The 72,089-nt window shown below is 39.0% G+C and overlaps 2 protein-coding genes and 2 pseudogenes across 4 annotated transcripts; 3 read left to right on the top strand and 1 right to left on the bottom strand.

Moving 5' to 3' along the window:
* Window positions 1-30,026: 30,026 nt before the first annotated feature.
* LOC148920497 (DNA repair protein XRCC3 homolog pseudogene) lies at window positions 30,027-30,907 on the bottom strand (annotated as a pseudogene).
* A 3,000-nt stretch (window positions 30,908-33,907) lies between these two features.
* On the top strand, window positions 33,908-34,507 carry LOC148920496 (uncharacterized; annotated as a pseudogene).
* Window positions 34,508-36,744: 2,237 nt separating this feature from the next.
* On the top strand, window positions 36,745-43,553 carry SKIP16 (SKP1/ASK-interacting protein 16). Of its 3 annotated transcripts, none has more exons than XM_008224209.2 (5): window positions 36,745-37,081; window positions 38,253-38,972; window positions 39,586-39,804; window positions 42,110-42,216; window positions 43,166-43,553. In XM_008224209.2, exons 1-5 carry the CDS (start codon window positions 36,875-36,877, stop codon window positions 43,242-43,244), a joined length of 1,332 nt encoding a protein of 443 aa, XP_008222431.2. In that variant the 5' UTR covers window positions 36,745-36,874; the 3' UTR covers window positions 43,245-43,553. The 3 variants fall into 3 exon arrangements, with proteins under 3 accessions (XP_008222431.2, XP_088901816.1, XP_088901817.1); XM_089045690.1 differs by having other exon boundaries at window positions 36,780-37,081; window positions 42,110-42,191; XM_089045691.1 differs by lacking the exon at window positions 42,110-42,216 and having other exon boundaries at window positions 36,780-37,081.
* Window positions 43,554-64,361: 20,808 nt separating this feature from the next.
* Window positions 64,362-65,696, top strand: LOC148920495 (uncharacterized). Its single transcript, XM_089044642.1, has 3 exons — window positions 64,362-64,743; window positions 65,127-65,291; window positions 65,538-65,696. The coding sequence occupies exons 1-3, from the start codon at window positions 64,498-64,500 to the stop codon at window positions 65,694-65,696; spliced, it is 570 nt and encodes a 189-aa protein (XP_088900768.1). The 5' UTR covers window positions 64,362-64,497.
* Window positions 65,697-72,089: the final 6,393 nt, after the last annotated feature.

Here is a 72,089-nt window from a genome sequence, read left to right as displayed (position 1 = left end):
GCCCTTCCCATCCTATTCTAGATTTTCGGAGGATAATGTGCACGTGACGGAGGGCCTCACAAGGAAAGAAATCAAGGGAGTTTTTATAGTAACTCCGAGTGTTCCAAAACAAGGAAGAATCAAGCCTGTCAGAATATCAACGCAATCTCACGGATTTAGGAGAGCTTCGAAAGGAAAGATTTTAAAGAAGAGTTGACATTTGGCCATTCAATGGCTAGCCCATGGGCTGACGAGTGCCCTATATAAACCTTGCTCCATGAAGACATAAGACACACAACATCAGACAAACAAACCTATCTTTCGTCTCGCACTTTTCTTTTCCTAGACTTAGGATTTTATTTTTCAAGCACCTAGTGTAGTGAGTTCTTCATTTTGCTAGTGTAAGTTTATATTTTCCTTGTCGTTTAAATTCTTGTTTCAGTTTATATTTCTTGTCGTTTCAATTCAAGTTTATTTCAATTCCTTTACATTTAATTGTTATCGCACTTCGATTAAATTTAATTTCAAGTTTATTTCCTTTTCGTTCTTATTGTTCTTATTGCTTTTATTTCGTTCTCACTTTATTTATCGCTTTGATTTATTTTATTGCATTTCAATTCTCGTCTTTACGTTTATACGCATATTTAGTTTAATTGCATTATTTTTACATAAACCATAAAAATCACAAAAACATCCGTACGAAACCTAGCCATTCTCGAGCCCGAGAAAGTGAAATAATCTAGGCCAAGAAGAGGTTCCTTGCTTGGTCGATCAATCGTTTGCTCAGAAGTTAGAAGCGCAACACATCCATCTATTCTCATTCCATTCAAGCCCAATTTCGGGGCTTGGTGGTGGCACGCCCCGCATCCAAAAGAAGAAGGACCAAAAGTTCCTTCCGTCGGCCGCCCCGGCCGAAAAGAGGGTAACATAATTTGGCACGCCCAGTGGGACCACTAGGTTTTGTATGGTCGTAAACACTAGGAGGAATCCTAGAAGAGATCAAGAATTTGAAGAGTCTAGACTTCGGTCGGAATCAGAGACAAGCATGGCTGGTTCACTCCCTTTGAATACTCAGCCACAAAATGTTCCGGCCACTCAAGATCAAAATGGCCCCGGCCAAACACGGCCGTTGGCCACGATCACGTGGTGGTTGAGGATATTACTAAGTCGCCGGGGGACCAGTATTGAGGCCGAATCCGGCCACTTCATTGGAACTCCAACAACTCATGCGAGTCATGGAGACGATGGCCCAAACGATGGCCACTCAAAATGCTCAGATCAACGAGAGATTTGATCGATGGTTAGGCCAACAAAAGGGCCAAAATGGAAACCAAGGGGCGCCAATTGGAGCACCAGCGGTTGGGCCACAAGTGGAGGCCCAACCAAATGGTTTTGGAGTAAATCTGCCCCAACTTAATCCACCAGCTGGGGGCAACCAAGCCCCAGTGGTTAATATTCCGCCGATGGGCAACAACCCATATGCGGCGGTCAACCAATTTCAAGTGTTCCCGCCATATAATCAATTCCGCCCACAAGCTCACCAAGCGGCTGGGGCCAATTTCGCTGGGCCTCATATCAACCAATTCGGAGTTGGTGGTTGGAATAACCCCGGCGGGAATGCTAACAACCCATTGCTAGGGAATCAAGCAATCGACCGAGGTGCGGTCGAACAAATGATTCAAGATATGGTGCCCCATGCTAGGAGGATTGGTAGGCCAGTCTACCGAAGGCCATATCCGGAGCATTTTGATCAAGAGGAATTTCCGAGGGGCTTCAAGGTTCCGGATTTCGCACTATTTTCGGGAGATGGGCTCCAGTCGACCGTTGAGCACATTGGCCGATTCACGGCCCAATGCGCGGAGATTGGGCATCGCGAGGCCTTGAAACTAAGGCTATTTCCGAGTACCCTTACGGGGGCAGCTTTTTCATGGTATGTTAAGCTTCCACAAAATTCCGTCCCGAATTGGCAAGTTATGGAGCAAGTCTTCCACGAGCAATTTTATCGACCGGAGCCGGAAGTCTCAATGGCCGACTTGGCAAAGATAAGTCAGAAGCCAAGTGAGTCGGTCCAAGAATATTTGGGGCGGTTTAGAGAAGCAAGGGCTAGGTGTACGGTCAATATGCCGGAGCACGAGTTTGCAAAATTGGCCCAAGGAGGATTGTTGCTTGACCTCCGAAAGAAATTCGAAGGAATTGAGTTCCGCGACATTTATGATCTCTTACTTCGGGTGGATCGATACGAAGCCCTTCTAAAGGAGGAGCAACAAAAAGGGCGGCCGGCACCCCGGCCGACATTTTATAGGGATTCAACCAAACCTTCCGGGTCTAGGACCACGGCGGTCCACGCTGTAGACATTGGAGATATAGACTCAGAAGAAAGAGGTGATGAAGTTTACTTAGAGGAGGAAGAACAGTCGGCCGAGGTAAACTTGGCCGAGATTGTGGCCAAAGGACCATATGTGTGCATGGCTTTGTCTAAAGCCTCTAGGATCAAAGGCCGACCACGGCCCAAATGTCCAAGTTTAGTGGAACCTCCCAAAAGGCGGTCGTGACTAAGTCCTACACATTTGATATTTCTAAAGCCGAACAAATTTTCGACCAACTTTTGAAAGAAAAGATCATAAAATTATCTAATGATCATGATATTCCGTCGGCTAACGAAACTTAGAAATAAAACTTATTGCAAGTTTCACAATGTGTGGTCTCATACGACTAACAATTGTTTGGTTTTTCGGAATGCCGTGCAGGATCTCATCGATCGGAAGATCTTGAAGTTTCCGGAGAAAGCTACAATGGGTGTCGACCAGAATCCTTTCCCAAATGCTCAAGTCAACATGGTGAATGCTAACTTCCCAAGGCCAGACCAACCTAGGCCTAGGTTGGACTTGGGTGGCTCAGCAAGGGCTGCGGCAGAAAGAAGGGCAAGGGAAATTCCGGCGGATCCTAAGGTGAAGGGCAAAGCTAAAATGTACCCTGAGGTGGCCAAGGTTCCCGAGACAAAAGTTTTGACCAAGGAAGAACCTCCAAAGGCCATTGTGCTATGTAGTCGATGCCAATGTGAGGTGACTCTCGAAGTGGTTTCGCCAAAGCCCAAGGGGCCAACCAATGAACCCATTAAGGGGCTGATTAAGGAGCAAACCAAGGATCAAGTCCAAGTGGGCAGATCTAGGAGTTTTGAAAAGAAGATGATAACAAGTCGGGCGAGAATTACGGCCCACATAGCCCAAGGGGCGAAATGGAAGTAAGGTCGAACAAACGGCCATTGCATGAGTACCAAGATAGGTATGAGAGGCCGAGATATCAGCCGAAGAGGAGAAATCAACATGCCCCTCTAAGATATGAAGACATTGATTCGCCCGATTCAAGCCAAAATCGAAGCATGTGGATTTCGGTGGGAGAAGGCAAAAGCCGAGATGTGGCATATGTATCAAGACCCCGCCCCGCGGACGGTAGTGGTGTCCCAACTTTCAAGGTGCCAAACACAAAGGTGGGCCAATGGTATAGAAGCAGGGGCCCAAAACTCCCGCCTGTACCTTTGAGCAAGACTCAAACAAGAAGGGCTCAAAGGCAATATGCCACCACTTGCAAGGCAGAATTAGATTGGGCGGATAAAAGGCAAGCTCAACTTGACCGATTGGTCGAGCTTCGCGAAAAACTTCGATTGGAGGAGTTGGAGTTGGCCAAGGCCGATGCCGTCGCTTCTTTGGAGGCAGCCGCGGCCGAGGAGATGAAAATACGTCGAGAATGGGTGAATGGCCGAGTTGTGGTAACGGCCCCAGAAGAGCCAATCTCGGAATTGGAGGCCCATTTGACTGGGGCTTTCGAGGCAAATAACTCTAAAGTGGAAGCTAGTGAACCGACTAAGAGGAGAGGAGATAAACCTCTCAAGGTTCAAAAGGCAAGGGAGGCTCCACCAAAAGCCAAGCCTCTGGTCGCCAAGGCCCCGGCCATGACCAAAGTGGCTCAACCCACCAAGGTTGAGAGTAAAGAAGAAAATGACCAAAACATGGTCCAAGAAGTTGGGGATGTGCCCCATAAAATAGTAAGCGAGCCTAGGGCGGAAGAAGACCAAGTTATGGTCGACGCTGAAATTAATATGGTAGAAGAAGAGGCCGAGCACACGGCCGAGGAAGAAGCTAAGGAGCCATTGGAAAATCTTGAAGGTTCGGCGGCCGAAGACGAAGAGATATATGGGGAAGATGAGGAGTATGCGGACGACGAATACTTAGAGGATCTGTCGGAGGAAGCTATAGAACACTTAGAGAAAGAACGGAATGAAGAGATGGCCAAGTTTGAGAATGAGCTAAAAGTGGGCAAGGTCAAAGTAAAGTTTGGAGACTTTGACGAGGTAAATGCCATGGTTGTTACACTCCCATTATTTTTCGAAGCTCGGCCGGATCAACCTAATTTTATGGACGGAGATGTGTTCGATGAGGTTGAGTCCATGGTCCAAATGGAAGGGGCCAAAGAAATTGGGATGGCCCAAGAAACTCCAAAGGAAGGGAATGCCCAACCTTGCATCATGGTGCCCGAAAAGGAGGAGAAAGTGCCCAAGAAGGTGTGCTATGACATGCCCACCAAGAAAATGTCCTCCCACCTTAAGCCCTTGTATGTGGGAGCTCATTTCGATGGAGTTCCGGTGAGTAAAGTCCTTGTGGATATGGGGGCTACGGTCAACATCCTACCAGCCTCAATCATGAGGAAATTAAAGAAAGGGTCAGATGAGTTAATCCCGACCGAGACAACAGTCAGTGGGTTCGTGGGAGACACCACGACTTCAAAGGGGATTCTCCCACTCCAAGTTAGAGTGGGGCAAAAAGTTAGAATGACTTCCTTCTTTGTGGTGGAGACAACGGCCCATTTCAATGCTTTGTTAGGCCGAGATTGGATCCATGGAAGCATGTGCGTGCCTTCTTCACTTCATCAATTTTTACAATTTTGGCATGAGGATGGAAGTGTAGAGATTGTTCAGGCCGATGTACGGCCCTTCATGGCCTCCGCCAATGCGGTAGAGGCAAAGTTTTATGAAGATGACATTGGGCCCCTTTATTTTACGGGGTCAGATAAGAACGGCCGACCTACGGGAGTCTCGGCCCAAAAGTTGATAGACTTGGGGGCACATGATGCCCAAGCGGATGGGGAGCGTCCCACTACAGCTGATTTTTTCTCCCTCAATGAATGATACAAACATAGAGGAAGAGAAGAGGGCCGCGGTGGAGGACACTTTGAGACGGCTATATGGTTTTTGGGCCGAAAGAGCGGCCGAGCATGGGTCCACCGCCAACTTGGTGGAATTTCTTCATGAAGGCCCGGAGGATGATGCACTTGAGCTCGAAGAGGTAGAGTTGGCACCAAGCGAGATGGATGATTCGAATGCGGAAGTCCAAGACCCTTTGTTAGAAATCAACTTGGGGACGGAAGACAACCATCGACCAATCTACATCAGTGGTCTAATGGAGCCAGAACTTCGGGCCAAGATGAAAGAGCTTTGGCGAGAATTCAAGGATTGCTTCGCTTGGGATTACACCGAGATGCCCGGATTGAGTCGTGACTTAGTCGAGCATCGCTTACCAATGGTGGAAGATTTCAAGCCCTTCAAGCAGCCGCCCCGCCGGATGTCGGCAGAAGTAGAATTACAGGTTAAGGAAGAAATTGTAAGGCTTGTAAAAGCCAAATTTATTAGGCCAGCTAGATACGTAGAATGGCTTTCAAATATTGTACCTGTAAAGAAAAAAACGGGAGCAATAAGAATATGTGTTGATTTTCGCAATCTTAATCTTGCAACTCCCAAAGATGAATATCCCATGCCCATGGCCGACCTCTTAGTCGATGGGGCGGCCAAGCATGAAATTTTATCATTCATGGATGGGCACTCCGGCTATAACCAAATTTTTATAGCCGAGGAGGATGTCCACAAGACAGCCTTCAGGTGCCCCGGATCCATTGGAACTTTTGAGTATGTAGTGATGCCCTTCGGCCTGAAAAATGCCGGGGCCACATATCAGCGGGCAATGAACGCTATTTTCCATGACATGATCGGTCGAAATTTAGAAGTTTACATCGACGATGTTGTTATAAAATCGGAGTCTAGACTAGGCCACTTGGATGACCTCCGGTCGGCCTTTGAAAGAATGCGGCGGCATCAATTGAAAATGAACCCAAAAAAGTGTGCTTTTGGGGTATCCGCCGGAAATTTCTTAGGATTCTTGGTGCACCAAAGGGGGATTGAGATTGATAAAAATAAGGCGAAGGCTATCATTGATGCGCCCCCTCCAAAAAACAAGAAAGGAGTGCAAAGTTTATTGGGCCAAATTAACTTCCTTCGAAGGTTTATAGCCAACTCCGCAGGGAAAGTTGAGCCTTTCTCATCTTTGCTAAAACTCAAAGATGAAGAGAAATTTCGGTGGGAAGAGATTCACCAAAGGGCATTTGACGCCATTAAAGAATATTTGGCCAAGCCTCCGGTGCTCATTCCACCAAAGCGTGGCCGAACCCTTGAAACTATATATTTCAGCCGCGGAAAACTCCATCGGAAGTTTACTAGCCCAAGACAATGATGAGAAGAAAGAGCAAGCGGTATACTACCTCAGCCGAATTCTAACGGCCACCGAGAGAAATATTCTCCGGTGGAGAAACTTTGCTTGGCCTCTGTATTTTACCGCGACCAAGTTAAGGCATTACATGTTGCCTTCCGTGGTGCATATAATCGCCAAGACTGATTTGATAAAATATATGCTCACTCGCCCAATCATTAGAGGGCGAATAGGAAAATGGACAATGGCATTGGCGGAATTCACTTTCCGATATGTGCCCCAGCAGGCCGTTAAGGGGCAAGCTTTGGCCGATTTCTTGGCGGCCCACCCTTGTGTTGAAATGGAGGAGATGGATTTCCTCGAGGTGGGCACATTGAGTTTATTTCCATGGCGCCTTTATTTTGACGGGTCTCGAACATTTAACATGGGCGGGGCAGGTGTCATCATTGAAACGCCCAAAGGATTCCGAACTCGTTATTCTTTTCAATTGGACTTTGATTGTACCAACAATCAGGCCGAATACGAGGCCCTGATCATAGGGTTGGAAATTTTGAAAGAGCTTGGGGTAAAAAGTGTGGCGGTCATGGGAGACTCAATGTTGGTCTTAAAACAATTGTCTGGCGACTACAAGGTGACTAGCCAAGCTTTGCTTGGATATCATGCGTTGGCCAGCCAATTGATGGAAGATTTCGATGATGTGAGACTCGCCCACTTACCGAGAGAATATAACACTCAGGCCAACGCCATGGCCCAATTAGCATCCGGAGTGGAGATCTCCGAAGGGCTCTCTGAGGAGCTTTTTAAAGTTGAGAAGAGGTCTCTCCCCTCCGTCTTTGAAAGAGGGGTTCCAGTAGAAGTTATGGTGTTAACCATAGCACCGGAGGATTGGAGGCACGACATCGTGCAGTATTTGAAAAATCCAAATGGGTCATATAGCCAACAAATTCGGCGGAGGGCCCAATATTATGTGATAAGGGATGAAGTATTGTTCCGCATAGGTTCCGATGACTTGCTCATGAAATGTTTGGGCAAAAAGGAACAACTCGTAGCAATGACCGAGGTCCACGAGGGGATATGCGGTGCTCATCAAGCTGGCATCAAGATGAGATGGCTTTTAAGAAGGCACGGTTATTATTGGCCGACTATCCTCAAAGATTGCATTGAATATGCCAAGGGTTGCAAAGACTGTCAAAGGCATGGGCCGATCCAACATGTCCCGGCCGGACCAATGAATCCCATTGTCAAGGCTTGGCCTTTCAAAGGTTGGGCAATGGATGTGATTGGCCAAATATACCCAAAGTCATCTAAGGGCCATAAGTATATATTAGTGGCCACCGATTTTTTCACAAAGTGGGTGGAGGCCGTCCCACTCAAGCAAGTTACTCAAGTTGAGGTGATAGAATTCATTGAGAAGAATATCATCCATCGATTTGGCTTGCCCGAGTCCATCATGACTGACCGAGGAACGGCGTTCATGGGCGAGGCTGTTCAAGCCGCCGCGAGAAATTGGGGAATTAGGATGGTCCAATCCACCCCATACAATCCCCAATCAAATGGCCAAGCGGAGGCTAGTAATAAGGTGATAAAAGGGATTTTGGAAAAAATGATTGATAAAAATCCCAAGGAATGGCACTCTCTTCTTTCCAACTCTCTATGGGCGTATAGAACCTCGAAAAGGTCTGCCACGCAAACAACGCCATTCGCCCTCACCTATGGCCATGATGCCGTCTTGCCACTTGAGATTTCGGTTAAGTCCTTAAGAGTGGTTCGCCATGCCGAATGGAGTGAGGACGAATACGGGCAAGCCATGGCACAAGAGTTAGATGACCTTGACGAGGTCAGATTGGGCGCTTTAGATAGATTGAAGGCCCAAAAAGAGGCCGTGGCTCGAGCATACGATAAAAAGACCAAGGCCAAGAGTTTTGGGGTCGGAGATTTAGTATGGAAGACCATTCTTCCGGTGGGATCAAAGGATCCAAAATTTGGCAAGTGGTCTCCAACTTGGGAAGGCCCATTTCTCGTCCACCAAGTGTTAGGAAAGGGGGCGTACAAGTTAAGTGACCAAAATGGTCGGGTCCATGATGCGCCGATCAATGGTCGATTTTGAAAAAATATTACCCAACGGTCTGGAAATGGCGGAGAGATAACCTGCCACGAAGAAATAAAAATCTCAAATTTCAGAAATTGAAAAGTTTTGGGTTTCAATTTTCTTACCTCTACACCAATTCCGAAGCTAAACAAATCGGGGGGCAATGTTTGGGGGTGGTGGAAACCCACCTAATCCGGGCACGGGATATTGGATGGAGAAGAAGAATTGCGGCCGGGCTAGTGCATATGGATTGTTCTGCTGGGCACGGCCAGATTGAAGTTCGTGAGCGTGGAAGTTCGTAGTCGCAGAATTGGAAGACCGTAGCCGGCAGACTGGAAAGACCGCGCCGTGGAAAGACCGCGCCGTGGAAGACCGTAGCCGGGCACTGGAAGACTACGGCCGTGGAAGAAGCCGGGCAGAATTGGAAGACCGCGCGGGCAGTGGAAGATCGCGGCCGGGCAGAATTGGAAGACCGCGTCGGGCGAATTGGAAGATGAGCCGGGCAGAATGGAAGATTGCGGCGGGCAGAATTGAAGATCGCGCGGGCGAATGGAAGACTGCAGCCGGTGTGATGAATATGCGGCCGGGTGTGATGAATAGGCAGCTGGACACAATTTAGTGCGGCCGGATGAATATGCGGCTGGGCATAAAAGGGATGAATGCGGCTGCCAACTTATTGACCTAATATATATATATTAATATTGTATATCACAATGGATGGCTTCACTTTATGAGCCCATCCGCATGGGCTAGGCATTTCAACCAAGCTGTCTTGATTCATTCTCCCATATATGCATATATTGGTATATATATATATAATTATTTGTATACATATACAAATATGTGTAAACTAAGGAAACTGTTGGGCACGACCAGCTTTCAAAATTGAAGCCCTTCCCATCCTATTCTAGATTTTCGGAGGATAATGTGCACGTGACGGAGGGCCTCACAAGGAAAGAAATCAAGGGAGTTTTTATAGTAACTCCGAGTGTTCCAAAACAAGGAAGAATCAAGCCTGTCAGAATATCAACGCAATCTCACGGATTTAGGAGGCTTCGAAAGGAAAGATTTTAAAGAAGAGTTGACATTTGGCCATTCAATGGCTAGCCCATGGGCTGACGAGTGCCCTATATAAACCTTGCTCCATGAAGACATAAGACACACAACATCAGACAAACAAACCTATCTTTCGTCTCGCACTTTTCTTTTCCTAGACTTAGGATTTTATTTTTCAAGCACCTAGTGTAGTGAGTTCTTCATTTTGCTAGTGTAAGTTTATATTTTCCTTGTCGTTTAAATTCTTGTTTCAGTTTATATTTCTTGTCGTTTCAATTCAAGTTTATTTCAATTCCTTTACATTTAATTGTTATCGCACTTCGATTAAATTTAATTTCAAGTTTATTTCCTTTTCGTTCTTATTGTTCTTATTGCTTTTATTTCGTTCTCGCTTTATTTATCGCTTTGATTTATTTTATTGCATTTCAATTCTCGTCTTTACGTTTATACGCATATTTAGTTTAATTGCATTATTTTTACATAAACCATAAAAATCACAAAAACATCTGTACGAAACCTAACCATTCTCGAGCCCGAGAAAGTGAAAGAATGTAGGCCAAGAAGAGGTTCCTTGCTTGGTTGATCAATCGTTTGCTCAGAAGTTAGAAGCGCAACACATCCATCTATTCTCATTCCATTCAAGCCCAATTTCGGGGCTTGGTGGTGGCACGCCCCGCATCCAAAAGAAGAAGGACCAAAAGTTCCTTCCGTCGGCCGCCCCGGCCGAAAAGAGGGTAATAGGTACTAAGAGATTAGGTGACTTTCAAATCAAACCTTTCAACCAGCTTTGATTCTCAAATACAGAACATCCCTCTACATCTTATGGATTTGCTAAGACCTCAATCTCTCAACTCCTTTATTGATATCGATTTTTTGATGATTTTGTAGAGAGTTTCATGAGGGTGTTTCAGAGAGTACAAGAGAGTTTCAAGGAGGGAGAGATAAGGTTTTCAGAGACGGGGGAAAATCTGAAAATTTGTCGAGCGCGAATTCACTATGGGGTTGCATTCTATATCGCGCTAAAAAATGAACATCAGAGTGCAAAGAATTTGGGATAAAATAATCTTCCATAAGATTCTTACCTCGAGAATGTCTATGTCTATCCATATTCGGGGCACGACCTTCTCCTGAACCACGGCGGCTTTGGTGTTCTTCATCAAGAAAAGCCACTACTATGACAATTTGCTCATCTAGTTCTCTCTACGCCCTTTTGCCTGCAGCTCGTCTACGCATTCTTTCTCTAGTTTCTCGCTCTTGCCTCTCCAAAACCTCTTGCATGTCTGCCATTTGAGAATGGAGAATGAAATCTAAAATCTGATAAATGAAAATGTAGAGAAGATCTGGTGTGGGAGGTATGAAAGTGAAAAAAATATTGAGTAGAAAGTGAATAATAGTAGAAGGAGAAGAAAATGTATGAGGATTTGGTGTTAAAAGTGAAGAGTATTGGTTGGTATTTATAGAAAAAAATTTAGTAATTTTTTGGTATTTTTTATAAAAAATTTCAATTTTTTATTGCACAAAAGTTACTGTCGTTGGATTGGTGGAAAAAATCAGATTGAGAGCCCAGCATCGACACATGGAAGCTAGCCGCTGGTCGCTACTATAGCGTGAGGGTGTTATTTTTTTATCATTGGTGCGTGCATTGCACGCACCAATGCTAAAAATTCAAATTGCGTGGCGTCGGTGATGACATCACCCACCCTCGGGCTCGTGCACGGCTGAACTCCACCTCATGCCACCCAACTGGTGCCCCCACCTCTTGCCCGGGCCACTTTTGTTGTCTTGAAACCCTTTGGCCCTAACCCCACCGAGTCTAGCCTTAGCTGCTGGAAATGCTCTAAGCCTTTTCTAAATCAAGCTTATTAGCCATAGCTCCTCGAAAGCCCTTTTTTTCTCTTAAAGTCATGAAAAAACTCATGAGCAATGAGAATGTTGTCAAAGATTGATCTACTTGGGACAAAGGGTCCTTGATTCTTAGAAATGCATTTTGTGAGTATAGGTCTCAGCCTATTGATTAGGATCTGTGTAATTAGTTTGTAAGAAACATTACATAAGCTAATAGAAGGAAATTGATCAACAGACTCATGAACATTGACCTTAGGAATCAAAGCTAAAATTGTATGGTTCACATCTTGTAGAGAGACATTATTGACAAAGAACTCATTAATTAAATTCTTCAAGTACGGTTTGGTTTTATCCTAGAAATTATGGTAAAAGATAGCCTGTAAATTGTCAGGACCAGGAGCTTTCAAAGCTCCAATACCCCTAATAGCTAGATCAAGCTCCACATCAGAGACAGGAGCTAAGGCCACAGCCTATACTCTATCGATAGGGTAATTACGAGTTCTCAAAAATGATGCCTTGCTAACTTCTTATAAACACCGGTAAGCTAGATTTGTTGCTAAACAAGATTTTTTGTGAGGGCAATTTTTTAATTGACTCCGTCAAGGCTATCATCAGTTCACATGAAGGGGTTCTCGTACAACCACAACTACACCTCTAAATTCTGAAATCTGAAGGCGTAAAGTTAAAACACATAAATGCTAAAATATGAAAACTATGAGAGAATATTTGTTTGTGGCAATTTTCTATGTATTCTTCTCTTTGTAGGAGGTCATATTTACAATACAATGAAACCTAAATGGGCAAGTAAATAATAAATTCCTAAATCTATTTACAGTAGGAAATCAGGAATTAAAGTAAATCAATTACAATTATAATAGGAATTCTTGGTGTGTAAGGAAAGTAAGTCAATATCCACAAGTCACGCCAACACTCCCCCTCACGTTGGTGCATAGGGAGTACATAAATTGACTGACAACGCTCACGGCATAAGCAGTGTCTGGTTGAGTATGTGAAAAATAGATCAATCTTCCCACTAACCTTTGGTATCTTTTTTTGTTAGTTGGAACTTGATCTGGATATTCTCCAAGATGATGATTCTTAACAATAGGAGTGTCCGGAGGTTTGCAATCTAGCATTCCTGTGTCTGTCAACAAGTCCAAGACATATTTCATTTGAGAGAGAAATATGCCTTGCTGCGATCAAGCCATCTCAATTCCCAAGAAATACTTGAGTCCACCTAGATCCTTCATCTCAAACTCAGTAGCCAAATAGTCTTGTAGCTGTGATATTTCATGTTTATCATTCATAGTAATAATCATATCATCAACATAGATTATTAATGATGTTACCTTCCCTTTCCGATGTTTCAAAAACAGAGTATGATCTGAGTTGCACTGTTTGAAACCATTGCTTTTCATTGCCATGGTGAACCGTCCAAACCATGCACGTGGTGACTGTTTCAATCCATACGATGCTTTTCACAACCTGCAAACTGTTCCAGTCTGAGTAGTATTATATCCAGGAGGAATGTCCATGTACACCTCCTTTGTGAGTTCACCATGTAGAAAAGCATTCTTTACATCAAACTGGTATAGTGGCCAATCCAAATTAGCTGCAAGGGACAATAAGACTCTAACTGTGTTTAACTTTGCAACTGGAGCAAAGGTTTCTTCATAGCCTATACCATAGGTCTGTGTGTACCCTTTTGCCACAAGTCTTGCCTTCTATCGCTCGATAGATCCATCTGTATTGTGTTTTATAGTAAACACTCATCTACATCCGATAGTCTTTTTTCCTCGTGGTATAGTCTCCGATGTCCAAGTCTGATTTTCTCAAGAGCTTTCATCTCCTCTTTTATAGCTTGGATCCACATAGGATCTTTCAATGCTTCAGAGACCGTGGTTGGAATATGGATAGCAGACAACTGCTGCACAAAAGCCTTGAGTGGTTCAATCAGCTTCTCAGTGGATACATGATTTGCAATTGGATGCTTGGATGTCTTGCCAATATCAGGTGAATAACGGTTTGGTGGCTTCCCACGATTTTGCCTGAAAGGTAATTGATATCCAATAGTTTTATCCTTTAAATGCACAAGTTTAGTAGGAGTAGTTACCTGAAGGATATTCTCAGGAGATTGTTCTATTCGTACTGTTGAGTTAGAGGGGGGTCTTCATCTTGTTGTTCTGTATTGTCTGTAGGTGTGAGACTTGGATCATAAATATCTTCGCATGTATCAGGTAGGTCAGGCAATTGATCGCTATGAATGGGCGATTGTTCGCTTTTTGGCAGAGAGTAATCTCGTGCTCCGCACTCGGACGATCGATCATTTCAGATAGAGAAGATTTTCTTCGCTTTCCAAGTTGCTCCACTGCTCTTCACTTCCTGTCTCCCCCTGAAGCGTAGAATTGGTGATAGGTCATGGAAGAACAGCTCATATTCTAGAAAGGTCACATCTAAAGTGATATAGGTATGTCGGGTAGGAGGGTGATAACAGCGGTAGCCTTTCTGATGAGTGGCATAACCCACAAAAACACAACGAAGCGCACAATGATCAAGTTTGCTAAGTTGATTTTTGTGGAGATGAACAAAAGCCACACATCCAAAGATTCGGGGTGTGAGTACCAAAACAGAGGGCAAAGGTCTGTGTTGCGCAAGCACCTATAAGGGAGTTTTAAAGGTCAGTATACCAAAAGGCATACGATTGATTAGGTGAACTGCGGTGACGATAGCATCATCTCAGTGATGGCAAGGAACATGAGTGCCAATCAGAAGTGCTTGGGCGGTTTCAAGAAGATGTCGATTCTTGCTTTCAGCAACACCATTTTGTTGCGGTGTCTGAGAACAAGTCGTCTTATGGATAATTCCATGTTGTTGGAAGTAAGTCTAAAAGTCATGATTGACAAATTCTCCATCATTGTCTGAGCGAAGAATCTGGATTTGAGCATTAAACTGAGTTTTCATCTGTTTGTGGAAGGACTGAAAATGGGAAAACACTTCGTCTTTATTCTTCAGCAAATAAGGCCATGTCATTCATGTACAATCATCTATGAATGTGACAAACCATCGAACACCAGAAGGAGTAGTGATAGGTGAAGGTCCCCAGACATCAGAGTGAATTAACGTAAATAGAGTAGTACACTTGTTCGCACTCAATGTAGGCCACATGGTGACTCAAGTTGGCCAAAATACAAGTATCACATCTGAAGTCGGAGTCCTAGAAACCTGAGAATAAATCTGGTATAAGATGCTTCATATAACTAAAAGACGGATGTCCCAATTGACGGTGCCACAACTACATTTGCTTTTGTTTGCTATCAAAGGGATGCGTCACACTGTTAGCCATGCCAGGATCAAGTCATCGACATAATATAGCCCCCCTTTTTTAGTACCACGACTGAGAATCTCCATAGTGTGAATATCCTGAAGCAAACAAAAATTCGGGTAAATGAGTACACAACAATTCAATTGTTCAGTAAGCTAACTAACTGACAACAATTTAGTGGATAAAGATGGAACAAGTAAAGTATTAGACAATGAGAGAGAGGATGAGAATGCAATAGTGTCAGCCCCTGTCACAAGATAAGTAACTCCATTGGCATTTGCAATACAAGTTCATCGAGGTTGCGTAGTATTCAGAAAATCATCAGGATCAAACATCATATGATCAGTTGCACTGGAATCAATTATCCAGCTCTTGGAATCAATCTTATCGAAGTAAGGAATCCATAACCAGTATCATTACTGGTTGTATCGCGTTGTCCTCTATCTTTAAGAGTAGCCCACCAATCGGGGTAGCCATGCAATTTAAAACAAGTCTCATGAGTGTGTCTTGGATCACCACAATATGCGCAATCTAGTCCATGTGTCGGGGTCATTAGTCGAGAAGTCATAATCTGTGCAGCAGAAGAGGCATAGGATACAGGTTTAGTAGGAATTCGGATCGGGATTTGATCCTAAGTTGGGGTCGGAGTCGAAGTCGAAGTTGGGATCGGGGTCATCAAAATAGGATCTTGATTCAGGATCATATTCGGGGCCAAAGTTTGCATCTGTAGGAGTTGAGCTATCTGGGCACTCAACTCGGCTATGGTTGGTTGAGAAGGAGAGAAGGAGTCGGTGGTGCTACATCCATGAGGGTTGAAAAAATCATCAACCCCCATAGCGGCGGTGGGGGTTTGAAACTAGAGTCAACAATTCCAAGATCGCCGCTATAATACCATGCTAAAATATGAAAACTATGAGAGAATATTTGTTTGTGGCAATTTTCTGTGTATTCTTTTCCTTGTAGGAGGTCATATTTATAATACAACGAAACCTGAATGGGTAAGTAAATAATAAATTCCTAAATCTATTTACAGTAGGAAATCAGGAATTAAAGTAAATCAATTACAGTTATAATAGGAATTATTGGTGTGTAAGGAAAGTAAGTCAATATCCACAAGTCACGCCAACAATAAAACCTCATGTTTGTGTAGTTAACACTAAACTAAATTTGTAGCATTGAATCTATGAATAAAGAGTAATGCTATTTAGACACACAACATTGACCACCTTAACTAACCACCTTATGCAGCAACTGATGTGTCATGCCATATCAATTAATGAATGTCACCATGTCAATTAATAAATGTTGCCATGAGGCCACTCACTAGGAATGTTATCATTTTTTAATTGACATGGCGACATTCATTAATTGACATGGCATGACACATCAGTTGCCACATAAGGTGGTCAGTTAAAGTGATCAATGTTGTGTGTCCAAATAGCATTACTCATGAATAAAATAAGTAGAACGTTCCATGTACCATAACATTCCAAATCTGCAAAAGTTTTAAATATGGTTCTAGTTCCACAATACAGCAGAAAGATGAGTAGTAAGATCATTTATGTTTTGGACACATTTGCTACCAGCTACTCCATTGAAGAATGAAGATAGCGAACACATGAACCCATGTTTGTATATATGTATGTCTGCATGTAGGAATTTTATAGATACTTACATTCACTTTTTGCCTCGACTGCCAAGGAAGAACAAAAAGATTTTAGTGAATGTAAGTATCTGTAAAATTCCTACATGCGCGCAGGTGGTGTGTGTGTGGCTACACTAGGGATTAGGGGCATTTTTGTCACTCTTGTGACATTTTTGATCCTATAAGTGTGTAGCTATGGAATCCTATCATCATAGGGGTTTTCAAGTTGGTGAAATTGGAAGAGAGAAAACATCAAGCTCTCTCTCCCTAATCCCTTCAATCTATCACATCAAGTGAGGGTGCTAGCACCACTCTTCACTTGTTGTCTACTCTCTCATCCTATTTGATCCTTATAGAAGAGCTTTGGGGAGGTGCATATCTTTGTACCTATTTGGAGAGCTACAAGGTGGAGAATCAACATCAAAGGGAGAGCCAACAACAAAAGGACCACTCCCTCTACTTGAACACCATTCTTGGTTTCAAGATTCGCTCCTAGGGTATAAACATCTTATCTTTCTCTCAAATAGGATTTAGAGAGTCTTTGGTGCGCACTTTCATAGACTTATAAAGATTGGAACCAAATGAGATTTGCATGAATCCCTAGTTTATTTAATGCTTCCACTCTTACTTTGATTTCATATGAGATATGGCTTGCTAGGTGATTTATACTCTCAAAGTTTGGTTGTAGAGTTTTTAGAAATCTCTACACAACACCATTCCCACAATATTCCCTTCAACTCGTGTTAACTTATCACGAATGGAATTCTAGTAAGAATATAATGGAGCAAAGGACACGAATGGCTTAAGACTTCCGTAAAGAATATGATATAGATAATTAAGAAATGGAACGAAGATGAGTTGGAGTGAAAAAGGGTTAAGGTGCAACAATGACGTTGACTTTATGGAGGACCCATAAGGAGGTACACTGCTACAGGGGACAATCTTAGGATCGTTGTAATGTTTTGGATGCTCATATGGAATGGAGAGCAAGTAGATGTGGAAGCCATTGGAGTAGTTAACTTGAAGTTGGATTCAAGATTTATTTTAGAGTTGGATGATGTAGTTTTAGTACCCTCAATGAAGTGGAATTTAATTTATGTTTCAAAATTATTGAGACTTGGTTTTGTTTTTGAATTCAATAAAGATGGATTCGCATTATCTCAAAATTCCAATATTCTTGCTACTGGTTTTCTCTCAAATGGATTATATTGTTTCAACTACAATAAAGATGGCGAAGTTTTAATGGTTGAATTGAGTGAGAAAATGATTAGAAGTGAGGGAACACCCACTAGGTTATGGCATAGACATTTTGGGCATATTTCAAAAGGAAGAATGAAATTTTTTATTAAAGAACAAGCCTTTCAGTGATGACGAGATTTGTATTAAATGTGTTAAAGGAAAACTCACTAAGACTAAAAGAAAGGTGCAACTCGTAGTAATGATCTTTTAGAGATCATCCACACAGACATTTGTGGACCATTCCCTCATCAAACAATTGATGAAATATCGATATTTCATCACTTTTTATAGATCACCATTTTCGTTTTGGTTATCTATACCTCATAACAAAAAAAATCTTAAGCTTTTGAGATGTTCAAAAATTTTCAAACCGAAGTTGAAAGGCAACTTGAGAAAAAGATCAAAATTGTGAGGTTAGACTTAGGGGGTGAATATTATGGACGTTTTGATGAAGGAGGATGACGTGCTGGACTTTTTGCTAGATATCTACAAGATAATGGAATAGCTACTCAGTACACAACGCTAGGAACTCCGCAACAGAATGGTGTGGCTGAGAGAAGAAATCAAACCTTGAAGGACATGGTTTGTAGCATGATTTCCAAAACTGATTTGCCTAATCATCTATGGGGAAAGGCAATCAAAAAAACAAACTTCATACAATAGAGTGCCCAACAAGTCTGTGCCTAAGACACCTTTCGAAATTTGGACTACTAGAAAGCCTAATCTGCGACATCTTCATGTATGGGGTTGCAAGGCTAAAGCTAGAATTTGTAACCTTCAAGAGAAGAAGTTTGATTCTAAAACGATTAGCTGCTATTTTATTAGTTATCCTGCAAGGTCAAAATGTTTTAGATTTTACTATCATGGTACCCAAATTGTTGAGACTGGTGGTGCAAAGTTTATGGAGCTTGAGGAGAATGCCACTAGAATGAAGATTTTATTTTTGAAGAAGAAGGTGATATATCTGTGATTGAGAATGCTGAACCAGATGTCACACCCTTGATTACCTTAAAGCCCCGTTTGGTTCATGGAAAAGGAGGCTTGGGGATGAAAAACAATTGCTTTCTCCCATTTGGTAAGTCCAGACATGGGAAATCATTGCCCTGCACATGGGAAAGTAAGGGGAAAGTGAAGCCATTCTCCCCCTTTGGGTTTTGTTTTCCTCTTCATGAGAAAGTTTGGGAAAATGAGCCAATATTAAATACATATTTTTCATGACAATATTGTCCCCATTAATAATTTAGAATTAAAATATAGCATTAAATGCGTTCTTTTTTTATTTGATTTCATATGGGTATAATTGAAAAATTAAACAAATTTTGTTTACATTCCTACACAAACCAAACATGTGAAAGGAAATAAAGTGGTATTTCTTGGTTACTTTCCTAGGATTACCAAACATGGGAAAGGAATCTCCATTTCCCATCTCTTGGGAAATGACATGGGAAGTGATTTCCCTTCAAATCCATTCCGTGAACCAAACAGGGCCTAAGTGATATCGCACCAACCCCTCAGAATGATCAATTGGAGCCTTCACAGTTCGAAGAACTAGTTGGCCAACAACAAGAACAAGCTGCAGAAAATTCTCAACTACAAAATTCACCTGAACCAATGCAGTTGAGGAGATCTGACAGACCAAGAAGATCCACAACAAATTCAGATTATGTGTACTTATAGGAAGCAGACTTTGACATTGGAGATGAGGTTGATCCAACAAGTTTTAAATCGGTACACTGGATACTAAGTTATATCAAGTTTGATAAGAGTTTAAATTAGGTTATACCTTCAGGCTCAAAACCTTGTGAAATAAAGAAAGTTTTGAATCCAATTAAAGGGGTCCCAATTATTTCCTTTTGCGTGAACCTTTATTTGATGGGCTTAAAGTGTTAGTCAAGTCGGCCCTTGGTGATGAGTAGAGACGACTTGACCTAGCCCTATATAAGCTTAAGACCCTGCTTTCATCAGACACATTTTCTAAATCTAATCTCATCATAAAGAGAGAGCTAAAACAGTTTTTGAGAGAGATAGAGAGAGCAGAAGTCTTAAGCCGTTCGTGTCTTTTGCTTGTATTGTTGCTGCTGTGATTGAATGAATTCTGAGATCGTGTATTCAAGAAAGATGGCACAAAGTATGTCTTCTATGTATTTCAGGTTGTGTGAAAGATCATGAACATGTTACATTTTGTGGAGGGGGTTTCTGCAACTAAACAACTAAAGACAGCTTTAAACGTTAATGATTGGTGTTACATTTTGTGGAGGGGGTTTCTGCATTTTGTTGAATGTTCCATATACCATAACATTCCAAATCTGCAAAAGTTTTAAATATGGTTCTAGTTCCACAATACAGTAGAAAGATGAGTACTAAGATTATTTATGTTTTGTACACATTTGTTACCAGCTACTCCATTGAAGAATGAAGATAGCAAACACATAAACCCATGTCTATATATATATGTGCCAATGTGGGAGGTTTTTTTTTTTTTCTGCAAGTACAAATACTTACATTAACAGTTCGCATTTGATGCCAATCCACAAGAACTTTTTGCCTCGACTGCCAACGTAGACCAAAACGATTTTAGTGAATAATTAAATGAGAATAGGACATTTGTATAGCTCCATCAAGAGCAACATTAAGGCTTAGACAATTAAATCCATAAGACAGAAGAACAATGGACAGACAAATCTTGACTACAAATTCAGGAGGGCTTCCACACTTTTATGTAGTGACCTAAAAAAAAATACATAGCCAGGGTACTATGACAGTAAGAAAAGAAATGAATGAATTCAAAGCATAGCAGAACAAACAAAGGAAAATTTGAAAAGAAAATTGGGAATACCAACTAATTTCTTGCCCAACTTTCGTAATAATGAGGGTAACTCTCCAGACAATGCTTTGCCATTTCTCTTCTTCTCTCACTTTCATCATACTACAAACCACAATACAAACTCTTATAAACAGAAGAAAAAGAAAACTATGCTTCCAAAATGCAAAGAAGAAGAACAAATTCTCAGAATGAGCAAAAAGAAACTGTAAAATCCTTACAACTCCCTTTTTATTAGCTGCTTCATAGCGGTTACAAGCATAGAAACCACCTGTCCTCTCACCATCATCTGACCATGCACCAAGGCATAGCTAGCCTGCAAGATACATATAATTCATTTGGAACCAGATATAACTTAACAATATAAGAGCATAAGAAATAGAAAAGTTTCCTCAAACAATATTTCTATTATCAATGTGAATGATACAATGCTACTATTCATTAATCAGATATGTTTTCAAACAACTATCAATTTCCATGAAGGGAAAAAAAATGCAAGCAGAAAGCATACCAGCAAAATTCAGATTTGCAAGGTGGTGTGCACGTCTTGTGCATGCACCCTTGGTTTTTTTGAATAGGTCGCTTACACTTTGGACATGGCTTGGAATTGGCTCGTATCCTGAGTGTCTTCAACAAAAGTTACTGTTAGAGTTCGTATAGGAAAAATACATTTTCATTTAGTCCCACATTGGAAGGGCATTGTTTCCTTCCATGGTTTATAAACACCAACACTTTATAAATACTAAATAGGGTATAGGCCTAGTGAAGGCAAAGTTGAGTCTCATCATGGGTTTGGGCTTGGAATATATATATATATATATATATATATATATATATACCCTAAACCCTGTATATTTGTCAAAAGATGGGCCTTGGGGCTTTGTTGATTTAATTACTAATTTCTTTTTTATTAATTAGAAACACGTTTTTAGATAAAATCATTATGTGAAATTTGAATATGTTAAACAGTTAATGTAACTGTTGGATGAAGAGGTGTTAGACCTCTATATATTGACAATTCGTCCAAATCAGAAAACACATAATTTGGAACAGCATTATCATTCTCACACATGCTTAGGTTTTGATTTGTGATAGTTTAATCCTGGTGGACAGACTCCTATAGAATTACAAGCACAAGGATAGAGGAGAAATACTGTCTAAAGGACACTGCAACTCTGTAGGACTCTATCATCTATCCAAGTCAATATTCTTTAATTTATTCTATTATTGTATTAATTTGATTATATATAAAGCATATTTCGTTTTGTTATTATTCTTTTATTTGGTTATATATTGATTGTTCTCCAACAGTTACCACAGAACACCAAAAACGATATATGAAATACCATTGCTAATAGATGCTCTAATGTAGCCTACCACAAGAAGAACAAAATAATTATATCTGGAAAACCATAAAGCATGGCAAGGGAAAGAAAAATAAAAGGGAAATGCACATACATACTCACAAACCAGAAACCTTAATCAAGAATACTCACCTTACAAATTGTAAGCACAAATACTCACTTCCTCATGTGAAAAGTACTAAATTGCCCTCAACATAAATACATCAATATCCACTCTTTATCCCCTAAAAAATTCATTCTCAGAATCTGAAACCAACCTCTCCCAATTCCTCTCCGCTGTCGAACTAAGAAAAAACTACAGGGCATCTGACCAAGTTATTCGATGATTATCTAAACCTCAACTAGAAGAAGCTTTGACCACCACCTCAATTGTTGAAACGACGTCCCCAATAGCGTACGTTAGGAAAAAAAAAGGAAATGAAAAGAAGCAGCTACAACAAAGAACTCTGCGACTCCTATTGCTACCAGGTCCCTCTTTTCTAGTTCCTCAAATTGCTTTTGCAGGTAACTCTATGTCTTGAATCACTTTTCCTTTTCCTTTTCCCCTTCTCTGCAACTGGCAAAATCCAGTATGACTATTATTATATATGTTCTCAATCCAACCACCAACCACTTCTTCACACTCAATTCTCCAATTGGCTAGGCCATAAAAAAGATAGAAGTGTAAGAACAATAAAGCCCAAGTGCTCAATTAAGATAGGTAGGGTAATCCTAGAATTGCTGAACTTATCCAAATATGGCTTGTGTCATTTGATTAATATAAAAAATTTGAAGAAAAATTTGAAATTGTGATATTTTATAGGCTGCTTCAAGACCAGTGCATGCCTTTGTTTTGTAATTGCCAATACACACACACACACACACACACACACACACACACACACACACACACACACACACACACACACACACATATATATATATATATACACACACATATATATATATGCCAATAAATTTGATGGCATGCAACCCTTGTTTGTAATTTTGAGTTTTAAGCTATTTGTCCCCTTCTTCAATACCCATAAAGCATTTTGCCCAAAATAACACGAAACATAAAAATCAGATCTTAATTTTGTCTAGCGTAGAAATAGGTTAGTTAGGTCAGTTTTTCCCTCAATTTAGAAGCTTAAGTGTGAAATTTTAGGTCTTTGAATTGGATTTGATTGACATTCTGGGTTAGGTTAGTTTTGCTAAGAACTTTAGTTTTTTTGTTTTGATTTCAAATTTGGTAATGTAAAGAAATGAGTATACCTTATGATGGGGATGCAAATAGATTGATTTATTGATGTTATTTGTAGAAATGGATACTGTTGGAATATTGGTATTCTACAACGGAAGCTGGGTTCACAAGGATAACATTGAGAGTTATGAAGGTGGTGAGGCTAAAGGCATAATAGTATCACGAAACGTAACATTTTCTGAGCTTGTTGACCGCATTTATAAGATCACAAATGCATATCGCAACAAATACATTGTCACACAGAAGTATTCTGTTCCTCTATCATCATCTGCCTATAAGCACCTAAAGGTTGAAGACAATGATGACGTTCAATATTTTCTGAAGTACAACACGAACATTATGACCTCTAAAGTAACCCCTTTATTAGCAACTCTCAAAATTATAGAAGGACATGGTATTCAAGGCTGCAATGGCATTATAAGCATTGGGTGGCATTGTAAGCATTGGGAGTAGCAATCTTCCCCCTACAGTTCTTGTGAGAGATAGGAATGAGGTAATTGGGGATAGCGGAATTGAAAATGGTGTAACTGGTTTTAATTGGAAAGATTGGGTTGAAGATGTTGATTTTGAATGTGTCGAAAACATAGTCGCAGATTTTATGTACCTAGCAACAAAGAGGAAGTGTACTCTACTCCAAACGTGCATCCTCATCGAGAAAGCAATTTCCAAGCCTCCACGGTGCAAGTTACACAAGTGCAATCTGAAACTCCGCAACAATCAAGTTGGACTCAAATGCATACAAGCCAAGTTCATTTGGTGCATGGTAAGAGTGTGGAAGATATTGATTATGGTGGAGGTCTTTCTTGCATAAATTGGGAAGCAAATTTTAAGGTTGGACGAGTTTTTCCAAATAAGCTTGCCCTTATAAAAAACTTATGTTTAGCAGCAGTCAGAGGCCACTTTCAATTTAGAACAGTCCAATCAGAGAAACATAGGTTGTGTATTTGGCAACTTCCTTGGCCTTTGCGACTTCGAGCATATAAAGTTGGATTACATGAGTTTAGGGTTGTTAAATACGATCCAATTCATGAATGTGATCTAAGGTATCTTAGTAGTCACCATCCTCAAGGTAGTACTGGATTGTTGTGTGACTCTGTGAAACGCAGATTCAAGGATTCCGGCACCATTTATATTGCAGGTGATATCATCAAAGATGTGTGACGAAATTTTGGTGTGACCATAAGCTACTCTAAAGATTGGAGAAGCCGAGAGTTAGCTTTAAAGATAATTAGAAGGTCTACAGAAGAGTCATATGCTCTTCTCCCTTCCTATTGTTATGAATTGGAGCGTACATATCCTGGAACTTTGACATACATTGAGATTGATGCAGCCAACCACTTTTTATATTTTTTTTTATGTCAATTGGTGCATGCATAAGAGGATTTAAGTCCTCAATGCGTCCCATTTGAAGTGCAAGTACAAAGGTGTTTTGTTTGTTGCCACTGCATTTGACGGAAATCATAGTGATTGCTCGAATCTTGTTGTCATATCTGATCGAAATCTTAGCATAGAAAATGTGTTGAAAAGAGTTTTTCCTCAGGCAACACATGGTATTTGCTTTTATCACTTGAAGGGCAATATGAAAGTCTCATTTAAGTTAAAGAAGCGGGATCCAATATTGGGGTTTTTTGTGCGGGCAGCCAAGTCTTACCGTCTAGCAGAGTTCAATTGTTATTTCTCCATGATAAACAATGAGCAAGTGCAAACTTATCTAGTATGTGCAGGCCTCTTCATATTACACTCGAGCTACATGGGCACCTGCATATGCTGAATCCATTTATCCTGTACAACCTCAAGGGACATGGGTTATTCCCGAAAATGTCCAAAATGTAAATCTCCTCCCTCCTATTTCAAGGGTTATGTCGGGCCATCATAAGACGCAAAGGATATCTTCTAAAGGAGAGCACTCACATGAAAGAAAATGCTCAAGGTGCGGTGTGAAGGGCCACTATCGAAGTACATGCAAAGAAGCTATCCCCGTCACTAACAAGAAGCAGATCATTTAGATATTACAATTGTTTAGTTTGTATGTCTCATACCATTAAGTGGGGATCTTTGCTACATAACTTTATGTACAATTTGTGTTCCTAACATGTCATTGTTTTTGTTTTTGGAAATAGGTATCCTTATAGGTACCGAATTGTATAGATCATGATGCAGCTATTTGTAACATTTATTGAATGCGCATGATTGGTGTAGAAATGTAAAGTAGGTGGCTAGAAACTTAAATTGAACTGTGGTGCAATACAAAGACAGTGGAATAAAGAGGCAATATAAAGAATTCATAGTCTAACTACAATTTGTTTGCCAAGACAAACATGAAGAAAAAAAAAAGTGCTAAGACTGCAATACAGCATCGATAGGAACACAATAAAAGGGCAATAAGAAAGCAATACGTAAAACCTGGAAGTCCAACTTCAGCTTTATAATTGTCAAGACAGAGGTGAAAAAATAGTTAAGACAACAATAGAGGTACAATAGGAAAGCAATATAAGGGCAATAAGAAGGCAAATACTTAAACTTGATAGTCTTTCAACTCTATAATTAAAAAGACAGTGGTGAAAAACAAGGTGTTAAGACAACAATAGAGGAGCAATAGGAACACAATAAAAGGCAATAAGAAGGCAATACGTAAACACGATAGTCCAACTTTAACTCTATAATTGCAAAGACAGAGGTGAAAAACAAAGTGCTAAGACAACAATAGAGGAGCAATAAGAACCAATAAAAGGGCAATAAGAAGGCAATACGTAAACCTGACAGTCCAATTTCAACTCTATAATTGCAAAGAGAGGTGAAAAACAAGGTGCCAAGACAACAATAGAGGAGCAATAGGGAGGCAATATAAGGGCAACAAGAAGGTAATACATAAACCTGATAGTCCAACTTCAACTTTATAGTTGTCAAGACAGAGGTGAAAAAAGAGTTAAGACAGCAATAGAGGGACAATAAGAAAGCAATAAAGGGCAATAACAACGCAATACATAAACTTGAGTTTATATTGCTAGGCTACTTACTAGCTAAACATATACATATGCAGTTTTTCTATCCACTCTAGTTTCATGATTACTAATTCATGAAACCACAACTAATAAATAAGGAATAGCTGATCACATCAAAGCACAACTAATATCCAATTCCACTCCTATTACAACAATGATTATGTGGTGGAACAAAACTGGTGGCGCATCTTCATTTCTCAAAGCCATCTTCTAACCGTGTAGAAACCAGTAGCTTCTGTCCAATCTCGAACCTCCAAGTGATGAGCTGTGTTATGAAGGTGATATTCACTCGCATGTGTAGTTCCCCACTCCCTGTTTCTGCAACATTCCCAATTGCTTTTTATTCACCAAAGTATGACAACAAAACTCAAGATTGAGAAAAGTATAAGTATAAACATTAACAAGTTAAAGTCGGTGACTCTCTCACATTTGTAATTGGAATAATTTAGTTTATAACATTTGGTATTGTATGACCAAAGCTTCCTACATAAATTACAGTTCTTCTCACAAGACATTCATGCCCTCTTACATATGAAATTCCTACTGCAAACACAATCAAACCATTCAAACTTCATACTATGTGCATTGTACACCCCTTGGTTTCTATATCGTAGGAAGTTAACTTGCCACATCCATAAAACCAACTCAAGCAAATGAAAATTGAGAATCACAATATAGTTTTCCGTATCAATTGTCATCGATGACTATGAAACTATGGGAATTCGTAATATCCTAGACATTAATCACTTACTAGACGACCAAATTTGATAGCTCTGCAACTTTAGCTCTACACTCACCTAGATAACCTACAAAATGAAAATAGAAAGTGCATAAAAATTCCTAAAGATCGGTTACTATCAAGTATGATGTGTATAATCTATTAAGGGAATGACCAACTACAATATTATTGGACATTATTTGGAAACTTCATCAACGAAAGTTGATCATTATTTAGAAATTGGACAATATAATTTGGAAGCTTCATAAAAAAACTTCGCAAATTTCATTATTTATAATTGGACATTACTCACAACTATTTTTGCAAAAATCAACTCAGCAAAGTCCATCAACAACCAATATGTCCAAACTTTATTATAATTTTGTAGCATTTAGAATCAAGACACAAAGACACAAATTAAGACTTACATACCGGGTAGAAGGATATAACATTGGACCCATGATACTGTGGGAATCAACACAAAACTATCAAAGTTCTCTAGAAAAAGGACCAATATTCACAAATAAAGAATGCCAGCAACTGAAACCCGATTAATTACTGGCAATTGGTGATCAATCTCTGTAGTTGGGTGGGTCATGTGGTGGCTTACTAATTATGTAACTCGTTGGAAAAAAAAAATTATCACAGAGTTATGAACAAATCTAAAGACAACAAATGCAAAAGTTTTGAGTTGAATATGAGTTCTAATATTAGGAACCCTAACGACTTAATTGTGCAAACCTAAATTACTTATTTTGACAAAATAATGAAATAAAAGTACATAAAAAGAAAAACAAGAAAACTAGGGATTGAGAAGAGAGAATATTGTCATTACCATTCTCTAGAAATTTTGAAAACGATCTTCTTGCGTTATGCCTTTCTTCCAAATGTGCTATAATGCTATGAATTGATTCGCCGTTCTAGATGTGCGATGGGGACGACAGAGGACTGCGAGAGAGGAAGGAAGAGTTGGGAGGAATTGGGTTTCAGAGAAGGATACATGGTCAATATAATATCTATTCATATGAAGGGTAGTTTAGTACTTTCACATGAGGAAGTGAGTATTTGTGGTTAATATTTGCAAAGTGAGCATTCTTGATTAAGATTTCTAGTTTGTGAGTATGTACGTGCATTTCCCAAAAATAAAACATCTTGCAATAGATCATAGCAATAAACAGATTAGCATGAGATTAAAACACTAGATGTTCAGAAAATGGTGGAAAAAATGGTGAAAAAGTAGTTGTAAAAAAATAGTTTTTTTTGGGGGGGAGAGGGGTGGGTGGGTGGTGGACCATATGCCACTTGGAAAGAAAAAAAAATGTTGTATATACAAAATGAATGCTGAAAGAGGAGAAAGGAGGAGGGGGGTGTGCGTGGGTGGTGGATCATATGCCACTTGGAAAGAAAAAAAAATGTTGTACATACAAAATGAATGCTGATAAGTCACTTGACTGTTCACCAACTCCAAAAAAATTAGAATTTACAAAATTAACTACATGTACATAAGTGGGAAGAATAGGACTATGAATGCGAAACACAACTTTGGTTTCACCATCCATTATTCGAAAGCTTGGAAAGCAAGGGAGTTAGCTCTATTATCCATTAGAGGATCAGCGGAGGAGGCATATTATATCCTTCCGGCTTATTGCTATGAATTGGAGCATATGAATCCCGGCATAAAAATACACATCCAAACTGATGAGAACAATCACTTTGTGTATTTATTTATGGCGGTTGGCGCATGTATTAGAGGGTTTCGTTCTTCCATGCGCCCAGTGATAGCCGTGGATGCCACTCATTTAAAATCCGTACAAGGGCATTATGTTTGTAGCAAATGTATTCGATGGTAATCGAAATATATATCCTCTTGCTTTTGGGATCGGGGATTTGGAGACGGATGCATCATGGCATTGGTTTTTCACTAAACTTTATGAAGCCATTGGTGAGTGTCCCAATCTTGTTATTATTTCTGATCGCAATGTTAGCATAGAGAATGTGTGGAACAAAGTTTTTCCAACTGCGCAACATGGCATATGCTTTTATCATATGAAGGGGAACATGAAACGCACTTGCAGGTTGAAAAAGCGTGATCAAATACTTATGCACTTTGAGCAGGCTGCGAAATCTTATTCCATTGCTGAATTTGATTGTCATTTTCGCAAGATCAAGCGAAAGGAACATGTTGCTCAACATCTTGAACAGGTAGGGTTACATAAGTGGTCTAGAGCTCACATGGATGAACGCCGCTATAATGTAATGACAACAAATATTGCTGAGTCAATCAACTCAGTCCTTAGGTTTTCAAGGATTCTGCCGGTGGTTCATTTGATAAGGGAAATTATTAATCTCCTTGTGAAATGGTTCACCGAACGTCGTGAGTTGGCTTTGAATTGCACAGCAACATTGTGCCCCAATTTTGGAGAGAAGAAGTTGAGGAATAGGTTGGAGGATGCTGTAAGGATGAATGTCGTTAAAGTAAATAACGCATAGTTTAATGTTTTGGACAGTGATATGGACAGCCTTAGATTTGACGAACAACAGTTGTAGTTGTAGAAAGTTTCAGCTTGAGCAGCTACCTTGCAAGCATGTAGTTGCAGTTTGCCGTTTCTTGAACGTAAATGTATACTCAAAGGCTTCTCGGTATTACACTCGGAAAACCTGGATGGATGCTTATTCGGATAGCATCTACCCAGTATAGCCTCACAGAATGTGGGATATTCTGAAGATGTTCGAAGTCGAGTTCTGCTACCTCCCATGGCAAGGGTCATGCCAGGCAAACGAAAGATGATAAGAATTCCATCGCAAAGAGAGGGCACTATTACAAGAAAGTGCTCAAGGTGCGGTTCCGCAGGCCACAATAAAAGCACCTGTAAAAACAATATTCCATTGCGCAATGTATCTTAGACAATATGATTTGTGTTGCTTTTGTAGGTCATGTAAACTTTACTTTTATTTGTGGTGGGTTTCGTGTTATGTTGAATGGGAATTATTTTAATTTTGCATAATTTGGGTTGCATTGCTACAGCATGTTGTATTGCTTCCAGATTGCTATTATATTGTACTGGTATTGCCATTGCAATGTAAATTGTGAGTGCGAACTTAAAGGCCCTGTAATGTAATTCCAAAAGGATCCGAAACATTAAAGTGCTTAGGATTCCTTTATTACACAGTTACCGTGATACTCCGACTATACCTTCTTTTCTGATTACAAATTCAGCCGATGCATGGGCCAGATGTGGGGCAAATACAAGGTGAAATGTCATATGTGTTTCACTACATATAGTTGTTGAAGGAGCATTACGAATGTTAACCCCAATAGATCGCTCATGTCTTGCCAAGAACACTCTTGAATGTATGCAATGTGCCCAAGCCAGTCCCAAAGCCGAACTCACCCGTCTGCCTGATATGTCCAGGGACTCCAAGTTTCCCAACCTCACCTCATTCACTCCATCATGTGGCCCAATAAAATCCACCACTTGGTTGGTGACAACCACCACCAACCCAAACTTATGTGCTAAACCCTTCAATGTCCCGGATATGTTGAAGAACATTTTAGACCTCCTTTCAAATCTGCCAGTGTTGTCTGATACTGTGATCGGAACAACGTAGCAATAGAATCAATGACAATGAGTTTCACAGGTAGGCGGGTGTGATCAATGACAATAAATGCTTCTATGTCTCCAAGAACATGGATGAGTTGTTGAGCATCATGAACGCCATGAACATATATGTCTTCCAATGGCTCCAACCTTATTAAGTTGGGGTATGATGTATGATAAAGGTTGCCTAGTTGTTGCAATCGACGAAATGGGAAGCTGAATTCTATGAATATGTAGACGGATGAGCCCCCTAGTCCGCCATGTGAGGGTGGGAGTTGAGCTCATACCGTAAGTTGGAGACAAAGCTGCGTCTTCCCGAAACCACTCTCCCCTACGAATTCTATTATGGAGTTGCAGGGTATCCCACCCCCCAAGCAGTCATCTAGTATTGGGCATCCAATGGATAATTTAAGGGTTGAAAGAGGAAGGAGCATGAGGTTTTAGGGTGTCATGTTTCTGTAATTTTGGGGGGAATGTGATGGCTACAAGGCATGCATAATATATATATATATATATATAGAGTTCATTTTGAAGGTCTGTAATGTAGGCCATATGTCTTTTAAGGGATGTATACTTCATCCTTTTTCCAGTTTGTAATTACTTTTTTGTTTATTATTTATTTGTATTTTTTTGGACCAAACTAATATACAAAACATTCTGATGCAGTACGTTTAGGATCATATTGTAACTCTATTGTGCTCTTATTGATATAATATTGCCATTATACGCATGTTTATTGTATAGTTATTGCTGCTATATCGCCACTGAATTGGACATGATAAACTGTATATGCACAAATACAAAAAGAGGCATCATCATTCCATAAAATCCAATTTCCAAACTTACATAATACAACAACAGCCCACCCCATCGTTACATAATACAAAAAGATTTGGGGTTTCATAGTTCCATTTCCCTACTGTTGACAAATTCGAAGTTGCATACTCTTCAAGTGCGGCGACGGTGAATCATGAAATTCATGACTCCGGGCACAGTGATGTTGCCCCAATTTCCTGCCGGATCCACTATTTTTGCAAACTTACGAAATAGTTCGAATCCGCTTTCCACTTGTTGTTGCTTCAACTTGGCCATTTCTTCTGATTCCTTGAATACCATAATTGCAGTGGCAGGGGCAATTTCAATTTTTCCTTTCATTGCCTTTATATGTAGGAGATGCATGCAGGCATGATAACGAGAGCGAATTGTGCGCTTTTTTATGACACCCTATCTAGCTTGGCCCACCACAATTTTTGAAACTATGTCTGCATGGAGATTTTTTCAAAACATGGTATTGCCTCGACATTGCTGCATGCCATGGACCAAGTCTGCAGTGAGTGAATTGGGTGACTTGGCTTCTATTTCAGTCTCCCCTCCTTCAATAATTGAAAGCGTTGGGTTTGGTGTGAGGTTATGGTCCATAGTCTTCGATATTTATTGTAGGCTGGTGTAGGACTTAATTGGAAACAAGGGGGACTAAATGCGATGTGAGTGAAATCAGTAGGGAAGGTAATGGCTGCAAGCAGGAGTTAATGTGATGGAAGTTTTCATTTCAAACAGCTGGGTTGATTAATATAGGCAGGTTTTAATGACGTGGAGTAACTGAGAGAGTTATTGGCGAGAGGGATTAGGGGGAGTAATTGGCGGGAGGGATTGGCAGGAGTCTTGGGCGGGATAGTATTGGGCGGGAGTTATTACCTAGTTGACTTTATGCCTTTTTGTAATATATTTCTAATTTGGATGTTCTGAATTTGGTAATTTTCCCATTATGTAATACAAATAAGGGATTTGCCTATTTGCCTAATTCACCAACTAATTCAAATTGACCAATATGGTTATTGTCTTATTTGTTATTTCAGCAATCTCAATTTGTTTCCATTTTTCCATTATTCATATTTTCCTATTTTCCGATTTTCCATGTGTCCTTTTTTTCAATTATCCAATTATCCAATTATCCAATTTTTCATTATTTTTGCCTATTTTTTCCTATTTCCTATTTTGCAATTTCCCAAGTTTCCTTTTGTTCTATTTCCAGTTTTCCAATTTTTCAATGTTCCTATTTTGCCATTATCTAATTTAAAAAAATTTGCCTACTTTGCGTAATTGAGAAAGTAATTAAAATTGTCCAATATGGTAATTGTCTTATTTCCCATTTCCACAATTTCAATTTGTTTCCAATTTTCCTATTTTCCATGTGTCCCTGTTTCCTATTTTCAATTATCCAATTTTCAGGTTTTTTGCAATTTTCAATTTTTCTATTGTCCAATTTTCTTTTTTCCAATTGGCCTATTTTCTAAGTTTCCTTTTTTCCCTTTTTCCAATTTTCCAATTTTCCAATTTGCTAACTTTCCTTTTGTTCTATTTCCAATTTTGCTATTTTCCAAGTTGCATTATTTCCTATTTTTCAATTGAGTAATGCTAGGATTACCACATTTTTCATACCACAATTGTACCACCTCTCTAATAGCGGTGGAGCCCACTAATACAATGAGGCCAATTTTCCCATTTTCCAATTTGCGAATTTGCTTATTTTCCAAGTGTCCATTTTTCCTATTTCCTATATCGAATTTTCCATTTTTCCTTTTTTCCTTTCTTCCTTTTTTCCATTTTTCCTGTTTTCGGAGTTTCCTTTTTTTCCTATTTTCCAAGTTTCCTTTTGTTCAATTTCCAATTTTCCAATTTTCCAATTACCCAAATTTCCAAATTCCAATTTTCCTATAATCCAATTTTCCTCTTTTCAAAGTATCCTTTTTTTTCCTATTTCGTATTTTCCAATTTTCCTATTTTCTAAGTTGCCTAATTTTCCAATTATCCAAATATCCAATTTTCCAATTTCCCAATTTTGCCAAGCGTCATATTTTTTTTTTCCTATTTCCAATTTTCCTATTTTCCAAGTGTCCTTTATCCTATTTCCTAATTTCCTATTTCCAATTTTCCTTTCTTCCTATTTCCAATTTTTCAATTTTCCAATTTTGCAATTTTGCAATTTTCCAAATTTCCAAGTTTCCATTTTTTTGTATTTCTAATTTTCCAATTTTTCCAATTTTCCTTTTGTTCTATTTCCTATTTTACAAGTTTGCACTTTTGCTATTTTCCAATTTCCCCTTAAGGTTTGCTGTAAATTCGTTTGTAAGCCAATTTTATTGTTGTTAATGTAATGCTTACTGCTGTAAATTACAGCCAAGGAGTAAATGTTGTAGTTTGCAATCCCATCAATTGAATGACCAACTAAATACCCAATAAAGTCTTCATATACGTTCCTACATATAACTTCAGCTTTCTATATGTAAGTGCAGCATAGCCACCTTCTTAACAGGAAAGGTAAGTACTGTTTCTCAAAGGCAAACATTCTCCGCTACAATAGGCATATTGTTGTTTACAACTGGAGACTGAATGTACCTTTCTTTGTTTTGTTGCAGTCGACAGCTGTGAATTTTCCCCTACAATACTTAATGATGTCTGATGTACGCCCTCCAAACGACCATGTCAATTACTAGGGGGACCAGCTGTGGCATGTGCCATTCCCATCTCCACCTCTGACTCCCAATCACGATCCCACTTCATCTGGAAGTGAGGCTGAGAGCAATGATCCGCTTGAAAAAATCTCAGCCGTCAAGCACGACCTCCAATATTTGTCTAAGGCAACAGATTGGTGGGAGACTAAATGTGATATTCATGACCAAGTTATGGGAAACTTGGGCAACAAGTTGAACAAAGCATATGTTGGAGAAGTGAAGCAAACTCTAAAAGCAAAAAGTCGAAGCAAAGAGTTAGAGTCCCTGAAGTTAAAATTGGAAGAGACAAAGAAATATGCTGTCGAAAAATTCACACAATCTGAAGAATATAACCATGAAATGGTTGAATGTTTCAACAACGGCTTCGAAATCTTCAGAGATTATGCTTCGGTCATCTCACCAGACTACAATTGGAGTGACATTGATGTAGCTAGTGTCTGGGAGGTGCTCAATATGGGTGCAGAAGGAATGGCTCATCATAGCCTTGTGCATGCAACGAGGAGGAAGGACAAAGACATGGATCTTTTGATGGACCTCTAGTAAGGGTGAGTGCTACTTCAATTCTTCTCACCCGAGTACATGGATCTTTTGTTGCCTTCCTTTTCCCTTCGCGGGATAGTATATTGTTACGGTTCGGTGGCGATTTATTTTGCGTGTGAAATATAGTCTGTAATGGATGTGTGTTTATTGTATGTAGATTAACGTAATATTGTCATTCTATTGTATGCCTATTGCCTTACTATTGCCTTTTTATTGTGTAGATAGTGTATGCATATCGCCACCCTATAGCATGTATATTGTAATACTAGTGCTATCGTATTGTGGTTATATTGCTCTAATATTGCCTATATAGTGATGTATATTGGCCAACTATTGCTATTATATTGTATGTCAATGGCCATTTGGTATAATACCAGTCTCCACTTTGTTTAAAGTAATCCTTAATTCAAATCTCACGGACACGACAATTGTTATCCATCCTTATATTAGCATGAATTGATGTTGACCTTTCAAATGATAGTTGGAGTTGCACATCGATTCATATTCAAAAGGAAAGTAATTCTCTCCCTCAATGAATCTTCGTTTAAAAGAAGGCAACTATCAAATATTGGGTACAAAAATGCAAGATCCACGGTAATTTGGGCACAAACCACATATTACAAAACCAAGATGATTTTTGGCATGCTTGAAAAGAGAAGGGCCAAATACAACATAAAAGAAAATCCATTCAAGCTTCTCACTAAACATGGCTCAAGCACTCGACCATGGTTTCAATCCAAACCTACCCAACAAGGGCATACCACATGTCCATCGTAACAGAAAAGTGGCAATTCCAAAGCATGAACTACAATATGTTGCTTTTTCTCCTAAACAAAATTGTTACTAAAATGGAACAAAAGATCCCTAGCCTGCAATACAAGCGCAAATAGTCAATTGTCATACACACAAAACAGTGCAGGCAGCATCTGCAGCATACTTGAGAGCAAAGAACCTGCAACAAACAACCCCAGAAAGAAGATTGATACCTATATCTCATACGAAACAACTTCCTGGCCAACTGAAACATATGGATTTCAATAAATTAATGAAACAGAACTATCTAAAGTTCATTAAATACCCAAAATGTTTGAAGTCGAGATGTTTCCAAGCTACTATTTATCAGTTATCCAAAGAAATCCTCACTTATTCCCGAATGCTATAATTCGTAAAAATCTATGCAAACCATCAATACTATTTGTAAAACAAATAAAAAATAAAAAGGTTGGCATTGTGACTCTGTTATCCTCTTGAAACCAACCATTGACTGAAAAAGAAAGATAAGAAACCTTTCATAGTGGATATGTGGCTTACCAGTTCATCTAGGATTTCGATCGTCTACAATATTCCAACAAGCGAGTAAATAATCATAACAGAAGAATTCTAATAACCCAAATCAGTAACTGATTAGCAAATCATTGGCAAAGCTTTTTTCTGGCTTTATTGTACCCACTTATGATCTCACTTGGGTGCAGGCCCATCCTTATAAGCTTCTCTGCATTTTGCAGGAACTCCCCAGCAAAAGAAATGGTCATGTGGGTAAAGTATATTTTAACCCTTTGTAAACAGTATGAGGTTCCAAATTCCAATAACAACATAATGCTAAGCCAAAAAGTAGAATTGTTGTAGAACTTATTTAAACGAAACTAAGTCAAAACTAAATTGAGAAATCTTAAGAAAGCTGTATGCTTCACTAAGTCCACTAATAGATTCCCAGTGCAGGAAATGAAATATATCTATATCACATAAATTGCAAACAAAACCACAGAGATAAGAGAGTTTAGAGAGAATTATGAAATTGTGATATGGGTGCAATCAGTTTACAATAAAGATGTATTTATAGGTGGTAGTTTTAAAAATTTTGGGGAATGGTGGTATTTTAACAAAAAATTATAAAATGAGAGGTATTTTAAGCTATTTCCCTAAAATGAAATATACTGTCTACATAAGAGGCCAATGTGTAAACATATCCATATTCAAAGTTCGGAATAAAAGCCATACAAATCTTAAGAAAGTTTATTAAAAAATTATATCGAAGTCTTTTGAAAGTCTATCAAGTTCTATACGAATTCTAAAGTTCCATCAAGTGCTATGAACGCTGGCACTTAAACAAAATCTTTTTAAACGCTCTAAAATCCTAATTGAGAATACCATAAAACTTGTTTAAATTATTTGAAAATCTTAATTAAATACCACAACCACAAGACTTATTTGTTCCAAAATAATTCTTTAAAATGTCAATTAAATGCACCCAAATTTATTTGGTCGGTTCGGCCGAGTGTACCCAAAAACAAATGTCGCTATAGAACATTCTGACATTGCCTTGGAGAGCGTAAGTAGCAGTACACCTCTCGCAAGCCTAAGCAAGAGATGATGGGTTTGGAGGCAGTGGGTGATCTAGCGCTACACACAATCCTAAGCAAGTTAGAAGCCGAAAACTCAGCAAGAGCAGCCTGCGTGAGCAAGAAACTCAGAGCTTCGGCCTCTGAAGAGTCTCTTTGGTCCCATTTCTGTGCTCGAGACCTCGACCTTTCGCAACCCCTCGACCCTCATGGCAACCTCATCCCTTCTTTCAAGGTATTCCCATCAAATTCTTACCACTTAAAGACAAACCATGTATTTCTTTTCAAATTTGTTGCCTTTGAATTGAATTTTTATTTGGCGTCAAATTTCCCGAGTTTGTGATAATGGGCAACTAGGAAACTTACAGAATTTTCAGTCTGGCTGGTGAGTTAGTGCCTATTTATGTATTTTGGGTTCTGGGTCGGTTTCATGGGGTCCTCATTTGACTGCAATGTTGTTAAAAGATTCCAAAGTCTTTCTCTTTTGTTTTTAGATTGATTTCATTTGTGGATATGTGTTAGGAAATTCATCATAAACTTTTGCACAGACTGCATATCAACATGACTGATTGGTTGATTGGTAATTTGGGTAAAAGACTTAAATTCCAAGGAGTGGTCTGGGCAATTATCCTATGAAATTATAACCTTGTAATTTATGGGGTCTAGTTAAAATACTCCAGACTTATGGTACTTTTGGTTTTGTTGCGCGTTCGAACTTGCTTCTTGAGTCTAAAGTGTCAATACTATTTAAGCAGCATTATTTCTTAGGCATTTATGGGCTAATTATAATGGGCCCCTTGAGTGATGATAAGTACTATCTACTGGTCTATATATGTGCAATTATATCTTTATGCACTTCACACAGTCAACTTCTGTGTCTATTTTTTCATTTAAGTTGTGTTATAGATTCATATTTGGTCCTCGTCGCATGGTGTGAGAGATGTTTTTAATTTCCAAGAAATCTAGCCCTTGTTGTTAGCTTGATAAATTGTTGGCCCATTACCTAACAGCTTATCTTTTGGGGTCTATTGGTTGTCATGGTATCAAAGCTTTACTCTGCAGAGGTCCTGGATTCAAAACCTCCAATCTCCATTCCCGAACTCCTTCACTGGTTTTCAAGGTGCACCATGGGGATGCACTTGTATGTCTCTCTTTGTCTGCATTTAACTCTCCACGTACACAATGGGGCTAGAGGAGGCATGCTAGATACACACAGTTGACTCATTCCCTAACAGCTTATTCGTTTGGGGTCTAGTGATTGTCTAACACTCATGGAGCTTTGTGGAAATGGTGGTTTAATGTTTCATCCTTGAAGTAACTAGAATTGAGGCCTTTTTTAGTTGGTTATATATTTGATATGTGTTAAAAGGATATTATCTCTGTACTAACACACCTGCTCTCTCCAGGAAAGTTACCAATTATGGCGTGAAGCTTTTAGTATGTATCCTTGGTCGCTTGTGAAGCGAGTCAAAAAATGTTGGGACAAACTTAGAAACTGGTTGACTATTAATTTTCCAGAGGCTGAGTCTACACTGAACAAGGGTGCATCAGAAGCTGATATTCAAGAGTTGGAGAAAATCTTGAAAGTGAAACTTCCTCTCCCAACGAGGATCCTCTATCGTTTTCATGATGGTCAAGATTTTGAGGACAAACATTTTCAAAATAGCGGGGTTGGCTGTCCATTGGGCATCATAGGTGGTTATTCATTTTATGACCTCTTGATAAATGTGTATTTGTTGCCTTTACGTCAGGTCATCTCAGAAACAGAGGAGATAACACGCAAACAGGGTTTTTCTGTCAGATCGAAGTGTGTTGTTGTGGCTGCATCTTTTACATATATTAAGAAGTTTTTCCTGAACTGTACAAGTGGTCAACTCTATGTTGGTACCAGAAATCTTCGAGCTGATGGGGAAATGCTTCCTTGTGTACCAAATGCGTTGATTAGTTCAGTTCATGATTGCAGTGTTGATCAACAGCAGGATGCAATGCTGCTTTGGTTAGAAGAACACGGCCGTCGTTTAGAAAATGGCATTATTAAACTTCGTCAAGAAGAAAATTTCAGAAGCATCAGTCAATTTCCAGAAGAATCCCCTCTCTGTTCCACTGCGATAACAAATGGTGTAAAGGTAGGCAATTGTGTGTGTTTGAACATGTGCATGTGCAATTCTTTGCATAATAATTTTCTTTTGGTTCCTTTCTCTTGGGCCTACTAGAAAACAAGCAAATATTGCAAGTATATGTGGCATTTGATGTATATTGGAATGAACAAATTTAACTTTGTCAAATGGGCACTGGCATCGAGAATTAACTGCTCGTAGTTTGTGACCATGTCTCAGTTCAAGTCAGCAAACCCATATTTAATTCCTCGTTACCTCTTGTCTTGAGAAATAAGCAGGTAGTGTCTATGTTGTTGAAACAGGGCCCACTAGTTTCCACATATTAAAAAATCTTAGGCATCTCAAGTGTCAGACATGAGCTTCAGGCAGGCTGGATAAAATACTTTTTTTACTGGCAGCATCCCCCCACCTGCAATGTATGAGAAACTATTAAGTTTTTGAACATTACTATGAAAAATTACAGTTATATTTATTGTTCTAATGCTCTATTGGCCTGTCCATTATTCTTACAAAAATCCTGTTCTCTATAATGATATATTTGACATTAATTCTGAATGCAATTATAATGACTACTTACACTTTTCTGTTATATAAATTTATTCTTATTTGAATTCTATCTTAGGTTCGTGCTTCTGCTGTGTTTGTCCCGGAACTGGCTAACCTCCAACATACTTCTGAAAAGTATTTGTTTGCGTATTCAATCCGCATGTCCCTTCTTCCTGAAGGATGCATCATCAATGGAATGACATTCAGCTCTTGCCAACTGCATTGTAGGCACTGGATCATCCGTGCTAAAGATGTCGTGGTAGGTGATGTTAATGCAGAAGCTGTTGTAGGACAGGTACAATTTCACTTGGTCAATTACTTCCGTTGTCCAATGTTTTTAAATATATATATATTTTTTACAGAATCTTAATTGACACCCTTATTTCTTTTTTTTAGCAGATCACAAGTGATTTATCATTATCTTTAAATGGATGGATTTATTATTATTTTTCCAAATACATGACCCTAGAACGTATTTCAATTATAGTTTATAACAATCTTCTGATGCTTTTGTTTCAAGAAAACAAATCGTCTGATGTTATGTGTTAGAGCTACTAGTCTAATGACCTGCTTAGTCCATATAGTTTACTTGCCTGAAGTGTGCTAGTCTTATCGTGAGACCTAACTTTTTAAAAATCCATCTACATTCCTTTTTATGAATAATAGTACTTGAGAACTTGTTTGCTTATGAACCTGGTAATACTCTGAGAAATCAGATTCCTCCCATATATCCTCAAGAAATTAATTAAGTCACTAACATAGAGCGAATTAACAAGGACACTGCTATTTGAAGGAAAATATGAAAAAAAATGACGAGCTGGCAGATTCACTTTTAATTCAAGTGTGTTGCATCCAATTTATTATTAGTCCTTGTTCAAAATTCCTATTGCAGCGGCAAAGAGTCTAGAAAGATTGATGAGAAATATCTTGTGGTTGGGTAGATAGTACAGAAAGAAAGATAGCATGGTGGCTAGAATAGAAGCAACAAGATGGGGGCATAGGTGTGGGCAATTTAGTGGAGAGAATAAAGCCTTGCCTGGGAAGTGGTTGTGGAGATACCCTTTGGAAGCCAAGTCTTTGTGGTGTAAGCTTGATTTGGAGTAAGTATGGAGTTGCTACGAATGGTTGGGATGCTAAACCCTTATTGAGGGGATTCAAGTTGAAGTCCATGGAAATATATTTCTCAAGGTCTTCTTCTGTTTTGGGTCATATGGATGGAGTCAAATAGAAGGTTTTCTGAGGATTAGTCGGGGGAGGGTGAGCTTCTGGGGTCAAATTAGTTTTTGGTCTGCCCTTTGGGCTTCGGTCACTGTAGAGTTCAGGTTGTCTTCCTTCTTATTGAACTGTAAAGCTATCAGTTGATGTATCATTGTCATGGTCTTAAATATTGATAATGTTGTGGCCGATATTTCGTTTCTCTCACATCCTGATATTTTGGCAGGATACTGCACTTTATCGTATTGTTTTCGATTTTTTTCATCAATATTTTCCTTTTTTTTTTCTGCGCAATTGTTGGGGTGATATTTCCAGTTGTTTGAACGTTTGATTTGGTTAACTTCTCTCGAAAATTTATCGTACATTCGTAATGAAAGAAAAGGTTGACTTCTATTAAGGTAAGCTATAATTTATAACATCTGATCCCACCAACTATTTACTCACCTCCACTCTTATAAATATTGTATAATTGTAAGCTCCTCTCGTTCTCAATTTTTTGTCAGATTTTTTAATGAAATTATCTCTTATTCCATAGAAAAATGACCTACCCACAAATCTCCTAAAGCTTAAAGTAACTTTATTATTCTCAATTACTTAATCTTTTTGTATTTTTTTTGCAAATCTTGAATTCGGCATTCTCCATATCTGTTTCTTATTTCTCTTTATTTATTTTATTTTATTATTGTTAACTACTTAATTGGTTTAAATAATACTGTTATTAATTCACCATGAAATATATGAATAACAAACAATTGTAACAAATCATTATAAATGAAATTGATGTGTTTTAGTTAAACTGTAGTAACTAGTGAACCTTCTAAGTAACATTGCCTGTCAGCCTTGTCTCACATTCAATCTCAGTAACACAAGCCCACCATGCAACTAAGTTTTATCAATTTCTTTTATCAAATTAGTAGATAATTGATCAAATAAACATATCTCAAAGTTTCCATAGCTTTCTCACAAATTCCATTGTTTTTTTTTTTCAATTTTTACCAATATCGATATGTTATTGATATTTCCGGATTTCTGGATCTCCATTGTTTCCGTAAAGACCAATATTTAAGACTTTGATCGTGGTTTTAAGTTTGGGAGCCTGATTCTTTTCCTTTATGTGTAGTTTAGGTAGATTAAATTGTGTTTTTTCACTAGTGTAATTTCAGAGTCGACTCCATGTTCCCTGCCCGATTGCAGTTTTTGACATTTTATTAATAAATTTTTTGTTTCTTCTCAAACAGAAAAAGTACTGTTTCACCTAACCTATTTATAGACAAGTGTTTGAAAAATGAAAAAAAGATATTGAAGATAAACTTATGCTTGTAATTAAACTATGCATTGAAGGTGGCTAAATTTCTGTTATAAATCTTATACTTTCGTGTTTGCAGTACCCACTTTTGCATCCAGGTGACAGCGAATTTGTTTATGAGAGTTGCACACCTCTACCATTTTCTTCCGGTTCTATTGAAGGTTCTTTTGCTTTTATCCCTGGCAGGTACTCGACCTGAATACATTATGCATATAATAATTTTCTCCTGAAAAATTATCTGGTCTGCAAAGTGTTGATTGAAAAGCATTTTACTGTGATTTTTTTTTTGGTCGAAACATTTTACTGTGGTTATGTACTGACCTTGGAGCAAAGAGGGTTTGCAGAAAATGTTTCAGTTCTTTATGTTTTATCCACATGTACTAAAAATTCTAGGGCTTCTGCATCTTCGATCTGCTTTTTTAGGCTTTTTTCATTGAGAAGAGATAAAATACTGTATGATTTTCTTTCCCTCCTAACTTTTTACTTCTTCAGTGTCAAGCACCTGAACTAAGTAGATATGTGTTCAAGCTTTTAGTTCAGATTTTGACCTTGCATATGACTGGGATCTTAGTTGAGCCATACTGAGCCTGTTGACTTGCTGGTTGAAGAAGGTTCGGATAAGTGAGAACTTTGCTTAGAATGTAGAATTTCAAAGAAATTGCTTTAACGCGTGATGAACCTTAGAAAGAGCATTGCGTATAATTCATGGAAAAAAAAAAACCAAAACAACACCTTTGAGCTTGATTTGCTTAGAAGCGTAGTTTGGGACATGAAATGGGGTAGTTAGATGAGTAATAGGAGCAGGAGAGGATAGTTGAATCAAAGCCCTGAAAGCTAGGAGTTTGTGTTATGTTAGTAGGGGCTACAAAGATGCATCTTCCACCATATCAAAGTAGTTATGTTGAAGAATGTTTCTACTTGGCTGATATTTCACCAACTTGATTTTTGTGTATTCTGAACTTTGATTTCAGCTCTATATGAATATACAAATTATGACTGTTTGCATATAATTTTCTTGTAACAACCATGGACATAAATATTCAATTCCCATTCGAATGTGTTGTAAGGGATTATTGAACTGATATCATGATTAACATTTGCTAGTTAGTTACATCTTTGTTTCTGTTGGTTTTAGTTTGAGGGAGCCAAAGGGTGGCCCATTTGATGTTGCAGTGGCGCAGTTCCCCCTCCAAGTGCCCGACTACATCTTCTGATAATAAGATTGCGGGATTGACATGTTTTACATGGAAACTCCAGTGCAAGGATCATCATGCATGTGAGTGTTTGTATTGTTGGGTGACTGACCATAGCAGTCCTCTTTGTATTTAAATGATATATATTTTGCGCATTTGGAATTTCATTTTCTCAATGCTGGCCTGTAAGCAGAATAACAACCTATTTATGTGTGAAGAGCTCTAGGTAGCTCTTAGTGTGTTCCATGCTTTGATGTATCCCTGTACAAAATCTACAGACGCTAAAAGCAAATACAAATATCGAATAGCTTTGACCGGGTAATCCGGACATATGAATTTTCATTGTTGCTACTTTTGATCATTCTATTTTGAGACATTTTTTAGGGAAAGGTATCTGATACCTAATTCAAATTTAGTTTTGGTAGAATTAGTAGGCCATTATGATGCCAAAAATAAAAAAGGATTAACATCAAAAGACCCCCTCAAATTCTCAATGTGGGCCTCGGAATTTGAATTTCATCAATTTACATCCCAATGTTTTCAAATCTAACCAATTTAAATCTTTCGTTAAATTGACCGTTTGGTCAGACGTTAATTGATAACGTGTTCATTGTGGGATTCACCTATTAACCAATTAAAAAAAAAATATACATATAAAATAACATAAAATTAAAAAATTAAAAAAGCTTGAAAAACCCAGCCCCTTCCCTCCCAACAACCCAGCTCCTCACCCCCCGCCAGTTCCCCACCGCTTCCCGCACTAACCACAGCCCCCTCTCTCTTTCTCTGCACAACCAAAAGCCATGAAAAAACCAGAAATATACCCAATGACAGTCTCAAGCCAGCTCCTTTCTTCACTGGTGGAACAAACCCCCCTCAATTCAGCACGTTCTCAAGTTTTAGGTCCATGTAGATGATTCCCAGCATGTGGAGGTATTCCAAACCACCAGAACTTCCGCAGTATAAAACATGGAAATAGAGGTCCTAGTTAAATTTGGATTTTATTCTTTTTTTGAAAATTAAAAATCAAATAAAAAGAAAATTATGCAATTCAATATCTGAGAAAAATGGAGGAATATTCAAAAATTTCGATCTTGGCTCTGTGGGCCTTCTGATTCTACGCTAGAGCCTTTCTTGTCTATGAATTTCATGGCCTAAAAGCACAAGGAAGACGAACACCTTCAATCCTGATGGGCGGGACTGGAACCGGTGCGAGAGGGGGGTGGTGGTGGGGCCGCTGGGTTGTTGGGTAGGGAAGAGGCTGGGTTTTTTTTTAAGGTTCTTCTCGCGATCCCGATGGGTAGGATTGGAACCGATGCCTCTTAGGGTGCAGAGGTAGACGGTGTCGATGTCGCCGGCGCTGATGCGGAGGAGGAAAGGGGCTAGGGTTGGAGTGAGAGGGGGTGGGAGTGGTGAAGGCGCTGGGTTTTTTTTAATACAAATTTATAAATAAACCCAATTTGTATTTATAAAAAACACACTATTTAAGCATAAAACACACCTAAAATCAACCCCAAAATCAACTTTTGGGGTGTGTTTATAAATGAGTTTTGAGTGTGTGTAATGATGAGTTTTGGGTGTGTTTATATGTTTAAATAGTGCTTGAGTTTTTTATAATTTCAATCTCCATTTTGGGTGTTTTAGTGAAACTCCCTTTTTTTTATTAACCTTTATATATATATATATAATGTTTCTTTTTAATTTTTTTTTTTTTTTGGGATTGATTAGTAGATAGGTCACGTCATCAGTTAACGTCTGACTAAATGGTCAACTTAATGAAAGGTTTAAATTGGTCAAATTTAAAAACGTTGGGGATGTAAATTGATGAAATTCAAATTCCATAGCCCATATTGAGAATGACCCCAAACCTTGAAGGGGTTTTTGATGTTAATCCAATAAAAAATTATGGAAAATCATGACATGTTAAAATGCTCCAGGTGTTTTAGCTCATGTTTATTGTGTTAGCTAATGTGATTCAATTCGTTAAACTACTGTTAAGATATTAATAAAGAATTATAAATATTTGAATTCAATTTAACAAATAAATAATTAAGAAATAAAAATAAAATTTAAAGACTAAAAGAAATTAAAAACCGAAGGATCTCAACCACAACACCCCTCTCTTCTACCCTTCTCCCCAGCTACTTTCCCCACCCACACCCAAAAGCCCCAAGCCAGAGCCACCTCTGAACTCTAATCCACCCACTCCACCCCTACGCTACCCTTCTCTCTCTCTGTCTCTCTCTAAAGAACAATCCTTAACTCTCGACCATCTCCGAGCAAGATCTTCCCCAACCCAACCATTCCCTGGCCATTTGTCTCCACGCGGTTGCAATCCCACTCTCCCTCGCCCCACACTGAGCAGCCCCTCCTCCCGAGCACGCCCATCCTCTTTTTCTTTTTCTTTTTCCTTGTTTATACCAAAAATGAACAACCAATCAGCATCGGACACGTGGACCAAATTGGAGCTATGGAAGCCTTCGGCACCTAGCTACAGTTCTGTTCCTACCGATCGCATGATTAGGGCAACTTCACCCCAGGGCACGCGTGGCGATCCCACAATTGGAGTCCACAGTCCCACATCGAAATTCTAAACAACTTGCACGCCTCCCAAGGCCTATAAAAGGGGATAACTATCCCAACTAGGAGGTAATCAACTAGAACTTACGGCATATTGCCTATTGATCTATAGTTCAATCTTAATCCGTACTTACTTAAGCATCGGAGAGCCTTCGGCCGATACCACACCGGTGCCCTAGGTCTTACTGAGCGTTTGTTATCTTGCAGACCCTCGGTCATCCTTGGAACGTAGAGCATTTAAAATATTATTTTAAATAAAGTCACCTAGCCTACGGCAGGATGAAAATGTAGTTCAGAAAGCCTTCGACTTATTCCTACTCACGCCTTGGCGATCGAGTTCCTTAGCCTACGACAGGTTTTTAATTGTAAAACGAACTCCAAATGTATCTTTGCCTTCAGCAATCATTAATGAAAAGGCCTATGGCATATATTCACAACCTTCAGTGTGTTAATTTAAAAGATGTGGTAGAGACCATCGGTCGCAGTATACTACATTTTTAAATCCTTTTATTAGCCTTCGGCAATTAAGGTACCACGGTATTCTTTCCTACCGATAAAAGGTTAACTTGATTTTTACTAAGCCTATTAACGATTGGAAGATCACCTTATTTAGCCCTCGGCACTTTAAAGGTACACTTCACAGTTATTCTGTTACTAGCCTTCGGTAGTTAAATCAAATTCCTGCCGATTCAGGTTGCGCTTGGAAGTTAGCTTGTTATTGGCCTACGATTGATTAACTTTTATCTAGCCTTCGACATTTAAAAAGTTCCTAAGACGAGTTAAAGTAGAAACATGCCGAAAGTGAAACTACTTGGACAATCAAATTAGAAAATAAAACCTGCTCGAATTAAAATATGCCCTCGGCATCAAGGTGTTTACAAAATATTGCCTGACTGCAGTTACATGAAATAAAACTTAAACAAGGCTCAAGTGGCAGTCTTCTCCTCGACACCAGGGACAACGGGTTCTTCCGAAGCGTCCTCCCCTTCGTACTCTTCTATCATCTCTTAGAGCTCAACCAGCTTTAGTTGAAAATGAGAAGAAGCTTTTGGAGAAGATTAACATTCTGTGCTTGATGGAAGTTTTCTGTCAAGTGGCGGCCTCCTCGGCATCGGCAGTGGCCTCCTCAGCAGGACTCTTTTCAGGGCATCCTACCCTTGTAGTCCTCTATCATCTCTTGATTATGCCTTGAAGAGGGGATGATCTGCAATAAAGTTGAGGTTGAGCTTTTTTCGAGGTTGTACCGCTTGAAACGGTAGAGCAGATCCGTCATTTCCGAGCCCACCTCCTTGTCCGGCAAGGTAGAGAACTCGGTCGGCGACGGTACCCCGGATCGCCTCTGGACTGCAGCCTCGATCTTCCGAAGCCTTGGCCCGCTCCGACTCCTCAAAGGCCACCTGTACCGCCTCCTTTGCCTCTAGAGCCTCCCTTGCCGTTAGCTACGCCGACTCGGGATGCCGACACCAAAACTTGGCTTCATAAACCTTGACCTTCCGTTCGGCACCTGCATGTCCTTCGCCAAATTTGTGTGAGCTTGGATAGCCTTGCCACCTCGACAACCTGGCCCGGCCGTCTTTATAAGCCTTCTTCGCCTTTTGGCGGTATTGATGGCTCGCAGCGCCTGACCACATGTCCATTGAAGCACAGGAAACAAAGGAAAACGTTAGACAAGGTGTAAGCAAGCGGTAAAATAAGCGAGAATGGTTAGCGCCAAAGCTTGAAGATGGAAGGCACGGCCAGCCTCCTCCCGAAGGAGCTTCTTGGCAGGTCCTCAATCTTGGACAGCTCCATTTGCACACCGAGGATCATGTGGTTCTAAATTGTACCGTCTTCGATGGATAAGCCAAAGTGACGGGTTCGGCAGCGCCTCATCGTCTTCGGCAGCAAAGATGGCACGAGCTCGATCACCGCCGCGCACTTTGGGGCGGATTGGCATCGGATCGGCGGTGATTGGGCGCTACGGCCGCTTTGGAGGAGGTGCCCTCGGTAGGCACAGCTTGGCCAAGAGGCGGACCGGCCGCTGTCGCTCCGACTGCGCCGAGCTAGCGTTGAGTGAGCGAAGGCGCTAGGCAATGGTTTGGTCTTGGTCGACCCCTCCCGAGGACGCCGATACCACTTCCGGCTTCCGGCTCTTCTTTTTCCCTTGGAGGCCAAGCATAAGGCGCCGCTTAGATGACTCGTTCATCCTCTTTTCCTCGACAGCCCTCATTTCTTCGATCACTACAAAATCAGGATGGGTAAGAACTCGCATTGTGGCAATAAACAAGTTGAACCAAGTACACTTACTCTCGGCAGGATCGACTAGCTGTGTTTGGACGAGATTGTCGGTGAAAAGGAACTGTGGGTACACCCTCTTCTCGGCAGGGACCTTGCACCTCACCCTCTCCACTTACCGAATCTACGCTTGTGTAGGGATCGGCTGCTTGATTTTCCTACATGAAAAGCAACAAAAGGAAGCGGTCGTCTCAGCAGAGGTATTAGGGCGAACGTACCCAATGACATGTCATCGTCTGGCTATCCGGAAAGTCGTAGGGATCGGAAGCGGACGGTGTCTGGCGATTCCCAATCTCCGAAAGGAGCACCGCCGATTCCTCCATGACTTCGAGAAGTCGCACCGCGCTCACAAAGTGACCGCTCGGTAGCTCCCGAGACAGTTCACCTATTCCCATCCACCGTGATCGGCACTCTTTAACTTGGTGATGCTATACAGTCGAGCTGCTCATAGGAGGGGCCTCCCTCGCCGGCCATGGCGAAGGTGTGATCACTCCCATTAGCGCCACCTGTTGGGGTTGAATTGGCCGGGAGTATAGCCGATCTGTGTCAAGATCCTCTGAATGGCGGTGCGGTGAAGCCTCACTCCTTGCGATGAAGGGCGTCGGTGAAAAACCACCTCAACTTCCTTCGCTTGGCGAGGATTCGGTAGGGCCCGGAATCCTCATTCGTACCGACTCGGGATACGGTATTCCGCCCGATACTTGGCAATCTCCCGCTCAGTAATCTTGTTCGACCCAAGATAGTCAACGCCGAATAAGTGCATCTTCGGCACCCTCATAAGTACCCTAGGGTTACTTGGATATACTACGATACCCTCACCGAGAGGATGGTTCAGCGGCTGATTCTCCACGGCCGGAAGTGGAGGTCTTAGACTCGCGACCAGCGCTCGTCTCCCCAGGCATGACTAGACCAACATGGCGACCGTCGCTATAAACAATAGACAACGGTACGGTGCGTCATCAGCCCATTCCCGATGCCATGCGAAGGAACGGGCTGGGGCCTTCATCGAGTATCTCAACATCGTTGTCGCTACCGTCCCGGCATTAGGGCCTCTTGCTTTGCCGGAGTCAAAGAGACCATCGATGACTCCCACCGAACACATCAGTTCACGCTCGAAAATGACTCTCTATCAGACATCTACAAAAACAAGGAAAAAGGAAACTAAGGCTCATGCCAGATACTAGCTTACCGATCCTTACATCACTACCTATGGCGACTAGACTACCGAACGGAACCTTATGGTCAGTCTAGTTCGAACTAAGGAAGGACGTAACAATAGTTAAGGAAGAGAGCAAATTGAGGATGCCGAACGGTACCTTAAATCAAGCTCGGGCGAGGACGACGAATTCGATACTAATCGCTTTGACGGAAATCGCTTTTCTTACCGTTCGCAACGCCGAAAATCTCTGGGTTACCGTTAGCCCACGTCGAAAATCGCCTTAACAGAGCTCTCGCTTCTCACAAGCGCAAAGTGATTTCCTCTCGGAGTTACCCTATTTTTAGAGAGAGGGTTCGCAACGGTACACCTCAAAAAACCAAGCGGCGCGTGTCGCCGCGCATCATAATTGCCCTCGCCACGTGTCGCTCATCCTATAGGGGCTGACGGCATGCGAGGCACGCGAAGACGAAGTGCCCAATCGTCTATTCACACGTCAACTTGACGCGACCTTCGATTTCCCGATGTCAACCTCGAATGAACATGAACGGAAGGGCCAAAATTGAGCCTCCATCTGCTGGGTTACCGAAAGGTAGGACAACATTTCTGCCGAAGACAATTTCAAGTCCCCTTTTTAGAACTCTCGCAAGAAAACTTGGGGGACTCCTGTTTATACCAAAAATGAACAGCCAATAAGCATCGGACACGTGGACCAAATTGGAGCTATGGAAGCCTTCGGCACCTAGCTACAGTTCCGTTCCTACCGATCGCACGATTAGGGCAACTCCACCCCCAGGGGCACGTGGTAGTCCTACAATTGGAGTCCACAGTCCCACATCGAAATTCTAAACAACTTGCACACCTCCCAAGGCCTATAAAAGGGGATAACTATCCCAACTAGGAGGTAATCAACTAGAACTTACGGCATACTGCCTATTGATCTATAGTTCAATCTTAATCTGTACTTACTTAAGTATCGGAGAGCCTTCGGCCGGTACCATATCGGTGCCCTAGGTCTTACCGAGCATTTGTTATCTTGCAGACCAAACGCCCTACCGAGACCCAGTGCATACTGAAGGCCCAACATCACTAAGTTGCGCGGTAAAGTGTCAAACCATTTTTCTGCGTCAACATTTCTAATGCTATGTTTTAGTTCTAATGAAGTTTTAGTATGTTTTTAAATTAATTTCAAACAAGTTTATATGTTTTCAAAAGAGAAGTAAAAAACAATTATCATGTTTATTTAACACAATTTTAATGAAATGGGTGACAGTGGCTAACAATGCTAAACACATGGACTACATTGGACAAATTGAAAACATAGGGACTAAATTCGTGAACGGGCAAAAACACACTATTTTAGCATTTAAGCGAATGGAAATTGGACTAAATCTTAAAATAATTAGGACTAACATCAAAAGACCCCCTGAAGGTTTGGAGTCATTTTCAATATGGGTCATCAGGTTACAATTTCATTATTTTACACTCCGTGATTTTCAAATATGACCAACTTAAGTCTTCCGTTAAGTTGATTGTTTGGTCAGACATTAACTGATAACGTATCTATTGTGGGACCCACAAATCTCTTTAAAAAATTTTAAAAATAAAAAATCAATTAAATAATATAATAAAATAACATTAAAATAAAAAAATAATAAAAACTTTAAAAAACAAATATCCCTCTCTTCGTTCCTCTCTCTCTCCGTCCCCTTCTCATCCCAGCTCTCCCACCCCATTCCCCCTCACCCTCGACATGTCCAGCCACTGCACCTCTTCTCAAGCGCACTTAGCCATCTACTACTGCGCCCTCTCTCAAATTTTGGATTGAAAAGGTTGCGAAAGGTTATAGTTTTGATTTTGTGAAATTTTGGAGAAGTTGCGAGGGACAGAGAGTGGATAATCCTAGGGCTTTCAAATTTGATATAGGGGACAATTGAGATAATACTTGAGGAAAAGGGGGCTTTTAGTTCCCAAAAGGGGGACAGTTGAGATAATCTTTGAGGAAGAGAAGCGAGTCAATTGAAGGATCAACACCAAACGGGTCATTTGCCAATTGTTGATGCTGGGTCTGATGTCTTGGGACACAATCCCAAAAGCAACTCTTTTTCGGTGTTCCTGGTATGTTTGTGGGGTTGAGTTGTAAGGGTTTAACAGATTCTGATTCAGTTATGAGCCCAACTTCTCCTCTAGATTTTAGGGTGTTTTCAAATTTGGACAACCCCTTTAGGTCCCTAAGGTCCAACAATGATGGGTCGCAGAGGAGCTGGGGTAGTAGTAAAGTAGGCTTAAGCATAATAGATTCTCTTGATGATGATGTGAAGTTTTATGGGAAAGTCCGTCGTTCATCAGAGAGTAAGAACATTCTTTTTGGACTTGGAATGAGGATTAAAACCGCAGATTCTTAGTCAAATACCAATTCTTTTGCTTCACCTAAATATCTGCCTGAGAACTATGCAGTTTTCCCTCATTCCAAAATCAAATCTCCTCTAGAGAAGGGTAGTTTTGACGCCTAGATTTCCAGCCCTGAATCAAATCTGCTACTTCGTTTTACAAAAATCAAAATCAAAATTCTGATACTTTGAACTTTGAGTAGAGTCAGGGACAAAAAAGAATAGGCCTTAGTTCAAATCTTCAATGGCCTCCATGGCCACCCTGTTCATCAAAACACCATACTCATCTCACTCTTTGCCCAAAACATTCGATATCCATTGCACCCATGCAATGAAAATATCAATCCATTGAGGTGGGGTGGGGATGAGGAAGAGGATTGGGTGGTGCTGCGGCGGAACGGAACGAGAGGAGTGATGGACTTGGTTTCAGCGAGGACAGACGAGCAGTAGATGGCGGAGCTGTGCTTGGAGAGGAGGTACAAGTGGCTGGATTCATCGGAGGGGAGGGGAGGGGAGAGGGGGATGGGGTGGGAGAGCTAGGAAGAGAATGGGACGCAAAGAGAGGGGAGAAGAGATAGGTTTTTTGTTGTTTTTTTTAGTGTTATTTTATTATATTATATAATTGATTTTTTTAAGAATTTGTGGGTCCCACAATGAACACATCATCAGTTAATGTCTGACCAAACGATTAACTTAATGGAATGCTTAAGTTGGTTAGATTTAAAAAGCATTGGGTGTAAAATGATGAAATTTAAACTCGAAAACCTATATTGAGAATGACCTCAAACCTTTCAAGGGATCTTTTGACGTTAACTCAAATAATTATTAGTACCGATCCGAAGGTTCTTAAAATAAGGTTATTCTTCGTAAACCATTTACCGAACAGAAGTTTAAAAAATAATTTTTTTAATTAATTACTAATATATATGTCAAAATTCAATTGGTTGGATTATGGCCCATTAGTGGGACGCTACACAACAATTATCTCACACCCCTAATATATGACATTACTCCCTCTCCCTTTTTCTTTCTATCAATGTGTCCCGTTTGTAAATTGTAATGATAAATACCTCATATAAGAATAAGGTATTGTTTGGCAATGTGCGAATTTAATTGAAAATGCAATTATGCGAATTTTTTTTATTTTATAGAAAATATGATGTTTCATTAAATGCATAAGAAACAATACATGAGAAGAAATTGGCATGATAAAAGGCAGCTTCGTTAAAACCTTCCCGTTGAAAGGAATACTCGAGGTGGGAAAAAGTACCACCCATTCTAATGACTAAACAGATAAATCAAACAGCTTATGTGAAACAAATAGAACATAGAACCTACCCAGAAACCCTGAAAACAAATCCCAACACTCTCTGCTAATACTGTTAAAGAAGGCTACCTATGATCTAGAGAAAGCATCATAGTCCTTTGTACAGATTCAAAACGCACTATAGAGATAAAACATATCCAACCAAACACCAACCACAAAGCCCTTGAAGCACATCCCATCACTATGCGAGGAACTGTCAAAGAAGGTCTCCTATGATTTAAAAAAAGCATCATAGTCATTTGTATAGAGCTAGAAATTGTACTGTGGGTATCAAATAGATTCAACCAAAATTGGCCTCTTAGCCTGAACAAATTTCCGGAAAAAGATCTTCATAGAAGGAACGTTCATCGGATGCCAAGCCCATGAACATTCCCAAGTAAATATCAGGGAGACCTTGGAGACCCCTCAATGCTGGTCTCCTTTGCCATATCAGAAGCATTGTTAGCACAAAGTCTTCATTGGCCCTCACCAGCGTCCGCAATCCCCATCACAACCATAGAGATGGGTACATAGTTGTTACCCAACAACCTCAACGTTCGTAAAACATGACAGATCACGTCATAGAACAGAATCCTACACCATTGGGTTAAAACAGAAACACAAATGCCTTATTAGAGGAAACTTTTGGGATTCCGAACCTCATCCCCACCAAACACCAATGCCCCCATGAGTACCAACAATTGAGACCACTCAAAGATATCAAGAACCCAAGTGCCTTCAATCAGACTTAGCACACGGAAGAGAAGAAGGAAAGCACGAGCATGAGCATATGAGAGCTGGCACCAGAGGAAGAAAACCCTAACCCTAACATTTACTCTCCTCACGTGAGAGAGGGACCCCATTTTTTTCTTTGTAGATCTTTTGTAATCGTGTGATACTTCGAACATGTTAAGTTTAACCTCAATGTTGGACTTGAAAACAATAGAAAAAGAACCAAAACTGTGTAATTTTTGGAAGTTGTTAACTTTGACTCTAAGTCTACTTCACGCCCCCACCCCCGTTCCCACACCCTTTTTTCTTCTACAGGCTTGTTTAAGACTAGTTATGGTTTTAAAATTTTGTTCTTTATTGAGGATTCAACTTGGATTTTTGCATTGTTTTCTGTTCATCTTGCTATTTTCTTTTGTATTCAAATTCTATTTAATTAAATAATTGTTTCCTTTGCTCTATAAAATCTTTTGAAGTATTTTTTTTATTTTATCAATTGCATAGGAAAAAACCTATATTGAGGCAATTCCCTATTCGATTCGCAATGACTTGATTTAGAGGTTAGATTACATGGTGGTGTTATTTTAAGTTCATTTAATAGTGGCGCATTATAACACAAATTATCCTTCAACCAACAATTAAAATCAGAGAAATAGATATTGATCAAACCTTCAAGTAAATAGAAGGATCAACAAAGCGCAAGCACACAAGGATATATACTGAAAAGATGCTGCAATTACTCCACATGATAATGACAAAGAGAACAAGAAGGGTCCCTAGAAAGATGCCTTCTTACTCTCTGCACATTAGTTAAGATCTTCTTTTGAGTAATGAGCCAGTTCCTTAGTTCCTTCTTACTCTCTGCACATTAGTTAAGATCTTCATTTAATTTCAGGTCAAATTCTTACTCTCGCACTTCATTTATGTTGTCACTTTGAGCCCCTAAATTGCACACAAAGGGGGAGTGAAGTAGGCTGGTTGCCTTAGAAAGAAACGAATGAGTGCGTTTGAACTCGCTCTACGCGTTTCTCTTTCTTCTGTGTACTCTTGCCCACCTTTATCAGATCAGATTGTTTCGACGGTGTGGGTCTCACCGCTTTCGAGGAGTCTAGTTGTCCTGAAAGATGGTTACATTTCCGTTCTGAGGATTTCAAGCTTCTTGAATGCTATGATGGTGGCATGGATCAACTTGATCAAATCGCTTCCATGCCAGAGGTCAGTTTCAAAGATAAGTGACTGAGCTCTTCTAGTTTTTAATATACTAAAGGAATAGAGAAAGATGGTTTCTCCATTGAATCTGGTGATTATGAAGTTGAGGATTCTCCATATGGTAATTCGATTCATTTTTCTAAACATGTTAAGAATAAGATCTATAGACCTTGGAGGAATTCTTCGATTATCAAATTTGTAAGGAAGACTCATCCCTATAATTTTGTTTTTGCACATTTGAAGCAACGTTGGAACCTTAAGGGACCAATGCAATTACTTGATTTAGATAATGGGTTCTTCATTTTGTTCTTGAGGAGGATTTGTTGTATGTGTTAACTGGGGGCCCTTGGGTAGTAGCATGGTAGTATGTTGCTATTCAAAAGCGGAGACCTAATTTTTGTGCAGCAGAGGATCATATTTCTCGCCTTACTGTTTGGGTGAGATTATCTAGTATGGGAGTTGAATTTTTCAATTATGAGATTATTAAGTGTATTGGGGATTTGATTGGCTCAACCTATAAGGTGGATGTTCATACTATAGGTCAGATGAGAGGTACGTTTGCAAGGGTATGTGTTGAAATTGATCTGAATAAGCCTCTCATCCCTTATCTAGTTGTTGAAGGTACTCGTGTGAGAGTGGAATATGAAAATCTCCCTATGATTTTCTTTAGTTGCTGCAGAGTTGGTCACAATAAAGAGTATTGTCCTTTCGCTAACCCTATCCATAAGGACAATGAGACTGATATGGATATGACTAGGGATATTGAAGAAGAGATGCGTTCTCATCAAGTGGAGAAGTTAAGTGAAATGACGCTTGATGGTAATCAACAAGGCCCAATTGATCCCACTGGGGATAAGGCTGGTTTTGGTATCTGGAATGTTGTTCCTACTAGAAAAGTTTGGAAGAAGAATTTTAAAAATGGGACTATTGCTATAGTGAAGATAAAGGAAAGAGTGTTACCCATGAGGTGGTCCATAAGAGACAAGAGAAGGTTATTGATTACGAAAATTATTTGCCTCAGAAAGATAAGAAGAAAGTTGTTAAAGGGGTTAATTTTGCGGCTGAGATTTATGATTCATCTGGTTCTAGATTTAATATCTTAGAGAACGAATGTTTTGATGGTGGACAAGAGCATGTTTTTGGGACTTTGGATCATCTGCTGCCAATTAATGGGAAGGCTATTCAAAGGCAAGATATTGGTGTTGGAATGAACTAACTCCTCCTAATAAAGGCAAGAAAAAGATTGGTAGGCCAAGGAAAGTTTTGTATGATATTTCAACTAAATTTTCTTCTAGGCCTTCTATTGTTTTGAGGTCTAGCTCTGAGAATTTTCCAAATGATCCCACCACAACTTCTGTGGCTGAGCTAGAGCAAGCTTCGATTAAACATAGGGACTCTGTCACTGGCTTTGCTGATGGAGTTTTCGAAAGTGGGGAGGTTGATGCTCTTAGTAATGATTCTTTTTTCATTCCTAAGCCTTATGCTCCAAATATTACTTCTAGGGATTCTAGAGTTGCTGATCAGGATATGGAAACTCAGGACTTGAGGGATTCTGAGAGTTTGCAGTTAGATTCTGGTGTTGGTGAAGCTTTGATTGATGATGTGTCTGCTTGCTATATAGAGGATGGTAAGGCTTAAGGTCTCAATTTTATGGGGCCTTTGTCTACCAATTATGATTAGGTTTTTTGCCCTATCCTAATATTTTCCATTCCATCATGATGATTGATTGTTGAAATATTAGAGGGGCATGTAATAAAAGATCCTTACTTGCTATGCAAAATCTTAAATATAGACATAAGTTGGATATGTTGGTTATTTTGGAGCCTAGAATTAGCTCCAGTAGAACTAGGAAAGTCATTTCTGAACTTGGCTTCCTTAAAGCTGATATTTCTGATGTCAGAGGCTTCTTTGGTGGTATATGCCCAGAAGAAGTGGAGGGTTTTATTTCCAGAAGCTTCTGTGATGCATTTACCTAGAAGATGTTTTGATCATAGTCCTCTTTTGATTAGCCTTGTTTCTGATAAGATTTCTTCATTTGAGCTTAAGCCTTTCAGACTTGAGGCAATGTAGCTTAAATGTTGTTTATTTGCTGAGTTCATTAGGAAGAATTTAGAAGACTCTGTTTCTAATAAATTGGACACCAAGTTCTTTCAAAGTGGGGATAGAAACACCAAGTTCTTTCACATTACTACTCTTGTAAGAAGAAGAAGGAATATAATTGAAAGGCTAAAAGATAATAATGAGGATTGGATCTCTAGTAAAGAGGGTTTGAAAGCCTTTGATGTTGAGTATTTTAATCGTCTTTTTTTGGATGGTTCTGTTGATATTATTAGCACTCCTTTACCTTCTCTTTTTCCCCAAACTCCTGAGGCTGATTTGCCTAGTATCCATAAGGAGGTGACTGGAAATGAGGTGCAACATGCTCTTTTTTCTGTTGGACCTTACCAAGCTCCTGGTCCTCATGGCTTTTCTGCTATTTTTTTGCATAATTGTTGGTATCATTGTAAAAAAGATATTGAAGTTTTGTTGTTTAAGTATTTTTCTAATGGTTCCGTTCCAGAGTTTCTGAATAGTACTCTTATTACTCTGGTTCCTAAAATCACTAATCCTCAGAGCATGTTGCAGTTTCGTCCAATTAGTCCATGTAACACCTTTCACAAAGTTGTTTCTAAGATTATTGTTGGAAGGATCAGACCCCTTATGGGTAAGCTTGTTAGCCCCAACCAGGTTAGTTTCGTTCCTGGAAGACAAATTTCAGATTATATTTTCATTGCTCAAGAGGTTTTGTATAGATTCCATAGACCTAGAGGTAAAAATGGGTATATAGCTTGGAAAATGAACCTGTCTAAGGCGGCTTATGACAGATTGAAATGGTCTTTCATTGAGCAAACTCTTGCAGAAATTGGTATTGGGGATATTTCTCTTGAACTTATTATGAGCTGTGTTAGAGTGTCACTTACAAAATCATTATGAATGGGGAGCTTACTGAGAGTTTCAAACCTCAAAGAGGTGTTAGACAAGATGACCCTCTATCCCTTTATCTCTTTGTTTTATGTATGGAAAAACTTAGTCACATTATTGCTGCTAGGGTGTTAAACAAGGATTGGAAAGCTGTTAGGACAACGAGGTTTGGTCCTTTAATTTCGCATCTTTTCTTTGTTGATGACTTGATTCTCTTTGCTAAGGCTTCTGTACAGCAAGCGATGGTGATGAAGAATTCTCTTGAACAGTTTTGTGAGCTTTCCAAACAGTAAGTTAATTTTGAGAAATCTTTGTTGTACATATCTGCAATACTAAATCTGAGCTTGTTGATCAAATTGAGTTGATTTGTGGTGCTACCAGATATGCTAATATGGGGAAATATCTTGGAGTCCTTTTTGTTCAAGGGAGGTTTACTAAGGCTACGTATAGGGCGGTTCTTGTAAAAGTTCAGGCTAAACTTTCTTCTTGGAAAAGTCAACTGCTTTCTATGGTTGGAAGAATCATTTAATCCAGTCTATTGCTTCTTCTATTCCTCTCTATACTATGCAGGCGGCTAAGCTTCCTCAAGTTGTTTGTGAAGAGCTTGACAAGTCTTCTAAAAGATTTCTTTGGGAAAGTAGTGAGAACCATCATAAAGCTCATTTAGTCAAGTGGGATATAGTTTGTTTGCCTAAACGATTGGGAGGTTTGGGTATTAAAAAGGCTTCTCTTATGAATCAAGCCATGTTATTTAAAGCTAGTTGGAGAATTGTTGCTGGGGATTTTGGTCTCTGGATTGCTATGCTAAGGAAAGAGTACTTGAGGGGTAGTTATTGCTTTGATGATTATGATGATAATTGTACTCTGGCTTCTAGCACTTGGAAAAGGTTGATGTTTGGAGCTGACATTTTGAATAATGGTATGAAGTGGAGAGTGGGAGATGATACTAGAGTCAAATTCTGGGATGATATACGGATTGGTGATGTTCCTTTGGTGGATACTAATTTTCCCTTATCTGATCAATTTGACATAATTGAAACTGTTGTGTCTAATTATTTTTCTAGGAGTGGTTGGAATATTGAGAAGCTCCTGCAGGCTTTTCTTCCTGAAGCCATTAAGAAGATCATTAGTATTCATGTTGATTTTGAAGGGAATTTACATGATACTTGTATCTAGGGATCCACTTCAAATGGAGTTTTTTCTGTGAAGTTTGCCTATGAGCTATCTGCTAGTTTTAATGAAGTCACTTGTTCTCCCTGGAATTTTATTTGGAAATTGAAGATCCCTCCTCGTGTTAAAGTGTTCATTTGGCTCATTATGTAAAAGAAGATCTTAACTAATGTACAGAGAGTAAGAAGGCATCGTTCTAGGGACCCTTCTTGTTCTCTTTGTCATTATCACGAGGAGTCATTAATTTGCAGCATCCTTTTATTACATCTCCTCGTGTGCTTGCGCTTTGTTGATCCTTCTATTTACCTAAAGGTTTGATCAATTTCTATTTCTCTGATTTTAATTGTTAGTTGAAGGATAATTTGTGTTATAATGCGCCACTATTAGAACATGAGAAAGAATTTGGCCCGAAATTAAATGAACTTAAAATAACTTCAGCACTATGTAATTTAACTCTAAATCAAGTCAACTATGAATCGGATAGGGAATTGCTTCAATATAGGTTTTATCCTATCCACTTGATAAAAAAAATTAAAAAAAAAAAAAAACTTCAAAAGGTGTAGGCTTACAGTCAGTCACTGGATTCAATGCAAAAACCATCCTTCTCTATTCCTTTAGGCCCCGTTTGGTTCATGGGAAAGAAGACTTTCCCATGTTTGGTAAGTCCAGGCATGGGAAATCGTTTCCTGACCCATGGGAAAATAGGGGGAGAGTGAAGCCATCCTCCCAACTTGGGTTTTGTTTTCCCTCTTTATGGGAAAGTTTGGGAAAATGAGCCAATATTAAATAAATATTTTTCATGACCATTTTCTCCCCATTAACAATTTAGAATTACAATATATCATTAAATGCATTCTTTTCTTATTTGATTTAATACGGGTATAATTGAAAATTTATTCAAACTTTGTTTTCCATTCCTACTCAAAACAAACATGGGAAGGAAATAAAGTGATATCTCCCGATTACTTTCCCAGCATTACCAAATGTGGGAAAGGAATCTTCCATTTCCCATCCCTTGGGAAATGACATGGGAAATGATTTCCCCTCAAATTCATTCTGTGAACCAAACAGGGCCTTAGTATATTCATAACAAGAAGAGCTTAGTAACTTACACTACAACAAAAAGTGAAAAAGACGACCAGAAAAACACGACGGTCTAAGTGAAAACCGTCGTTGTTTTTTAAAAGACGACGGTTTTATAAAACCGCCGTGAAATAACACATTAGACAATTAAAAAATGGAGTTTCAAATGGCTGTTCATAAAACACGACGTACTTAATTTAAAAACCGACGTCTTATTGAAATAGGATTTTCAAGAGGTAAAATCGAAGCCAACAAATAACGGCGGAAGTTATGAACCGACCGACGTAGAAAGTAAAGACGACGGTTTCAAAAAAAGCCGTCGTTTTTACCCGAAATTAACACGACCAAGTTTTCGTATAAGGCGCCGTATAATTACAAATAAATCCACGGCGGTAAAATACAAAATACCGCCGTATTAAATTAATGTACAACTACGGCAAAGGTAAATATAACGACGTCTTTCTCGTATTTCTACGACGACATCTTTAATTCTTACCAAGTTGGGGTTTTCATATAACGACGTATTATATAATTTAACGTCGTATTTGTCCACTTTATACGTCATACATTATATTTAAACCGTCGTCTGAATAAGAATTGTTTTTAACAATTTATTTCTTGGATTTTGTTATCCTACGTCGGTAGATCTACTTAACGACAAGAATTGAAATAACCACGACGGTTTATATAGAAAACCGCCGACATAATCAGATTATTCTGAGATCACAAGGGTTAGGAAATCTTACAAGATGGAACTCTGTTGCTCATCATCATCTTACCAGAAGACAATATTTTAGAGGTTAATGATGTATGTGTATTTGTGTCTTTGAGATACACAAACGCACATACACATTAACATCCAAAAAATTGCATCTGAAATTTGACGACGGCAGCCTCAGATTTGCAATCGAGAGACAATTTTTTGGAAGTGAACATTCACATCCAAACAATTGCCTCCTAAAACTTCACGACGGCAGCCACAGATTTGCAATCAGCGAGACAATTTATTGAAAATTGGTGATTTGCAATCAGATTTGCAATCAGAGATGAGGTGAGAAGAAGTTGAAACCCTAATCGAATACTTAAACTGAAAGAACCCGTGGAAAAAAACCCTATTTATAATTAAAAAACCAAATCCACGTCGGTTATATTACACATAACGACGTTTAACAAAAATAATCCTCGTCGGTAACAAATACATTACGTCGTTTTCTTCTTACTTAAGACGACAAGAAACAACGACGGTATAACAAAAACAGTCGTTGTTTTATATTTTTATTTGATTTAAATCAGTCACCTAGAAAAGAAACTTTATAAATTCTAGAACATTAATTTCCTCGGGAAAAAAAACTATATGTATAAGGCACTGTTTTTGAAAAATAAACTATAAGAAAAAGGAGAAAAAAATTATATTTATAATAAAAAAATAAAATCCACGTCGGTTATATTACACATAACGACGTGTAAAACGAATCCACGTCGTGAAAAAATAATACGTCGTTTTAGTTTAGTGTTATCCACGTCGGTATATTACAATAAAACGACGTATATTATGAAAATAAACGTCGTAACTTTAAAATAACCGTCGTGTTAAATATTTCTACCATGACGCGAGATATTGAGTTATCGACTTTTATTTAGGAGTTTACTACGGCGGTACCTACAACACTACTGTCGTATTATGTACCACGTCATAAGTTCAAATTAACGTCGTAGTTTGTCTATTAATACGTCGTCGTTATATGTAAACCGCCGTCTTATTACTATGAAACGGTTTGTATACATATACAACTTTTCGTCTACCTGACTTACACATGCACTGTTTCAAACCCGAGAAAAAATTTCAATCTCCCAGAGAAAACTTTTCGTCTTTTTCCTTGTCGAGCACTTTGTAGTATCTCATCGTCTTCCTCTTGTCTTAAGTCGTCGCCTCTGAACTTAAACACCAAAATCCGAGAGAAAGCTTTCATTGCACGCAAAAGGTAAGCTTTCATTTCTCTGTTTTTGTTGCTATTTTTGTTGCTATTTTGCATGCTCATACTGTTTTTGTTTTGAAAATCTTTTTACCTTTTTTCTGGCGAAAATCATTTTTACTCTTTCAAGTTTGATAAAATACACAGAAAGAGAGGGAAAGTTTCAACTTTGAACACAACTAATTCAACTAAATAAGACGACGGTAGCTTTGTATTTGCGTGGTTAAATATGTAGACCACGACGGTTCGTCAGTCGTCCTAGCGTCGTCTTAAAATTGATCTAAGTTGTTTTTAAACAGATGTCAAATTTTTATTTGCTTGTTTAGTTGCAGGTTTGATTTCTCTGAACCATGGTTTTCGTTTTTCCTAATTTGATAAAATACAGAGAGAAAGAAAGTAGGGTTTGGTATCTTATATAGACGACGGTATCTTATTATTGACGCCGTGTGAATGTTCATACCACGACGTTGTTTTAAGATACCGTCGTCTATAAAAAGATGCCAAAGCTTTTTTTCTTTCTATTTTATCAAATTAGGAAAAACAAAAACCATGTTTCAGAGAAATTAAACCTGCAATCAAACATTCACAGAGAAAGAAAAATGTTTTTGGTTTCTTATAAATACGACGGTAGCTTATTATTCACGTCGTGTGAATATCCATAACACGACGGTATATTAATATTTACGTCGTGTTAATATGAATATCACGACGTCGTGTAAATATCGCCGTAATAAGTTCTTTTTACGTCTTATTTAATATTGTTTCGTCGTTGTTTAAACATTTGTATTGTTTCTTCTTTAAACATTTATTACGTCTGATGTTATGTTATTACGTCGTGTAAAATCTTATCATACGTCGTAGTTTATAAATAACCGTCGTTTGTGTTCTAATTTTTTCCCGAAATATTTTCACTTGCAGGTTTGTTTATTCTGTAACCATGGTTTCTCAAGACCAAAGTAAGTACTCTGGCTCCAAAAAATGGAGGTAAGGAGCTTGGAATGGAAACTCCTCAAGACAAGCCCTTGAAGAAGATGAAGTTTGTTTCATCTGCTGAGACAGAACCAAGCAGCCCGACAACAATTTCTGAGGATTCAAAGTCAGGTCGAGGTATGAGCACAATGCCTCGTGTTGTGAAGAGAAAATTGCAGAAAATCAAGCCAGTTGTTGAGTACAATAAAAGGGGGAAAGGATGTGGCCCTGCACATACTGAGATGCAGTCCTACATTGGTGTGTTGGCACGCTCCAGAGTCCCACTTGTGGACAAGAAATGGGCTGAAATCCCCAATGATATAAAGGAGCAGATTTGGGAAGCCGTTGACATGGCTTTTGTGGTAGGTCAAGGGGGCAAGACCTCGGTGTTATCTTCTGCTGCCAAGAAATGGAAGGATTTCAAGTCTACACTGACAAGGCATTATATCCTTCCATACATCAAGGAGAGGGAGAAATTAAGCCAACCCCCTGAAGTATATAAATTCATAGAGAAAGGAATGGGATGCCTTTGTAGCTTCAAGGTTATCCAAAGAATTTGAGTCTGTGCATTCTCAACATGCACAGATTAGGGAGAAACTTGAGTACAATCATCGATTGTCTCGAAAAGGATATGCTGGTTTGGAGGATCAATTGGAGGAAACCATGCCTGGGTAGAAATTGATCGATCTACCTTATGGAAGAAAGCTAGACAGGACAAACATGGTAACATCCCAGATCCAAAGGTGGCAGAGAAAGCAAAATTAATTGTAAGCCTACACACTCTGTTTTAAATTTTTATTAAACTGTGTATATATAATTCTTATTACGTCTAATGTTATATTTTTTCGTCGTGTCAATGATTTTACTACGTCGAAATATTTTAAAAAACGTCGTGAAAGATCTAAAACTGGAATCACAACTCGTTTTCGTAAGTATAGATAAGACGTCGGTGGTTAATTTTTTCGTCGTTTTAATGTTATTACTACGTCGAAATGTTTTCAAAACGTCCGTGAAAGATCTAAATCGGAATCACAACTCGTTTTCTGTAATTACAGAAAAAGACGTCGGTGGTTTATTTATTGCGTCGTTTTAAACATCTAACCACGCGGTTTTAATTAACGTCCGTTATAAATATATTATAACGTCCGAGTTCTATTTTGGTGCGTCGTGTGAAATTATATACTGCGTCGTTTGTTTATAAATAACCGTCGTGTGTTTTCTTATGCTGACTTTTTTGTATGTCTTTGTTTTAGGATGAATTGCAAAAACAAGTGGCTGAAGGCAGTCCGAGTGTAATCGCAGTAATGATGTCTTGACCTTGGCTTTGGGTCCCGAGCATCCAGGGAGAGTAAGAGGGGTAGGTGCTGGGATTTCCCCTAGGCAATTCTTCAATTTACCTAGACCACAGAGGGTAAAGTTTGCTGATCAATTGAAGGAAAGTGTAAGACTTGTCCTTCAAGAGGAGACTAAGAAGATGGAAGCTAGAACCAAACAATTAGTAGAGGCTGAGAGGGAACATTTACTAAGTCAGCTTTCCCACCTCATCCCCAATTTTGATCCAAGCATGCTTAAACCGAAAACTAGCCCCTCTCAAAACCAAGGTCTACAGCAAAGCCCCATAAATCCAATGTCTGATAAAGCTAGCTGTTCTGGGGCTGAAGGGAGATCCCAACATTTAGAGGATGATACTGCCAAAAATGGGGAGCAGCAGGAAGAAACGGTAACATAACTGAACTTTGAATTCTCTGTTTTTTTTTTACATTAGACGTCGTTATTATGAATAAACCCGTCGTTTTAAAACCATACCACGACGATTTTATAAATAACCCGTCGTTTTTATTTAAATATCACGTCGTATTTAGTTTACTTGTTTTACACGCCACTAGACGTCGTACTTTGTGGTTTTTAGACGACGGTTTTAGTCCTTAACGACGTAATATACAATTACCACGACGTTTATTATTTACCATCGTTTAATAATTTTAAGACGTCCATAATTCTTACATACCGTCTTAGGTTATGCCTTACCACGACGTTTTGGTTTAATTTTTTACTCTCTGTACAATCTGTCTTATATATATATTTCTTTATTATTTAAAACAGAAATCTGGGGCTTTAGATAATCAAGATGAAGAGAAGAAAGGAGAAAACAAAGATGAAGGGAAGAAGGAAGAAAAACAAGAGAAAAAAGATGAAGGACAAAAGGAAGAAACAAATGATGAAGAGAAGAAAGAAGAAGAACAAGAAGAAGAAAAGCATGACGAGGAGGTATATTCTCATAACTTTGCCTTTTTAATTTGTTTTTCACATTTCAGACGTCGATATTTTTCTTTAAACCGTCGTTTGTTTTCACATTAGACGTCGGAATTTATTTTCTACGACGTCTATAGTTATATAAAACGACGGTATTTAATTATCGTCGTTTAAATTATAATAAGACGACGTTTTTTAATTTAAACCGTCGTTTTTAATGAATTACCACGTCATTTTATTTTGCTTTATTTCTTTAAACAGGGTACTGAAGTAGTTGATTATTCGAATGTGGAGGTGCCATCTTCCTTACAGTCCCTTTGTCGTTATGTGGAAACGACACTAAAGCCTCAGGAGAAGATCATGACCTTCAACATTGAGAAGGAGGTGTTTGGTGCACTCAAGTACCTTCGTCTTGCATGAAGATATTACACAGTTTGCAGGCATGGAAGAAATTGGGGCTACTGTGGTTGCAGTATATATGAGGTTTGTCATAATCAAATATCAAACATTATATCATAAGACGTCGGTTGTTTAATTATTACGTCGTTTTAAACCACTAAAAACGTCGTTCTTTTTCTACCGTCGTGATAAATTAGTTATCACGTCTGTTTCTATTTCATTTCGTCGTGTGAAATTGTATAATACGTCGTTTGTGTATAAATAACCGTCGTTTGTTTTATATATTTAGGTGCTTATATGATGTTTTGAGAGACGCAAATATGTGCAGCATGGTTGGCTTTATCGACCCTGCTCAAGTTAGTGCCAACGCTGGGTCACTAATCGATGATCACGAATTGTAGCCAATCGACTTCAAAAACAGATGGTGAACAGATTTTCATGATGCCTTACAATCCAGGGTTAGTCTCCTTAAAAGGATTTTGTTTGTATGATTTTCACTAATTGACCACTTATAAAACTGTTTAACTAATTCTGTGTCGTTTGAAACATCTAACCACGTCGGTTATTTATTTATTGAGTCGTTTGAAACAACTAACCACGTCGGTAGTTAATTATCGTCGTGATAAATTTATAATAACGTCGATGATTAAGTTATTACGTCGTGTGAAACTATATAATACGTCGGTTTTTATATTAACCGTCGTTTTTTATTTTATTTTTGTGCAGCCGTCATTGGGTCTTGCTGATTGTGAGGGCAAAGAGGGAAACCGTCTATTTTCTGGACCTTACGCTGGAAATCGTGTGGTTGATGAGGAGGGCAAAACATCGTGAATGTGCTTTAAAAATTTATAATTCCCACATAGGCGACCAGGCCGTAAAGCACCAATCTGAAAACTCGCCAGGCACACCAAAGCAACCCAAAGCAGTGTCGAATGCGGGTATTATGTGATGCGCTTCATGAGGGACATCATCATGGATCCTTCCTTGGAGTTTGAGAAGAAGGTAAGAATAAAATTTTCAGAAACATTTTTTGTGGTTTTTTGTATTATCAACGACGGTCATTTAAAATTACCGTCGTTGAATCGATATACTACGTCGGTTATGATAAAACAACGTCGTCTGTCTCTGAATTTCTTTTTGTAAAGCTTAATAATCATTGTTTATGGATTGCAGTTTGCCAAGGGAAAAGATCAAGCGCCATACCCCCAAGCAGCCATTGATGAAGTCAGGAAAGAATGGGCAGAGTTTGTTTGCCTTCATATGGATTAGATGATTGTTGGAACACTTGATATTTTTATATAATATATAATTTTTTCTATAATATATAATGTCCAAATTTTGTTTATAATATACATCCTTTTTTTCCCTGAAAATTTGTTGAGGTTTTCATATTATAAAAGAAAAAACAAATTGCGTAACCGACGTGTAATAACTTTCCAACGACATAATTATGTAAAAACCGACGTAAAATGATATTTAGACGTGATGGGGCGTACATAAGACGTCGTTTTGATGACAATTTCGCCATGGTTTCGCTTTTAAACGACGTGCTTTTGAACAAGTAAGTCGTTTATTAGGGTTTAGGTTAATACCTTATAACGACGGTGATTAGGTCGTTGAATATGTATTTTACGTCTGATGGTGAAACATCCGCCATGGTTTCTCTTTTCAACGACGTCTTTTTACATGTGAGTCGTTTATTATTATTTACAACGTCGTGGTTTGTTGTTGACATAAGAATATTTTATTATTTTTAATTCAAAATTTTAAAAATAAATTTAAAATAAATTCAAAAAATTCAACTTCAACTCCTATGAAGTCATTGATATATTTTCTTCCCCCTAAAACCCAAAAAAATGCAGTTTGTGTAATAAAAGATTAAAATGTCCAACCTAAATAAAATTGTTTTGATGAGTCATAGCATCACTTACATAGTTTGATGGTTTAGGGTCTAGGGTTTGGGGATTAGGGTTGTTATTTATTAGGGTTTATGGTTAAAGTATAATTTTGGGGTTTAGGGTTTATGTTTGTTATTTCTTAGGATGTAAAACCATAAACAATTTTATAAAATTAAATTTTACAAATATATAATTTAGGGTTTTAAAGTTTAGGGTATTACTTTTAACGACGGTGATTGAGTCGTGGAATATGGAGTTTACGTCGTATGGAGAAAAATCCGACGTCGTTTCTCTTTTAAACGACGTTTTGTTTACACGTGAGTCGTTTGTTATTGTTTACAACGTCGGTAGTTAATTAACCTCGCCGTGGTTTGTTGTTGACATAAGAATATTTTATTATTTTTAATTCAAAATTTTAAAAATAAATTTAAAATAAATTCAAAAAATTCAACTTCAACTCCTATGAAGTCATTGATATATTTTCTTCCCCCTAAAACCCAAAAAAATGCAGTTTGTGTAATAAAAGATTAAAATGTCCAACCTAAATAAAATTGTTTTGATGAGTCATAGCATCACTTACATAGTTTGATGGTTTAGGGTCTAGGGTTTGGGGATTAGGGTTGTTATTTATTAGGTTTATGGTTAAAGTATAATTTTTGGGGTTTAGGGTTTATGTTTGTTATTTCTTAGGATGTAAAACCATAAACAATTTTATAAAATTAAATTTTACAAATATATAATTTAGGGTTTTAAAGTTTAGGGTATTACTTTTAACAACGGTGATTGAGTCGTGGAATATGGAGTTTACATCGTATAGTGAAAAATCCGACGTCGTTTCTCTTTTAAACGACGGGTTGTTTACACGTGAGTCGTTTATTATTGTTTACAACGTCGGTAGTTAATTAACCCCGCCGTGGTTTTTCATAGTTTTAACGCCTCTTTTGATTTTGCGTGGTACATATTTTACCACGACGTCCTTAATGTAATTAGCGTCATGTTTAATGTTAAATTTTAACGACGCGTGTTTTTTCGGTCGATGTTTTAAAAAGCGCGGTTTCTTAAAATATTCGCGGGACCTAAAATTTTCAGATTTGGCTCTTATTTTTATACTTCTAACCCTGAACCCTAAAATTGTTAGATTTCGCGCAACATAACATTTCGCTCTCTCACTTCATCTCTAATTCAAAGTTGGGCCAGGCTGTGTCAAATCCAATTTGGTCATAATCTGTGAGCTCTGCCAACCTGTAAGTACAAACCCTCTCTTCCCCTTGTAAATTCATTGAATGATATATTACGTTGTTTTGTTAAAGGGTTTTAGGTATATGTTTTGCGATCTGTTAATAATGTTGTTAAAGGGTTCATGGATTTTCTGTTTAATGTTTTCTTGATCACTCTCTGTTATGTTGAATTGGGAATGGATTTCATTTTGTCGGATCTTTTAATCACTCTCTGTTATGTTGAATTGGGAATGGATTTATTGTTTTCATGCTTAGTATATGTTGGTTTCACGTATATGTTAGTTTCTTGCTTGGTTTCATGTCTATGTTGTGTTGTTAATAGGGTTTTCGGATCTTGAAAATAAACTGTTTAACGACGCGTTTTCAGGCATACAACGACGGTTTTTACTTTAAACCGTCGTTGTTATTACTTATACACGACGGTGTTATGTAACTACCGTCGTGGTTATAATTAGACGACGTAAAATCCGTCGTCTATAAATGTCAAATACGTCTGTTTTTGTTTAAAAACCGTCGTCTATGTTGTATATTACTTGCTATTAGACTTTATATAATCTGCTATAGTGATGGTCATTGCTTTCCTTTTCACTTTATTATATATAATAGGGTATAGTGTCGGAGATGGATAAGTCATGGATGCACTCGGATAGAAGATCAAAGGCATATGAGTTAGGGGTGGAAGCATTTTTGAACTTTTCTGTAGAAAATCTTCTAACTACCACACATATCCGTTGTCCATGTGTTAAATGTGTTAATTTGAAATTGTTTGGGGTTGGAATTATAAGGGATCACTTATACTTTAATGGAGTTGACCAAAGCTATAAGAATTGGACATTTCACGGAGAACCTTGGGAACAGCACTACTAATGCTAGTAGAAATGTTGAAGAAGATGATGACCATAGTAGGTACAGTTTTGTGTCTGAAGAAATAGAGATGGATGATAATGATTTTGGTGATTTTGGATCTGATCCTTATGAGTTTGCCAATGTGATTGGGGATGGAGATCAACCATTGTACCCTGGTTGTAGAAAGTACACGAAGTTATCGGCATTAGTGAAGTTGTATAATTTGAAGGCAAAATATGGGATGAGTGATGGCTGTTTTACAGAATTATTGATACTTCAAGGCGATTTGCTTCCAGAAGGAAATACAATACCGGCCTCTATGTATGAGGCAAAAAAGACTTTGTGTGCATTGGGGCTGAGTTATGAGAAAATGCACGCATGCCCCAATGATTGCATCTTGTATAGGAAGGAGTATGAGGATTTAACTCATTGTCCTAATTGTGGTATCTCAAGGTGGAAGGAAGGCAAAGATTCAATCTTGAAAGAGGGTGTGCCAGTGAAGGTGGTGTGGTATTTTCCTCCAATTCCAAGGTTTAAAAGGATGTTTCGATCACATGAGACTGCTAAGAGTTTGACTTGGCATGCTGCTAGAAAATCAATTGACGGTTATATGTCTCATCCAGCGGATTCCCCGTCTTGGAAACTTCTTGATGATAAATGGCCCGAGTTTGGTAATGAGCCGAGAAACTTGAGATTGGCTCTGTCATCTGATGGATTCAATCCCCACAGTTCTCTAAGTAGTAGATATAGTTGCTGGCCAGTTATCTTAGTTACATATAATCTCCCTCCATGGCTGTGCATGAAACGAAAGTTCATGATGTTGACCTTATTGATTTCCGGTCCTAAACAGCCCGGAAATGATATAGACGTCTACTTGGAGCCTTTGATTGATGATTTAAAATCTTTGTGGGATGGGATTGGAGGAGTGTATGATGCACATAATGGAGAATACTTTACACTCAGAGCTGCATTAATGTGGACAATTAATGATTTCCCCGCCTATGGAAACTTATCTGGTTGTGTTGTTAAAGGATATAAAGCTTGTCCAATATGCGGCGATGATACACCTAGTCACAGGTTGAAAAATGGCCACAAAATTTGTTACATTGGGCATAGAAAATGGTTACCGATCAATCATCCATATAGGAGGCAACGTGCAGCTTTTAATGGGAAACCTGAATATGGCACGCCTCCTGAGCCATTAACCGGAGAAGAAGTGCTGCATATGGTTGAAGATGGTGACAGAGTTTGTTGGAAGAAGAAATCAATATTCTTTGATCTCGAGTATTGGAAATACCTTCCTGTGAGGCATGTCCTAGATGTTATGCACATTGAGAAGAATGTTTGCGATAGTATCATTGGTACATTGCTGGAGATCCTGGAAAAAATAAAGATGGGATTGCTGCTCGATTAGATTTATTGAACATGGGGGTCAAAACTGATTTGCAACCCGAGTATGGAGAAAGACGTACTCGTTTGCCTCCCGGGCCTTGGAATTTGTCAAGAGCAGAGAAGAGAGAGGTTTGCAATTCTTTCTATGGTATGAAGGTCCCTGAAGGTTATTCTTCAAATATAAAAAATCTTGTATCTTTACAAGATTCAAGACTTCTTGGCCTTAAATCACATGATTGTCATACCTTAATGCAACAATTGCTCCTTGTGGCAATTCGTTCTGTTTTGGAGAAGCCTGCAAGGTATGCAATAACTCGTTTGTGCTTCTTCTTCAATGCTATATGTGCAAAGACTGTTGATGTTTCCAAGCTAGATAAGTTGGAAGAAGATGTAGTAGTTACTTTGTGTTTGCTTGAGAAGTACTTTCCCCCTTCATTCTTTGATATCATGGTTCATCTAGTAGTACATCTTGTCGAGAAGTTCGCTGTGTGGGCCAGTATATTTTAGATGGATGTACCCGTTTGAAAGATATATGAAAGTGCTAAAGGGGTATGTTCAGAATCGTACTCGTCCCGAAGGTTGCATTGCTTGAGCGGTATATAGTGAAGAAGCTGTAGAGTTTTGTACTTGAGCATTTATCTGATGTTAGTACAGTTGGAGTGCCTTCAAGCCAAAAGATGGGAGTTTCAAAGCCATTATCAGGTTGCACAGTGAGCGTAGTTGATCGGGACTGTTGAACCAAGCACATCTATATGTCTTGGAGAATACGGAGGAAGTCCTACCTTATATCGAGTACGTATGAGTTTTATTCTTTAAGTTTCCATTTTAAATTATTTCTTATGTTTATCTTATATGTTTGGGACCGTAATACTTGAATTTTGTGTGTCATGTAGGCAACATATGATTCACATCCAGACCACTTATCCAAAATTTAGAAAGAGAACAAAGTGGCTGCAGGATAAGCACAATAGCACTTTCATTCAATGGCTACGCTTCAAGGTATATGTTATTGAATAACATATTGGACTTTTAATTTTCTT

This window comes from Prunus mume, linkage group LG2, assembly GCF_029339155.1.
Source record: "Prunus mume cultivar Tortuosa linkage group LG2, ASM2933915v1, whole genome shotgun sequence".
NCBI classification, from domain to species: Eukaryota; Viridiplantae; Streptophyta; class Magnoliopsida; order Rosales; family Rosaceae; genus Prunus; species Prunus mume.
The sequence above is the reverse complement of the archived record's forward strand: the minus strand, read 5'-3'. Positions and strand labels throughout refer to the sequence as shown.

Coding starts and splice junctions, on each gene's coding strand:
- SKIP16 (XM_008224209.2), top strand. CDS start 36,875: ATGATGGGTTTGGAGGCAGTGGGTGATCTAGCGCTACACACAATCCTA. Junction 37,082..38,252: donor ACCTCATCCCTTCTTTCAAG/GTATTCCCATCA, acceptor TGCTCTCTCCAG/GAAAGTTACCAATTATGGCG. Junction 42,217..43,165: donor TTTGCTTTTATCCCTGGCAG/GTACTCGACCTG, acceptor TGTTGGTTTTAG/TTTGAGGGAGCCAAAGGGTG.
- LOC148920495 (XM_089044642.1), top strand. CDS start 64,498: ATGGAAGCTAGAACCAAACAATTAGTAGAGGCTGAGAGGGAACATTTA. Junction 64,744..65,126: donor GGGAGCAGCAGGAAGAAACG/GTAACATAACTG, acceptor TATTTAAAACAG/AAATCTGGGGCTTTAGATAA. Junction 65,292..65,537: donor AAGAAAAGCATGACGAGGAG/GTATATTCTCAT, acceptor TTCTTTAAACAG/GGTACTGAAGTAGTTGATTA.